This window comes from Phaethon aethereus, assembly GCF_964289735.1.
Source record: "Phaethon aethereus genome assembly, chromosome: 1".
NCBI lineage: Eukaryota > Metazoa > Chordata > Aves > Phaethontiformes > Phaethontidae > Phaethon > Phaethon aethereus.
In genome coordinates, this window is record NC_138575.1 from 37,535,906 (window position 1) to 37,607,994 (window position 72,089).

Genomic DNA, 72,089 nt, shown 5'->3' on the forward strand with positions numbered 1-72,089 from the left:
CTTGCCAATATAATTCCACGGGTCACATCATAACACAGAAGTCACGGTGAACTGGATATTTTGTAGCCTCCCCCACTTCAGAGCTCTATGACATTTCTCACTGCAGATATGGAAGGGGCTGAATGATGGTCAGGACTGGAAGATCTGAGAAGGAATCATCTGTGTATGCTAATAATGCAGTAGAAGAAAGCTCAAAGTCCATTTTATAGAATTTATAAAGTCCTTTGGAGTCTTTTCTCCATATACAGCAACAGTGTCTTTCCTGAGATGTATCTGGTGTCCACCAAGGTGGAAAAAAGTGGAAACTACAAGCTATGAAAAAAATTAACAACTTTGAACTTCTTATGGAAATTAAATTTATGTTGGTCCTCTTCTTTTTTTAATTTAGTCCTAGACATCAATCTTCCACTTATTCTTGCCTGAAATAATTTTTTTTCTTCATTTTGAACAGTTCTCAGAACAATCTTCATTATTCTTGTGGAGAAGATTTACAACCATACTCACTTTGCTCTGCAAAGGAATAATATCTGAATAACCTGATTTTAGCTGGTCTGAGAGTTGCTTACTCTTCCAGCGGTGACTGTGCATAATGCTCTGGTACGAATGACTTTCTCCAATTGATATTATTATCCATTTCCTTCCTTCCTTCCCTATCAGAAGGCAGAATAGCAGAGCTGAGACAGGGCAGTACTTCTGAGGTTTTCTATAAACAGTTCTAATGAGTAAGGAAATACCTCAAGAAAACAATGGGATTTTGGAGAATTGAAAGTAATACCTTTTGGTCAGTTGGGGGCCACTTTTTCACTCCCGCATATCAGTTCTGCAATAAGCAGTGATACACAGTTTGTGAAGCCTGTGCCAAATACCCAAGGAAAGAGGCAGGAGTTCTGCCTGCAGCTATTTACATAGTAGGTAATGCGAGGTTTCAGAACATTCCAGTCCCTCTGAGCTGAAACGTATCACTTCTGACTTGCCGAAATAATCCAAAGAAGCCCTTAGAGACTGCAAAGGATGGTGAGACAAGGAAGAAGCACTAGTTTTAGAGCACACCAGCATGACTCACACGATACTGGCATTTGAATATCATCTTCCTATATGGTAACTTGTGAGGTAGTAGAAGCTGAGAAAGATTTCTCAGAAAAACTAAAAAGGACTGCTAGATATTCAAAGGGCCCTTCCTGCACATCTGTGAAAGGGCAAAGAGACTGGCAGAAAATGGAGCTGCAAATGAGAGTGGAAACATCTTTGATTTTGGTGTCAGGGCTTTTCCACTTTATAGACAAGTGGCAAAAAACCAGACAGCCTTCAGAACTCATTCTTAATTTCCATCACAGAGGCAGAAAATTATTCTTCAGACATGAGGTCAATATCTCAAACATGCCAGCAAAGGACAAATTAGGGAGGGGAGAAGAAAAGAAAGAAAAGTAAAACATAAGTTGAATCTTTTGGGACAAAGGCAGAAAACCTCTTGGCTGGACTGATGCAGTGGAGGATTCCCACGTGGAAGAAAGTAATACTTGCAAAAGTCACTGATTAGTTAATTAATGACATGCAACTGAAACCCATTTGCATTTTTCTTTAAATATTGCAGAAATATTTTGTTTTGATTTCAGAGTAATTCTGTCAATTTTTAGGTTCTGCAGAAGCTAAAATGATGCTTTACAATGGATGCTAACTTCAGTCTTACCTTAGGAAAAACTGTTACCTCATAAAAATGTATAAATCACAGCATATATTACTAACACTCTGTGAGTATGAAGGGATTGCGAAACATTTCATTTCTCGTGATTTGTACAGTGTGTCTACTCACAAAAAAATTAGAGTAACCCTTCTGAATAGCTAGAGACACGACTCTATTCACAAAGAGATGCAACAAGGAATTGAAAAAAAATAAGGGAAAATTGCTAAACTTCTAGGCAAAAGCTGCTGTTTAAAAAAAAATCTGGTTTTAGAAATTATTTTCTTTCGAGTAATGCCTTAACAGGCTCCCTCTTTCCAAAAGAACTGTACCTGTGAACATTGCCTTTAACCCATTCCCTCTTTTGGTGTTCCTCACTTTCAGTTCTTAATATCTGTATTGATAGGACTCAAGGTCAGAACAGTACTAAACAAAATTTGAGACTGAAAATGTCTTAGAAGTTGAATGTTTGGATTATCTTCACCTGCCCAACAAATTTTATTGACCTTTCAGTCTATGACTTTGCTTATAACATTTCATACCTCAACACTTCTTCCTTTAATCCTTTTTACCATAACGTGTTTTGTGGGTATTTTTAAGTACGTTTGCCTTTGAGGAAAGGACTATTACTTGTCTAGATTTCCGTGACCTACAAATGAACATCATCAAGCTGTAGGCTTAAACTGATGTCAAATGTAGATTTGCAACAGGAATCTTTTCATAAGGAAGAACTTTGCAACAGGAATCTTTTCATAGGGTAGAACTAGGCATGGCAACTTTGCATTAAAGAAGTAAATTTGGTATATAGCAGCTATTTTTAAGAAAATCAGTGAACTGCATAGCCCTGAATACTGATGATTCCTTGTAACCTGTGTTGGCTGTAAATGCTGTTTTCATCAAAATGTCCAAGTATCCCAAAAGATTAATGTTTAGTTGCCCTACAAAAAATACAGAGAAAGTATGAAAAGAATTGTGATGTGAGATCAAAACAATAATTACTAATACAAAAAATTAGCTTGACCCAAGAAAATGTCATCCTATTTCCATTACCAGCTCATTTGCCCCCTGAGATCTGTATGCATTTTTAGGAAAAGGTGTACATACCACTTATTGCTATTTTAATGACAGATTAGATACAGCGGGTATCTGAGTTAGCAATAAGAAACGTGCTGAGACAGCTGCAGATTTCTCCTAGTGACAGATTAGCCGAAGGCATGGAAAGAGATACCATAGCAACAGAGGCCGTCACAATCACTCTTTTCCGTGGGTAATATTTTGCTACAGTCTGTGCACTTACTTATATTGTAATCACATCCTTTTTATGAACAACAAGATATTGCTAGTCATTGCGTATATGTGTATTATGCCTACAAATCTTTAACTGAAATTAAGGTAGAAGGTGAGGAGTCTACAGACAGAGGCTCTGAAGTGAGGCAGAGGGATAGAGCAGTTTTACACCGAGCTTATCTCTTAATTTATCCCTAACTGCCATACGTCTGACCTATCAGAAACATCGTAGAATAACCTATACGCTGTTTATATGATTAATTTCTGCTTTTTCTAATTACTCGTCATTACTACTGCTGTTTTTGAAAAGTCTGGAGGAGGAAGAGGAATGAAGACGTGAGGGAAGAGGCTACCACAACAGCAATACTTCTTTTTAACTTTAGCAGAAAAAACAGGAATACTTGTTCTATTTCTTTCCCCTCTGCTGCCGCTTAAAGAGCCTATGCACCTGTTGCTCGTGTGGAGAAGCCCAGATCAACAACTAAAAGTAGTTGTTTTGCTAACACTGATGTCAGGCTCAATTACAAGAAAAATGCCTTTTTTTTTTCTAATATTCAGGGACACATTTTAGCTCTCTTGTATCATGTTGTCTTACTCAAGCAGTGGTCATGACAGCAACTGGTAGCAGCAGAGTCACCACTAATGCTGCCTCCTGATACTGGGAATCTCAGTAGCCCACTGCAAAGCATGGCTATGTAAAGGTACCTAACGGAGGTCCTTTCATTCCTTGTGCTGAAAGGGTTTTATAAAAATGAAATTACTACCTCTCCTTTCAGATGCTGTAATTAATTTAGAAACAATCCAGCATCTGCAAATGAGAAAGAGGAGATAGGGTAAAAGCGTAAGCAGTATTTATAGATAGCAACAGAACTGCCTTGATTCAGAGTAGCAGAATGCACATACTGAACACCATTTGGCTTCATGTGCAGCCAGTTGGCATGTTTGGATGGTACACTTTCTCCTCTTCCAAGAATGTTATTCAATTTTTAGTTTCTTTTAAACTCTGGATGCCATAATGTAAAATTAGATTAAATGGAATATTACAAATATCTTACTTCAGGCTCCCTCCAATATTGTTTTGGAATGTAGATAAACACTCTCGGTATGGATTTCTCTCCATCCTGGCAATATTTCTGTTCATTTCACACTAGTCGTCTATCTCTGGTATTGATTTGGAAAGCAGATTTGGATTTGGAATGTAGATAAATTTACTCGATATGGATTTATTTTTGGCCCTGTAATATTTCTCTTTTATTTCTCTCTGTCCTTGTAATATTTATTTTATTTTTTTTCAGTACTCTATTTCTAATATTGGTTTGGCATATAGTTATATAGTAATATATTAGATATTGATTTCTTTCTGTTCTGCAGTGTGCTTTTCCCCTCATATTAAAAATAATAGCCAGTTTTCAGTGACAATTGCAGTTTCTTCTGCCTCTCATGAAAGTGTGGGTGTCTAGCTATTTCAGAAGTTGGATGCTCATTTCCAAAAGATGGCCCTTTATGACCTGTCTGAAAATACTATTTTCACTTGTTTATAGGAAAATGTTGTTCACTTTCACCTTCTAGAGATTTTCAGGGGTTAATAAACAATACCTGCTATGCATTACACCTGATATTTTTGGTTAATTTGTATTAGTAGTAGTAGTAGTAGTAGTACTATACCAACAGGTCAATTCTAAAAGGACGTGCACTGGTTGCCAATTTTTGCTGAATAATAGATAGCGGATGTGTTTCTCATCATAGTATGATCCACTGATTTAGCTCATAGCTGTGTATCTTCAGAACATGAGCATTTTTGAAACTTCTCTTATATTATATTGCATTTGACAGTGGTCAAAGTCCAAAGCTTCCCAATCTGACAAAGAATGAAGGGCCTTTTTTGACCACCTTCCTACTAAAGACCACATCAAAGAGAGTAAAGTCTCCAAGCCAGCATCTTACTATTCAACATTAAGTACCTAAATGTTAGGCACTAAGTTAGTCATCATATCTTTCCTTTAGAGTTATGAGGGAGACATAGGCACCTCCAGAAGATAATTCGTCTGACTTACTTACCTTAGGACAAAATGAATTGTCCTCTGGAACTGAACAATTCTCCCCAATACGAGGACGATAGCCTAGAGTTTAGGCTAGTCATCTCACTCTAGAGAGTCCTAACCCAAGTGAAGTCCAGTAAATTCCACTTCACATATTTAACCAGAACTTACTATTCAGCATTAAATTATGCTTTATTCCACAAGAAGTTCTACCAAATAAAACTAAAAGCTTAAAGAAAAGGTACTATTTCAGAGGAAAAATATCAATGCATATTTATCTACATCTTCATAAAATACCAGCCCAGGGACACTTCCCACTCCCAGGCGCAAGTCCACACTTCTTCAGTCATGTTGCAGCTCCAGGATCTCAAGATGAGACCAGTCCAGGTCCAGGGTAGATGCCTGGGGAACCAGGACCCCAGCAGGCACTGCAGCATGCACTTTCACACAGGTTACATGCAGCTTCTGGTGCTCTTGTTTAAAGTCAGCCTCTATTATAAAGATAACAGACAATGTACCGTTCTTAAAAACACAAGTAAAGCCTGGCATCTGGATCGGCCCTCGAAAAACCCCTGTCCAGAGACCTCTAGTGTGGAATACACCCCAGAACTGAGAGGAATATGAAATGCTTTCTCCTCCGCTTTTATCTGACTGCAAAATGTTGTTTTCCAGTCTTTGTAATGGGTTCCTTTGTTTCGTACAAACTCATAGCATTTTTTTTAATGTCATTGTCAATTTCATACATAACACTGCTATATTTTGGAGTTTTCAACTGATGGGAAAACTCCCCTATTTTAAATAGACTTTTTCCTTATTTTGTAAAAAGGAAATGAAACACAACCGAGAGAGCTTTTGAATGAAAGTAATTATATCAGAAAAAGGTGGTAAGAAGAAAAAATATTCCAAAAGTAAAAGAAAAATTCTTTGGACTTTCCCCTTTTTTTAACACTTTTATCATCGTTTAAAGAGGGCAATGTGACAAAATTTTTGTGTTTATTTATCAAACCATGGAGGCTAGCCATATAGAAGAAAATTCAATCGCCTCCTTTCACAACAGTTTCTCAGTCTGGAGGAGAATGCCACAATGTGCCTGGAAAATCTCAGCTGTGCACATAATCATTTCATAAGTCTCCTAATGTATTCCTGAACACCCTCTTTTGTTGTGGTATAATGCTCAGGAATGCAAACACACATTTCTTTATATGAAGTTAAAAAAATTACAGGTTTAGCTAAATTGTCATTGCCTTTTCTCCCCTTCCTCTCGTGCAGGCTACATAGACCCAAAATAGTTAATTCTAAACCAGCACAAGTTAACTCAGTACTCAGCTTATTCATACACTTGCCCCCCCTCATATTCATTCCTTTTCCATGGTTAATTCCTAATGTCAGCCCTCTCCCACTAATATGCAGACAAATTAGGAAAAACAGGTTAATCTTTCCATAATACCTGGTTTTGCATTCTGAAGGTAAATAATTTCCACGTGACTTTTCTTAACCTTTGAATTCCAAGTACCGTAACATTCATGCTATTTCTAATTCATTATTCATGTATTATCTTATTAGATCCCCATATCTGAACAAAATGCAAAGCCTCAAGTAGACCACATTTTTTAAAATCAATTCATTTTCTCCCATTATTGACTTGATCTTTTTGCTTAGTGACTGATACCACAAGTATCAAGAAGTTGGTATCATAATTTTTTACAATAGTGTGATTAAATATGCTAACAGAGGTGGACAAGCAAAATACCTCCTTTCTCCACTGGTTTTATCTCTAACATAATGCTTAACTATTAACAGCTTGAGATGTTCCATCTATGTGGAAACGTAGATGCTGCTTTTGAACTTGGTATCCTGTAGAAGAGAAGGTAGTACCTCAGTGGTTAACTGGGTTACTTCTTCTGCACATGAAGCAGGCAAACTTACAGAAAAAGTTTGGAGGTGAATATAGACTTTAGACCTCTCAGGAAAGCCTTCACAAGGCTTTTCTACAATACATTTAAATCACTCAAGCTATTCAGTTCTCTCTGTTTCTTTATGCCTTTACATTATACATGATAATCACATATGGGTTATTTCATTTGACAATCAGAAACTTATTATTCGTGACTTCTTAATACTGACTGTTTGTACAGTTATTTTTATTTTTCTCAGAAAAGGGGGTTTGAAACCACAGAGCACTTCAGAATTTTTCCTTTTATTTGTAGACTTTGAGGAGCAGAAAGAGGAGTTACAAAAATATTGTAGTCATTACCTATTAGGGAAAAATACTTGCTTTTCGATAATAAGCTACTCTCAACACAAAGAATCACTCACATTTCCACTAGCAATGTATATTTTTCTGGGCATCAGAATGACGTCTGTTAAAATCTCAGCCTCCTGCATCTGGAAAGACAGAGACCTTCGTTCACCTGCCACCTGGTTTCAATGACTCAGACCAACTTTCACTCAGAAATTTGAATTCAGGTTTGCTGTTGTCCCAAAACAGCCTTGCAGCTGTGTGGGAAATGAAGGAAGAAGGGGACAAACAGACAGTATCTGGACAAACTAGAAGGCAGAACAAATAGCAGGGTATTTAAGGGGATTATATTTTCTTTTTCGTGGCGGTAGGTCTGCAAGCAGGTCATGGTAGCCATTGTACTGAATCAGTGCATATGACGGCAAATAGAGAACAGGACTGGCTTTTTCATAGCATCATTTCTAAAGAGGTATGAAATGAGTCCTGAGGATTGCCACCACCCATGGAGGACAAGAAAAGTCCAAATCCTGCAAAGAGCCCAACCTATGAGTCTGCAATAAAAGCATAAGCCCTTGAGGACAAAGAGCCTTGGGCTTCTGTAGATTCCTAACAGCGGACAGAATTTCATAACCTTGACCAATGCAGAAAAACCTATCTTCTGACAAAATGTTAGGAAGAGATCTCCTCAAGGTGATTCTAATTGCTACCTCCCCCTTTTGTGACCTCCTTTTCTCCTACAGAAGTGTAATCTTGACCCACATTTTTACTCACTACTTGTTAAACACTCAGAATAAATATAAAATGGCATGCATTCTTTAACACTAATATTGCCATGTAGTAGTAGCCAGGACAAAATTCAACAGACACACACACACATAATTCTTTTTCTATTTCTATTACTATTATTAAATTCTACCTAGTTTCTTTTGCTAATATTATACACGCACACACATTTTACATGCATATAATCAGATTTGCATTGGCATGTACAAAATTAAGTGTGGGCAGCATTCAAACAAGTTTAACTTCAGAAGAAACACATTTGAAAGAGGATTCAGGATTGGAATTGTATATCAAACTTTTAGGAAGTATTCTTCTTTCAAAGAATGTCAGAATGTTTTAAAGACATACATGCAGAAACTGAGACATGTAGAGCTCTCTGTGGAACCGAAGGAATGTAATACAGTCAGTGCACACTGCATTTCACTACAACCAAGGTGCACCGGAAATTTAGTGCCTATGCAAGGAAAGTTTCAATCAAACGACAGGGACACACAAATATCTGCATAGAGTAAACACCACACTAGCAAATTATGGCCTGACACTACAAACAATTACTAAATACTTACAAGCAAAACTAGTCATCAGTATGTGTGGTGAGGTGTAGGGGTAAAGGTGTTTATGCCTATACACATGCATGTGTGTCTTCGGAGTGCATTATAGTCTGTTCTATGTTGATGAAGAACTGTGTTGATCCTATAGAGAAAAAATGCTGTGGTTTTAGGAAGTTTGAGTGTTTAACACTGATCTGAAGAACTTGTTATTCTCTTTCTCTTAGCCACTAAAAAGCAGAGATGACAGCACGTTTACTTTGTTTTCAGGCATTGTATATGATGAATGTTAGATATATTTCTGTTGATGCAATTTTAAATCAATAATATAAAAAGTGTCAAATGGAGAAAAGGAACTCACTGAAACTCAGTCAAAATTTTTTAGTAAATCCCAGTCATACAAGATGGAAAGAAGCAGAAGATCGTACTGTAATGACACATCAAATGCTTACCGTACTCAACAGTTTCGATGTAGAAACATAGTAATTCCACATTATTGATAAAAATGCACTTGTTTGCTATCCTGTGAATGAAGAGCTTAGCAGTGTGTATAGATTTGTGCAACTGGTTTCAGAGAGAAATACACACCAGATTATAATACATGGGATCATTACTGGTAGTTGAAAAAGGTGTCAACTCTACTATCTCCACTGCTTACCTGAGAAGGTCTGGCACACTGCTTATCATGTTCAAGCAATGCCAAAGCATGTTGAGAAAAGTGTGTAGGACCAAGAATTCCAATCGCAATATGATTCTCTTCCCACACTTCTTTAGTTTTCTCAACTCTTGTCTTCTATATGCACCCAATTTCATGTGCACTTTTTTTTTTTTAACCTGTTGGTAATATGTCAAGTTGGTATCATACCTACCCTAGTTGTTTTCACTTTATTCCCAGAGGAACAGCTCCATCCCTTACGATCTGGAAGAACTTTACATTCCTCCCCTTCAAGACATGGTTGCATGTGGCACCACCATTTCTGCTCCACTATTGAAGCTACAAAAGAGAAAAATGAACATATTTGCACGCTGTTGGAATGGACACTTTAATATGTCATTATGTTGCAACATTTCTTTTATTTTCCAGGAAAACTTTAGAAACATATTGACTGACAGCTGGTCTGTGATTTTCAGCCAGCTCAGAACCTTCATAAGAAATTAGGTCTCAATTTGCACAAGGTGCTACGTGCTTGAAAGCCAATCTCTTTACTGTGTTTCCTGCAGTTCAGGAACTAATTTCACAGCATTTTTTTCCAACCATCACTTTTTCTTGCTCAACCAGATTTCAAAGTTTTCACTAGAATCTATTATTTTGAGTTAGTATATTTTGCCTGATCTACTATATAATCTAGCATACCCTGATTTAATTTATTCCCCAGTGATGACATATTTAAAGCTTCTCTTGACAGCCAACAACATATCAACAGTAAAGAGATCATGTAAAGGGCGAATCCATCCTGCTCCTCTTTCAGAGAAAGAGATGTGTAAATCGGCTAGTATTTTCCCAAGTAAAACATATGAGCCTATGCCAGAACCGTTAAGTAAAACATTAATATTGCAATGTGAATAGGAAAAATAGTATTGATCTAAAATGACTTAAAAACAGCCTGTGTTCTGTTCTGTTTGTTTGCTTGTTTGCTCCTGTATGATAAAAATAAATATATAAATAAAATGTAAGACTGCAGCACATGAAATTGATATGCCCATGTAGGTTTTGCATAAACACTTTTAATTAAGTGAATTTCATACAACTCCGAGGGCACTCTGTTAGACAGATCAAATTTAGCTTCTCAAGAGCTCTCGTTCACTGGCATCTGATAATTTTGCTTAGCATTTCCATGGAGTAATAGCAAATAGTTCATTTGTCCCATCTTCCTCCCATCCAGCTTGGTCATGGCCTTCAAAATGCAGAAGCTTTTCTGCTCTTATTTTAAATAGTTAACTGTAATGGAGTGGTTCTCGTTAATGACATTAAGCCAGCAAAAGCCCCTCGGAACACGCCACAAAAGGAAGCAATAAAGTAGTCGCACCATCAACACAAGAAGGAGCTGCCCGGGTGGTACCTGCTACCTGCCCAGGGAAGCAGGAGCACTTCACCGTCTGCGATCTTTCTTCTATCTTGTTCTTATTGCAACATCTGTGGAGTGCCACCACTTCACAGGTCCCAGTTTTAACATGGTGAGCTGTGAAAATAAGATGAGCAATTTGATAACATTGCAAGGTAGCATCATACCATTTGTTTTTTGTTTTTTTTTTTAATTAGAAATGCATTATACTTGGCTCTGTAAGGCAATCTGCCACGCATGAAACTAGAATTACAATGGTACTAACACTAGAATGGAAAGTTGATTACTTTTCCAAATGTAGTGTAACTATCTCACGCAGAAAACACTGGCTAAAGAAGAACAATTGGAGAAGGCTGCAGATGAGACTGTTCCAGTGATGCAGGAAGCAGAAACGTTGTAAAACTAACCTAGCCACTATATTAATTTCTGAACTCCCATAAACAGCTGTGTATCTCTACCAAGACTTTTTTTTCTTTTCTCTAAGGGATAAACCTTGAAATGTCAGTGTATCAATGTTAAAATACCCATACATGCATATGTTTTCAGATTCTGTGTCTCCAGACCTTACGTCCAGGACAGATGCAGTTTTTTATATGATATCCCAAAACTTTCCTACAGATGGATCACTGGCAGGATACGGGGACAGCCCTCAAACGAAAACTAGAAGTAAAATCTACTAAGGAATCACATTTTAAATCTTTCTGCCTGGCACTGCAAAGAAGGTCTTTTGGAGACATGGAGAATCAAAGCTTTTTCAAAGATGGGGGGCAACAGGACAATCTTCATTACCCTATACCTAGTACCCACTCCCCCACCATGCTGTTCTAACACCAGAATCATGCTACAGAAGTCCTGTGAGAGGACCAATTTGGTAAGAGGGGAACTGCAAAACTACCCTTCCTGATTCAGCAGCCAATTACCAAATGACCTGGAGTTAGGAAAAAATCATTTTAACAGAAATTTCAGTGGTTACTGATACAAGACCAGGTATTTCTGGGGACAGGTTAATTCCATCAGAAGAAAGAGAGAAAGAAATCTGAATTTTTAGCTCATATTAACCTACAACTTTGTACAGGGAGGAAAAGAATTTTGCAAAGCAATACGTCTTTTAATGGTACCCCTGTATCCCTCTATTTCTTCTGCTGTCTAACTCTTTGCATGCTTTATGCAAAGCCTGGGTACTAAGCACTTCAGCTAGCTTTTATATCCCTAATTGCAAACAATAAACATGAGCTTCCACAAGGAAAAGGCCCTACTTCTTTCAGGAGGCTTTCAGGAGCCCAACATTGATCCCTGGATCCACTCAGCAGTTATTACACAGTATCAGCTCCCAAAAAGGCTGAGGAAGGAAAACAAACTTGATATTGGCTATGAACCCCAAGAATGTGCCTACAGGCAAAAGCCACAGGCAGCAATTAGACATCAACAAAACATAAACTACTAAACATTTCTTTCAGGCAATTATGCATATTTCAGTAGAACAAAGTCCACTGAACAGTCTGTGATTTTTGTCCTCACTCACTGCATCATACTATGTCAGGTTAGTTTATACTCTGTCACATCAATGCTGTACTACAGCTGATGATGCAAGCAATTAACCCATGATCCATCATATTGTGATATGCTGAAATATTACACATAAATCAGAAATCTAGGAGAAAAAAAAATCTTTCTGCATAAAAATGCTTTCCTTTCTTGTTTAACTATTTATTATTTTTAATTTAATAGAGGATGAGGAAAGCAATTCATACTATCTGCCTGAACTTTGCAGTCTCTGATATTTTCATTGCTTTGATGATGAGCAAATATTTTTACAGCTACCAGCACAGCCCGCTGTAAAAATTACTTTTAATTATTTTCCAAACTATTTCACTGGTATATATTATATGTCAATAAAACTATTTAAATAACTACATTCTTTTTTCTCAATAAAACTGTTATATGCTTTTTTATTTGTGATTATGGTAGAAAATTATCCTAAGATATATTTCAAATGAATAACATATACAGTAGAACAAACACATCCTGCTTTTGTAAGTCCACATTAATTTTTATTTTGAGAGGCAATTGCACACCTTATACCCACACATGCTTATTTGTATTCTGATGTGTATCACTGATCCTGAAATTTTGTCTCCTCACTCCTATTAAATAGCTTGACACAGCTTTACCAGGTCTACAGAAATGCCATAATATATCTGCTAAGAGAAAATAAAGTACTATGTGCATCAATAGCCATCTGGAATGTAAGCCAGTTCAAATAGTTGTTGTAAAATGCTGTGAGAGAAATGCTCATACTGAAACAAAACTTTTGAAAGACTTGGTTTGTAGTATTTAAGGAAAGAAAATCAGGCATTTTAAGACTTTTATGGGAAAAGAGTGTAATTAAATGAAACGGTCAATTAAATTCATGTACAATACTGAAAAGCATTTCAAAGGGTGAAATATGTGAAAAATGGGAAAGAACAAAAAATAATCACATACGATTGATAGTATTTTGAGAATCTTTAATAAAGCTGCTTTGTCATTTTCTAGGTATAAAACCAAAACAACCTAGAAAAGTATACAAAGATATTTCAAACATTAAAAATCTAGGCCAACCAACTATCCTCTAGTTTCTATTTGCCATCTAGAGTATGCAATGAATATTCCTTGAAATGTAGGGTTTTCAGCTCCTTGTGCTATCAAATAATTAAATTCCAGTGCGGTAAGTACAGTATCTGTCACACCCATGTGAAACGAAAGCCTCTATAAACTAGATAAAGGATTTGCCACAACCTAATACAAATTAACCTCATTAAGCCACTGAACCATTCCACGAAAGGAGGATAGTGCTTTAGGAGATTCGCATTTTGGGTTTGTTTCTTTTTCTCCTAGCACAGACTTCACAGTATGCTGCTTGCTTTGCAGAAAACGTTTGAGGAACTGAATGTCATTTCTGGAATCCTACAGAAATTCATTATTCAAAACCACTGCAAACACTCAGTCCTGCATTCTCTGCTAATGCAAGTAATCCTTCCCGAAATCAATGTGAAGAAGGACTGAAGAAAGCGACTTAGAGATATCTATGTGTATAAACTGTGAAGTTTTCCTGATGACTACGCATAAAATAATATACGTATGTGTTACGTTCCAGAAGATGTAAGACCGTATTATGAGAGTGCAACTTGGAAACCAGACATAACCATATCTTATGCATTAATGGTATATTATGCAATTAACCTGTCACTTTTATAGCATTTTCCTTGTGGTGAAATCATCAATAGCTATCTTATAAATCAGTATGATATTGGGACACCAAAAATTTAATTGTTCACAATTGTGCTGCTGGAAAAAAATAAAGCTAAGTAATTATTGCTCTTCATTTTACATAAAATTGAATGCGCTTAAAGAGTACGTTTAAACATACACAGCAAAGACCTTTAAATATATATAAATTCTACCTGTTCTTGTTCCTTCATGGCAAATTTAAATTTCTTTCCTTCAGGTGGATGAAATTTCTGTCATATTTGCACAGTGCATCTGTCAGTAAGTGATGGCCCTTGCTTTGTTACTTTTGTGGGAAGTTTGTTCCAAGCGAGAGGGCAAGTTACTGTTCAAGATTGTTATTTTGCAACTCACACATATAAATATAACATATTTAGTGCAGTGTTATAGACAAACCTAGCATTAAATCAAGGAAAGTCTTCTGAATTTCACTGTTCGTTATGATCGCCATTTCCTGACCTTGCCACTTACACATTCACATCCAAAACTGACACCTATCTGCTTGACTATTTGAATCTTTTCTTTCCTGAAAGTTGCACAGGTCACGCATTAACACGTACACTGGCCATTAACAAGGAGAAAGAAATCATGTTGCCATGGACTAGATGAAATAAAGTCACAGGCTGTTTCTGTCCTCAGGTTCCCCATCATTGCAGTAGCCACCGTACAAACAATGAAAAAAAAAAAATCCATCAAAAAGGGTCTATTATATGCTCTCTGCAAAGACGCTGACACAACTGGGTGATACAGCTAAACCCATCTAATGACTAACAGCTACCAGAAGAAAAAGAGGATCCCTTGTCCCTTTTCCCACACCTTCATCCCTTGCTTGTACGAACACTGTCATTTGATGGTTACGGCAGTAAACCAGGGATTTAGACCGGCAGAAAAATACTCCCTTTTTTGTAGGGTTACTTCTCTACCAGCTTAGCTCCTGAGGAGACTAGTGAGGAGCACTTTCAGCCATAGGGAGGCCAGGAGCAGTCAGCCATGGACAGTTGGAAAACCAGCTCCTCTATCAGCTTACAAGCACTGCAGCTCTGCGCTCTTACATGGAACAAATGTATCTTACCTTATTCCATTCTAAGTAATTCCTCTGAGGTCAGAGAGACTATCCAAAGTGTGCAAAGCTTTGTTTGCCTGTGTCTGTGTGTTTTTTAAAGCTCTTCACAAAAACAAAGCTTTAGTTGAAACAAGAAGCAACAGAGCAGCAACAAGGAGAGGAATGGAAAATATGTTTAGCCATGAGTTTCAATACAAATCACATCTAAAGCTGTACAAACTTTGGCCTTTCTGTCATCTTGGGTATAATCAGGAAGATGTCCCATACGAAATACTGTAGTGACCCAGTCTTTCCAAGGAGGCACATAAGTAGTCTTTATTCATGTAAACCATATGCACATCAGTAATGCATTAAGGTCTATAATGGAACTATTTTTTTTTTCAATAATCTGCAAGGGAAGACAAACAATATTTCAGCAGATTATCAACCTGAGTCATCTGTTTTCCTGAGTAATTAATCACTATTCTATAGCATAATATTCAAACAACTGCCTGAGTGGGGGTTATTGGTATTAGAAAAATAAACAAAATTAGTTATTATAATGTACCATTTTCCATATTAGGCTCTAAATCAGTGTCCTACTCCTAAGTGAACAGGAAAAAAGTGGGTTTTCTTATTAACATGGTCTATTTGCTTTGTTCATACTGATTGACATGGAAAACAAATGTAGGTTATCTTCCTGCTACACTTCAGCAATTTCAATATGTCATATCAGTCTCAATTTGTCAGATAGATTTGTAGATAGGAAGGATACAAATAAACTTGCAAAATCTCACACACACAAAACATACAAGTGCACACACACAGTGTTGTTACATTATTTTCAATACTTTAATAAGTGTTAGTAGCTGCCACATCTAAGCAATCAAAATCTCATGCAACCACAACTAAGACAGGATTTCCATCTAAGCTTTCACTATTTAAACATCAGACAAAGATAGATGAAAAGAAATACACTGTCCCATTCCTTCATTCAATTAATTTCAATTTTTTCCAATATTGTCTGTTATATCCACCTAACAGCCGGTAGGGAAAAACTTGAATTTAGTTTATTCATACTCTGGCATCAATGGTGGTGATATTGCTGTGGTTTGTGTGATCTAAGAACATAAGCAATGTTAAGCTTTTTGTTAAAGATAAGATCTTTGATTTGACCAGTCATTAGTGTAACTGGGAAAAAAGCAGACATGACTTTGGGAATACAAGCTTCAGATTGCTCATGCGAACACGAAACAAAGCATACCTTCACGTCAGCTCCACGGGCCAGAGGGAGAACTGTGAGCACAAACATCAGGAAAAGCAGAGGCGTCTCCCATACCAGTCATAATCTCGTGTCCTCTGGCATGCAGCAAGCCACTGACTCCCGAAGCAGCACTGGCACATAGGCATTGACAGGAACCTTACCGAACATGACCTTTAAAGATCAGATTCAAATCCCCTTGAAAACAACGGGGTTGGTTTGATCAGTAATTTTGGATCAGAATTTCAATGACAGAGATAAAATTTTGCATTTTCAATAAAAGTGACATCTGGATTTGCAGCCGAAAGGTTTATTCTGATTATTTCATATGTAACACCTATTACAGTGATTAAGCAAAGGATGACATATAGTCTAGATATGTGACTAAAAAGTATGATGACAAAAGATTAGTAAATCATGTTTTAAACCATCATTATAGTTGTCATGTGTTTGTCATTGAACAGTTCATTTACTAAAAGTACAGTATCCAAGCAGTGTTACTATTTTTGAAATCTAGTCAAATTTGGTTACGCATTGAACATAAAAGTAGGCATCCTCAGAGGGAGGAAAAGAAAATTGTTTTCACGTTTTTAAAATTTTATTTTTAACAATATTTTCTATTACTATGACAAACTTAAAGGATTTTTTAAATTGTAAAAATTCTTAAAATGAAGAAAAATATAAATTTTAATTGGAAAAAAAAGTTGGTATTTTTCTTCTTTTTTTTTTCCTTTTTGGCCAGTGAACTGAAAAATCAATTACAGACACAGCAGTAATTCCTGTGTCCTCAGTGGTGACAATGAAGCATGCTACAGTTGTGGTGCATCTTAGGAAAGGCAATCATGCTGCTTTATTTTCCAGTTGACACATGGGGTAGCACTACAGAATCAGCAGGAAAAAAAGATAATTTTGTGCTGTCTCATTCTACACTATCATTACATTTCGCATGGCTACTTAAAACTTATTTAGCTATCTATTCCATTGATGCCATGCACATTTAAAACATTCATGTAATTCAAAAGTAGTATACAACTAAAAACAAATACCAAATTTTACTTTTAAAGGGAGATTTTTCTGTAGCAAGAAATTGTTCTCTGACCCTCTTGATGAGCCCTTTTCCGAATACCTAGAACTGAGGATGTGCTAAATAACCCTCATCTTAGCATGGCCCTTGGCTAAACTCAAAGACCCTGGCGGTCCAGAGGAGCCTCAAGATGCTAATGAGCATCCACAAAGCACCCTGACCTGGTGCTCCCAGCACCATCCATGGGGAGCGATCAGCCACTGGGCCTCTTGGGAAACCCACCGAGATGAGTCAACACAAGAAACTGCCCCCCCCGAAAGCCTTGCAGACTAAATGGAGTTATTGCATACAGGGGTCTAGACCCTGTTACCAGATGAAGGGGGAACAGCATTTTGAGACTGTGTAAAATTTGCCATCAGACATTTTGTGGAAAAGTGTGAGACTCATCATGGGGTGCTTAGGGGAAGGACCAGGGGCAGGGAATGGGAGGGGGTCAGGGCGTACTGGGGAGGAACAACATGAGTCAGTACAGGGGACAAGATAAGAGGAGCCAGTGAAGTATAAACAGCAACTGATCAGCACACTTGCCTGGCTGAGCCTTGTGTTCAAACACTGCAAGCTATCTTACATTCTCATTAAATCCCATTTCAATCGTTTTTGTCAATGAACTATCTTCTCTGAGCCTGTATGTGTGAATCCTAAGGAAATTCAAGCCAGGCTAGTTATAGATTAAGAGATCTGATTCCATACAACTGGCATGGGATCACAAACCTCATGGGGTCCTCATGGGCTCATGAATCCAAGTGAAAGCAACTGGCAATATGGGGGCACTTTGGACCAGCTACCAGTCAGGTGGAGTGTCTAAGACCAGCTGCTGGAGTGATCCATTTTGTGTATTTGCGTGTAGATGTATCTCCCTCCACCAGCAGACTTCAATCCTAATCAGCCAGGGAAGAGGACTGGGCTGTCCGTTGTATGATTGCTGCGTGCATTAACATGGGTGCCAGGAAAAGCGTTTTGTTTTATCCCTATTGATCTGTGTGGCTGGCTCTGTATGTGCTGTACGTATATGAGTCTCTATGTCTAATATGTCCATCCATACGTGTCTAGGGAGCATAGCCGCTCAGCCGTGCCATTAGCAGAACCTGGGGATAAGGAACCACTGCAGCTTCACATCTACTCAGCTACTATATTCACCAACCTCTAACAGATGTGAGCATTAGAAACCTTTTGGAAAGCAAATATAAGCAAAGGAAGACAGAGGCAGCATTTGGCAAAATCACACTTCACACTCAACCTGTGCTTCTAAGTAATGTACACAGACTGTCAAGATAATTCTCTCTTATGAGGCAGTTTACCTGCTAGATCAGCACATCAATAGCTGTTGAGAGGCACATGCCAAAACACTTCAGTGAGTCAAGCAGAAGAGTTGCACTGTTTGATCAGAAAAGCCCATCCCATGCCAGAGGCCATGCAGACCTCTATTTTGCTTGATTTGGGTAGTGCTGTGATGTGGGCAACTCCTTCCGACGCAAATATCTCCTAAACCCCTACAAACATACCCTATTGACAGAGCTTTGAGGTCTTACTGCATTCACGTTTCCATGCCTTGCACCTCAGCGATAGCTATTAAAAGTCACTTGGTCACCTTGGGAACTGAAAAAGTCCAGATAGACAGAACACACACTACACTGTACTTACACCAGTGGGGAATCAGTTTAGCTTAAAAGTACAGCATTGCTTTTCATTTCTCTTTTACTCTGACGTCTCTTGCATCTTGGGACAGGTTCTCAGGTGAATTGTTAAAAAACAGAGCTGACTGATTGCTTGGACGGCTTATTTTTGCAGTGCCACCTGTAGGCAACACATACATAAAAGATCCTGCTAACTGCAGCCCCTCATGGACTTCTTGGATTCAATGTGCTGTTTTCTCTCCCGAGAGAACCATTTTAAAATAACAAGAGTAATTCTTGATAAGTGTTTATTCTGCAGATGTTAGCCCAGCTCCTCTCATGAGGCTGCCTCTACCATGCAATTAACCCGATTAGTCCACTTGGGTGAAGGCTGGTAAGCAGAGTTCACATGACAACACTGTGCTGACAGCATCTCTGGTAGCCTTTAAAAGCCAAGCTAATGAATGGTTTGCCACAGTCCCATTGCCAAGCATACTTTTCTGCACAGTGCCAAAGAAAAATCTCATCCATCAGCTTGTCTGCCAGCCACCAGTTATAGCCATCTGTGTGGGAAGACTTTTTCCCTTTTGGAAAAAAATCAAGGAAAACTACAATGTAAGCATTCCCCTGAGAAAAGCTCACTAATGACCCTGTGAGATCAAGCCTCAGATATTCCCACAGCAAAACCTGTGCACTGAAATGGATTGAAGGACTGAGTTATCTCCACTAAGAGAGAAAAAGACTTACTGGAATTACACAGCGATCTGGCACAGTCCCAGCTGGTCACACAATCTTTACAAACACAAAACCACAGATGGAGCACTTCATGTAGGATCTCTTGGACCCGGAGAGCTTGAAGACATCTGACTTTATCCTCCTGGCTTTACCGAGGCTAATTTTATTCAATCAGTCTTTTGTCAGGAGTGAGCCAGTCATACTCAAATAGGCTCATCTTCTCTCTCACCAAAGTCAGAGCCTTTGTACGGCAATGGCTACAAATGACACCTTCATGCCAAACTTTTAGCCAAGGGCACAGGAACTCAAAATACAACTAATTTTCAGGCAGCCTGAAGGATAATTTCCTCTTCTTTCTTCATATGACCCACTCTCAGCCTAGAGTGCTGCCCTCCCTGGGTCCCGCTTTCCATTTTGAAATCAGATGATAGCTAGATTCACGAAACCACTGAGGGTTCGGAGACAAGATCACAAGCCACGACCATTCAGGATCCTGTGGCTCTTTATATGTTCACCTGCTGGAAGAGGAGGAGAAGAGGCTTCCGCACGTTCGCCCAGTCCTCGCGAGACGCTCAGCTCCCCGGCACAGCCAGCCCGCCAGGCCTCTCGCCACCTCCCGCACCACAGTGCCCAGGGTGGAACCGCTCCACCGCAGCCGCCCCGTTTGCGAAGCAGCGGAGCGGAGGAGAGGATGCTGACGGCAGCAAAGGCTGCGTGTTTCCCCATGGGCCAGAAATGGAGCCGCTTTGCTTATTATTGCAGGCAAGACACTTCCCAGTGTCTTCTCTAGCGGCTGCGGGCCAACCCCACAAGACGAGCCTGTGTAGAGCTGGCAGAGGAACACCCAGGGCAAGGCGCAGTTTATAAATACTACAAGAAATCAAAAGTCCCAGTATCTCTGAGGTTGTTATCAAACATGTTAAGCAAACGATATATTAAAGTGTGCAGACATTTTGTAAATTAACAGGCTGAGGTTTGAGATTACTAATTATATGATTTTACAGAGAAAAAAGACCAAGCCAGCTCTCAGGCACTCAAAAGAACATTTGGCACAAAGACTTTTTATTCTCTCCTACTCTCTCTGTGGGCCTTCTGCCAAATATCTCGACTCAGCAAGAAGCAGCAGCACATGTCTCAGAGCAGCCTTCAGCATCTGACAGAATACAAAAAACCCCAGATTTTTTCTTCAGTGTCAGGGCTTCAGAAGCCTGTAGTTTACACAGTTTATTGGGAATACGTGTCCCCTGTTTCCTCAGATGACTCTCATTATTAATTTTCTTCTCTTTCCAGCTGACCCACATGGTCTCAGGGCACACTGTACCAGGTGACAAATTAACATGTTCTCAGGGATACATCAAGAAAAAAAAGTAAGTTTTTTTCTGTCCTCACATATTTGAATGACCCTCTGGCACACAACCCTCACCTGAAGTAATGTCTTAAGAAAAGTGCTGTGTACGGGAGTCTCTATGAAATAGGATTAGTGTAACAAGGTGGAGAGGTAAATTCAATAGCCCTTTTGAACAGCCTGCTTTCAGGCTTTTCATGCTTATTAGAAAATAGCTCAATCACCTCCGTGGACTTTAGATACCTCTGTGGAGACAGAAGCCTAGGGAAGGACAACCATGGTTTCCCCAAAGAAGGATGCAGCTGGGTCCCTGTGCTCTATTTCCATCTCAACACACGTCTTAGCCGCTTATATGTGATCTTGCTTCCCGAATTAAGGTATTTATTTATTTAGGTGCGGAAACTTACTTAGGTAATAGATCTCAGTAATAAGATATTTAAGCACCGGAATGTCACAATGGATGCCATTATCAAAGTATTTATGTTTTATTCCAGTTTTCTTTTTTAAAAATTATGTTTAGCATCCCTTATTCACTCCATGTTAAGATTCTTCAACGTTAGAAAAGCAACAGCCCCCCAAATTTGAGGCCACACCTTGAATACTGTGTTCAGTTTTGGGCCCCTCACTACAAGAAGGATGCTGAGGTGCTGGAGCGTGTCCAGAGAAGGGCAACGAAGCTGGTGAGGGGTCTGGAGCACAAGTCTTATGAGGAGCGGCTGAGGGAACTGGGGTTGTTTAGTCTGGAGAAGAGGAGGCTGAGGGGAGACCTTATCGCTCTCTACAACTACCTGAAAGGGGGTTGTGGCGATGAGGGTGTTGGTCTCTTCTCCCAAGTAACTAGCGATAGGACGAGAGGAAATGGCCTCAAGTTGCGCCAGGGGAGGTTTAGATTGGATATTAGGAAAAATTTCTTCACCGAGAGGGTGGTCAGGCATTGGAACAGGCTGCCAAGGGTGGTGGTGGAGTCGCCATGTCTGGAAGTGTTCAAAAAACGTGTGGATGTGGCGCTTCAGGACATGGTTTAGGGAACATGGTGGCGCTGGATTAATGGTTGGACTTGATGATCTTGAAGGTCCTTTCCAACCTAGTGATTCTGTGATTCTGTGATTCTGTGAAATTTATTTGGAAAGCCTTTAATAAATTCCACCAAAAATAGAGGAGTAAAGAGAAAGCAATGACTTTCAAAGTAAGCAGCACAAAGTTTTTTTTATAAGGATGAATATGAACATTGCTTGTTTAATATCTGTATTGAAGAACTATTAAGCTGATCAAACCTAGAACACATGGTATAACAGAAACATTTTGGGACTTTAGTGATGACCTCATCAAACCACTCAGTGAGGTCAAGGTAGACTTCCAAAAATTTCACCAACTTCAAGATTCCCATTGTGCAGAATTTTTCCAAACATAACATTCAGAATATTGAGTCACTTTATAATCCTTTTCTATACAGAAAGGCAGTTATGTACACCTGTGCACACATTCATCTCAAAAGGATATTTAAATAAAAATATACCATAAGATTCTGAAAATACTTTTTTATATTCGTGTGTGTACATTCATCACATAAATACGTGATGAAATTTAACATACCTTATCTACTATAGAAAGCATTTAATTTTTTTAATTCCACATTTTAAAACTTCTCCAAGGTTTTTGCTTGTTCGCTTGCTTGCTTACTTGCTCGCTTGCTTGGCTGGTTGGCTAAGTTGTTTTTTATAGAGTTTTAGTTCATGTGTCAAATTGGGGGGGGGGGGGCGGTGGTGTTTTGGCCTTGTTTTGGCTTTGGCCTTACCTATTTTCATGACTGGATAGAATGGTATCTCCATAGTAATTTAAAGTTTCTTTAATTCTGTAATGTTTTTTTAAAATACATCACATTCCGTTTTGCAGCTCTGTAACGCATTTTTACTTAGTCTGTCAAATAAAACAAATTACTAAATATACCTTGAAACATTCCTCCCACAAACTGCAGGCACATATATGCATACTCACCTTTCTGAAAACTATGTAACTGGTTTTTTCTTTTTCCTTTTCCACCCCTGCCCTCTAGGACTTCCCCACAGCGCTTCAGACTTCCCCACACATGTTAACAGAAACTCCATAGGATGTCCCTGCACACAGTTAACCATCTGAAAGAAAGATCTTAATTTTAAGTTTCAGCTTGCTTCTGCAGAGCCCCAGGCAAGCTCTCTGAAGTGCAGAATGAGGGGAGGAACTTAAATCAGGCCTTTAGAAAAAAACTGCTAACAAGGCACATGTCGAGTCCTGTGAAATCCCCTCTTTTAGAGTGATCTCCCCTGCTACAGCCTTCCCTCTCCATTATTGATCCATATAAATAGCAAGCCTCTAAACCATGGGCATGATGAATCAATAAGTATCTAGACAGAGTCTATGAATTGAAACTGGATGGCCTGGGAAGAGGCTGGTTATTCTTCAAGACAGAGGAAAAGAAAGCACATTTCAACAAGCAAAGTAAAAGAGGAGAAACTGCCAGGAGAGCCATTCAGAGCTGTGCAATCAGGAATATTTTTGCTCAAGGATTCCCAGTAGATAATACTTTCAGATATCTCTTCTTGCTGAAAAGATATCTTTTAAGACGCTCCTAGCAAAGTCCCTGGCACTTCTTTCTGAAGGAACTCTGGTTAATAGAAGCTGTTGATAGGAAACATATACACCACTCTCATTGCTATCCAAAGTAAGAAGCTGCAAAAATATCACAGTTCCCAGAACTCCAGGAGTGTGCTTTGTAAAACCTGTCAGGTAATGAAAGCATCTGAAGTAATTCACACCTTCAAGAGAAAACTATTAAAAACCAAGATGGCGGGGGGGTAGAATCATAATTATTCATGAACTGTTTCAGAGAATGAGGACATGGCTTCGTGCTTGGCATTTTACACTGTATCTCTATGGAAGCTCATACTTTTTACCCAGGGATGCAAAAGGCCATGCCAGGCCAGCTCAGGATCCCTTTTCGTTACTGCCTACCCATGAAATAAGCCGAGCACCTTGTGTATGTAGATGGGTGCTGAGACACAAGTACAGAGAGCAGCAGAGCTTCCTGGGCAGCTCTTGGGCATGAGCTTTCCGGGACCATAAAAAGCACACCTAGAGCAGGATGTAAGTAAATCGTTAGAAAACTGATTTTACATTACTCTAGACAGGTCAAGCCTCCTGCGTTGAACATGAGACTCACAGACCGGCCGAGCAGCCAAGCCTCCTACCATGGAGTGGGAGGAAGGTTATGGTGCTGTGCTGCTGCTGAAAGGGGTGGTGAAGGGGCCACTGGTCAAGGCAAGCTTTCTACCCTCCACCAGCTCCAGCTCCCACATCTCCTCCTCCTCCACCATGTTACCCAACACCCAGATCCATCCTTCCCCCACAAGAACTGGAGCAATGCTCCCACAGCTGCTGGGAATGAGACACCCTCCAAGGTGTCATGTTGGTGGAGAGACTGCTTGTGCCAAAGGGAGAGTCTAAAGAGGCGTTGACGGTTCTCACATCTTTTTCACCACTGTGAAAGGGTGAGGGGAGGAAAGGAGAGGGGTAGGCCCTCAGGGAGCAATTAAATAAAAAAAAAAAAAAAGGTCAAATTTTAATTCAAATGTTGCTAATAGGAACTTGCAAGGAAGCAATTTAATATATAGGCAAATGACCACCTGCAAATAAAATTATAACATCCATATACTGTCTGTATAAGTTTTTACAATTAGAATATGCTGGTTTTGTCTGTGGTAGAGTTAATTTTCTTCATAGTAGCTAGTATGGGGCTATGTTTTGCATTTGTGCTGAAAGCAGGTTGATAATATAGAGATTTTTTGTTACTGCTGAGCAGGGCTTACACAGAGTCAAGGTTTTTTCTGCTTCTCACACCACCCCACCAGCAAGTAGGTTGGGGGTGCACAAGAAGCTGGGAGGAGGCACAGCAGAGACAGCTGACCCCAGTTGACCAAAGGGATATTCCATAACATACAATGTCATGCTCAGCATGTAGAGCTGGAGGAAGAAGAAGGAAGGACGGGAGATTCGGAGTGATGGCATTTGTCTTCCCAAGCAACCGTTACACATGTTGGAGCCCTGCTTTCCTGAAGATGGCTTGCCAGTGGGAAGTTGTGAATTAATTCCTTATTTTGCTTTGCTTGCGTGCGCAGCGTTTTCTTTACCTATTAAACTGTCTTTGTCTCAACCCATGAGTTTTCTTGCGTTTATCCTTCTGATTCTCTCCCTCATCCCAGCCGGGGGGAGTGAGCAAGCGGCTGGGTGGTGCTTAGCTGCCGGCTGGGGTCAAACCACGATATACGTATTCTTTGATCCTTTTTCCTACTTTAACGTAGGATTTTCCTCCCAGAGGCCAACATTAGAACCTCAAAACATCAACCCTCAGATCATTCTGAAGAGTGGATTTTAGTTAAATAACTGAAAGATCAGCAGATTGAGAAGCAGTTGTTTTCTGTGGGCTAGTTTGCATATACTCTTTCAAAGTCCCAAGTGTGAAGCTGAATGCCATGTACAATACACAGTAGTGCAGTATATTTGTCTTCACTGCTTAACAACATGTCAAACATGACAACAGATGAGTGGCCATTTATAAATATCCATAGGGCTGTGCCTCTTTTCAAGGTTAGATGAAATTGCTATCGGGAAACAACCAACTACTGGCAATTCCTTAGGAGTATCTACACTGACTCATGACAAATATTTTAACTGCTTTAGTTCTAAAATGCACACCAGAAAAAACAGATGAGTGTTCAAATGACTGTCCAGGTCCATGGCACCGCTATTTTGTGAAGGGCACTAAGCATAATCTTCTTTAGTGTGTGGAAGACTGTCACAAAACAAGAATTGCCTTCTCTTTTGAGTCACCACCTTAAAAGCAGAACAGCAAGGGGATACACTAGGATTTGACAAAACGCTATTCGTGAGATTCCTTGTCTGATCGCATACACAAATCTAGTGGGAGTTTTATCTTCACAGGGCTCACAATTCAGGGAAATCTTGAGAATAATCCTAGAGCATATCCTCCAGGTGCAGCTGCAGTTAGCAGAGCATTGTAAAACAAAATAAAAAGCTGGGGAAATCAGAAACTGAAGATGCAGCAGAGCGAAGCAGCCTTTCCTGACTTCACTGGTGCAGTCTTGCTTTAACACCTAATTCTTTACATGAAAGTGCTGCATTGCCTGGGAGTTACCTTACAGCTGGGCACCTATACTTTCTAAGGAACAAGACCCACAATAAAAAAGCAAGTATGGATACCGTGTATTTCCTTTTGTTTCACACACAGCTACTCTGATATTTGCAGTTTGTGACTGCTCTTCACTTGGATTTTTACTTTAAAACCTATGCTGCACAATACAGATGCTATCTGATTATTTCCGATTCTCTGTCTCACCTCTTCAAGGGAGTGACATGTTCATCCACATTTCCTTTCCTGTACAGTCATTTCTAGATTCTAGCAACACACATATTACATTAATATGTTGTCCGCTGAATGAAGAGAAACCAAATTTGAGCAGCGCATGCATGGTTCAGAGCCCCAAAAACAATGTACAGCAGTGTCTGAATGTGCAAACTGGAGACAGTTGCTGGAGTTTTGTCCCTGCTTATTTTCAAGTATTATACATATGCATACATACATACATACATACATATAACAGTCAAGAACATATAAGAAAGTGTCTCCAAGTAAAAGGATCCAAAACTTTAACACAGCAATGTATCTTCATATTATTATTCACTTTCTGAATCTTTATGCCATCATTTATTATTATAACAATAAAGAAAGTGGGGTTTGCACTGTTCTCTACAAAAGCAAAGACACATTAGATGTCTACAGATTTGGTTTCTAATCCAAGCTGGACACCCCTGTATAATCAATGCACAGCTAGAGAAAGAAGCACCCCCAGGAGGCAATACCTGAATTTCAAGTGTCCCTGAAGTTCAAGGTTAGATCCCTCCTTAAGGGAAAGAGCTACATCAGCAGAGACATGACTTGGTCCCTGGTTAGTCATTTCTTTTGGGTGGTTGCCCTCATCAGAATCTGACATTACCACAATACCTGACACAGGCCTAACAGAAGATGAGTGCTCTACAACCATGTCTGCTCTAGGACTGATAATATATATGTAAAACTAAACCAAGCTAGAATATGTCCACTGATTTATCCTCCACTGTAAGGTTGACCTCTAAGATCTCAGACATTTGCCAGGACTCAGCAGAGGAGTGACTTCCAGGTCCAAATAAAACACTAAAATCAGAGGAAGAAGCAAAACGACATTTGAGGAACATACTCCCCTAGCTATTATTTCAGGACCTTTTAAAATGATACTAATTATGGTAGCAGCATATCTAGACTGATTTTCAAAGCTCTCTTTAAACAGTGAACTTTCTCCTTCAAAGAAAAAAAATTGAAACTTAGAGGGCCCAGCCAGACTTCCTGGATTTAAAATACATCACTGATTTAGTTCCTTGTTGTAGACAATTTACTTTATTAAAGGGACACAGAAATATTCTGAAGCACATTTTTCTTCAGGTTGTCTGTAAGAAAGAAACCTCATGTGTCCCATCTCTCTCCTCCTTAATTATTCTTTTTTGCTATGACTGAACCTAGGAGATTTTTCCATAAAATAAATAAAGTACAAAATAAATGCCAAACATAAAAACTTCATTAAAACTATTGAAATTGTTAGTCCCTAGCGATCATGGTTATAAAAAACCGAGTGATACTTTAACACTCCTCTCCTACAATGACTTTATTAGGATAAGCCATAATTCGGCATTTCCTCAGATTTTTAGTGTGGGTCATAATGCTGCTTAAGTGTAGACTGTTGTATTCCTAGCACCTAGCAGAAGAGCATATCACTCCTACAGATCTGTTTGGACAATAGAACAGATTTTTAGGAGAGCTCTTCTAGCAGCCAAGATCAGTCTGGTAAGTGGGACTTTTTACTTCTTTTTTTTTTCTTACATCACTGTTTAGTGTGATAGTTTGAAATATGAGTTCTTCACAGGATTTATTGTATATCCAGGTTAAAAAAATGTTCATTAAACTAAATTATATTTGAAAATAGAAGGAAAACTAGACTTGAGAAAGGTATTTGCCTCAGCAAATCCATTAGTTCTTTTAAAAGTACTTTCAGGACTTATTGTCAGTAGTACCCAATAGACTAGCATTGTTTATTTCAGAAAGATGAAAAAATAATGAAGATAAAATGTTGCCCATGATGAAATAAACCACATGAACTTCAAAAATAAGAGTATGATTTCCATATGCCAGACGACTTTAATTTAGGCTTGCTCTGACTTTCAGCAAAAAAACCCTCAAGTACTAAATGCCATGATAACATGAACATAAAATGTTGATGATCTATTAATGGAGGTCTTCATCCAAATAATGAAAAGATTTTTGTGTTTTGCTTTTTCCAAAAATAGCTGATTGATTCTGAATATTTTTGGGGTTCTTCTATAACTAAGGAGCAGCTGTTCTAGAATATGGCATTTTTACAGGCAATAATATGCCATGGCCCTTCTGGTATTTATTTTTTGAAAGAAAATGTAAAATGACACCAGTTTAAAAATTCTTTTTTTTTTTTTTCCTAACACATAGGTTTTACTTCAGATTTGTGAAGTACAATATACCTAACCCCTCTCTGGTAGCTAAGCTCTTTTCTTCAGTCATTTTCCTCTATAGAAGCTGTTTTTCAGAGTAAACCCAGGAAAATGTAATGACAGTAATGCTGTGACCAAAGGAGGGTGGGAAATATGTACTGTCCTTAAATCACCTAGCAGAAAGCATCTAAAGATGCAGGGCAAAAACTGAAAAGTCAAGAAAGGCATGAGATAAGACTGGTGAGCACTGTCCTTGCACTGGTGTAATGGGGATCCTCCTAATTCCCCACTCTTTAGCTGTTTACATCCCACCCCATCTTCTTCCCTAACATTAGGCAGAGGGACTGGCTGCACTTCATTCCTGCAGTCCCCGGAGCTGTTTCCAGAGATGGTGTGACAGCAAAGAGTAAAGAAGCCCTTGTGCTCATCTGAAGTCTACTATGAACAGGAGTGGCATGAGTAGGCTGAAGGGTTAATTATTTGCTCAGGTATTTCCAGGGCATAACCTCTGAAGGAATGCCGTTGTCTTCTGCAACCCAGCTTTCCAGTATACTATGTATTGTTATGACGAGGGACAAAATATGCAAAAATGTGAACTATTTACTTATCATAAATGAGATTTTCTGGATTTTCCCATGTTCTGAAGAAGAAAACATAGGCATGGAAATAGCTTTTTTATTCTCCTAAGGTGTTTTTGAACTAAAAGTAGAAGGAGAAGAGAGATTTACACAGCCCTCATATGCACAGTGTGCAGCAGTGTAACAAGATGGCACAATATTACTCTTCCTCCTTCCTTATTTAAGCTTATATCTTCTCACAGATACAGTTATATTTGCTCTTAATATCTCTGGCAGATGTTCTGGGGTGAATGATGCAATTAAGAATCCAAAATTGCCATTTATTCCAGATGCTTATTTTCTCAATATTCACTCACTGGAAATATATTTACTTTCCACTCTGCGGTGTCTAGCAGTTAGCACACCTTCTGAGTTCCATTTCACAAAATCTCCACAGTTAATCTGACACATGCCAATGCATTTTAGATGAAAGTTTAGCACCAGTAACCTTTTTTTTCTATCAGTAGTAAATTTACATAACATAACAAAACTGAGCAAAGTTTTAAATAAGTATTTTACTTTAAAAATCTTTTCATTTTGCTGTTCATAGGTACCATACTTTCTGCTGTCATTTTTTTAAAACTTAACTTTGTTTCTCCTTAGTCTTCCAGCTCACTGAAGGAATCTAATGGTGATTTCAGTCTTTTCTGTGATTCATTCTTTTCACTGAAATTGAATTACAGGCTTAACTTGCTTCATCCTTGCTTCCCTCTAATCAGACACGTACATAGTCTTGGGTTCAAATTCTGGATCCAGAACAGTTCTGACCTTTCCAGCAACTCAGCCAGTCTTCTACGAGCCCTAGCTCTCCTCTCACACGTGGTCCTGGAGCACAGACACAGCTGAAGCAATTCTAATAACTTGCACCTAAAAATACAATGGCACAATGCACCCAAGATTTGTGTTGGTCTTAACAGAACATTTTTCCTGGGCATATCCTTTCCGCAGTCCCACATTCACCCAGAATAACCCACACATTCAGCTTTATACTTCAGTCGTTCAAGGACACTTGATATTGAAGCCAGAAGTATTTTGCAAAAAGAATTCTAAGTCTACTGCATTTACTTGAGAACAATTTGAGTACAAGAGTTATACAAATCTATGGGGAAAAAAAGAACAAGACAGACTTGGCAGCTTCTGCCTCAGCCTCCTCATCACTACAGACAGAATTCTTGCTCTGCCTGTAAAAGACAGCTGCACAAAGCAGACTGCTCTCATGATTTTCCTGCTTCCCGTCATCTAAACCCCCAAGCCAGCCTCCATTCTCCAGTAAGTATGCCATGGCTTTGCTCCCATTTATGTGGATAAGTGTTTTTTTCTTGGTCACACTTAAATGCTACTTTCACACTTTAACGGGAAGGTCAAAATTTCAGTATTAGCCCACTGCAAATTTCAAGAATTCTTCCTGACTTTCCGTGTATTTTAGCTCAACAAGGAGAAACAGAGCAAACATCAAATCCAGGCTTTACAACTAAACCTTTTTTAACGTAACAGAATGACATTTGCAGAATGATATGCAGATATAAATGAATCTGTCACAGATGAAATTTCATTGGCTTCTGAACTGCAACATGAGACTCCATTTGAACAGTGGAAATAAAATAAGACCTTTACAGTTTTATTCGGACATTATGACCCTGATACAGGAGAAGAATTATTAGGCAGATAAAAGAACAATATCCAAACTGAGCCCTCCTGCTAAGAGACTTTCCAAAAGTTCCAGAAGATTTCCAATAGGTTGCAAACTCTTTGGTATATGAATTCAGGGAAGTATTCACACCTACACTGAAAGCTTCAGTTCCCACTTTGTGAAAGGAGTGAGCTCTGAAGGGTCTTCCAGAGCACCTAGGAGAGATGCCTAGAACTGGGTGTTGTGGAAAATTCCCTCAGTTTTCAGTTAAGTTTGAAAAGCAACTAGTATTTTGAGAAGCTCCCATAAATAAATGATAAGCATTTAAAAAACACTAAAATGGTCCACGTAAGCTACTTCGTCAGTGATGACCTTGCATTTTCCTCTTTCATCCAAGTCTCCCATATCTCTGTGTGCCTATGCATGCACACGTGCATGCATACAGACGCAGCCTTTGCTGCTTTGGAGCTGTTAGCAGCTTAGGCTCCAATCAATGACCTTATCTTCTGAAAAGATGAAACCCTTTTACAAATTTACATTGAGTCCTTTACAGTTGGACTCGATGATCTTAAAATCTTTTCCAACTTAAATGATCCTGTGATTCTATGATTCTAAATCTCTGTTACAGTGGAAGATTTGCCCCAGTGAGCCTTAAAATGGTAAATCCCCCTCAGCCCCCTAAAGAACAGAACACAAAGTTTTTGTACAGATAGAAACTTTATAAATGGCAACCCAAAACACATAAAGGATTTTTCTCTTGCCGTTCCCCAGAATAGCTGACTGTTTCTGAACATTTCCTTGGCACTTGTATGACTGAAGAACAACTGTTCTAAAATATGACATTGTACAAGCAACCACTTAACACTGCTATAGAGTAAATTCAGTGAAGAATGTCAAGAGAGAAGGGCATAGTCTTTAAACATCATCAGCAGAAAATTAATGCAGATGAAAGTTAGATTAACATACCCCCTGAATGCTATTGAAATAATCTCCACATGGGATGCGATTTTCCAGGCGCAAACCTCCCAACCTGAATATGTGAAATCCCCTGAGTTGGATAACAAGCATGTGTAGTAGCTACCAGCATCCATATGGGGAGGTATGGAATGTATATTGGAAAGCCTGAGCGGCAGTGTAGAAAACTCTAAGACCAGCACCAGGATATATGGCCTCCATATCTGAAACCAGATCTAGACTTTGAAGATAGAATTGGCCCTAATCCTGCCATTACAGTAATTTTACATACCTGGATACTGTTAAGGATCAGACTCTGATTATAATGTGATATTGACCCATTATATTTGACCTTTAAAAATGACGCGATCTTAATATGTTGAATTTTGAGAAAACATAATGTAAGAGAAACTGTAAACTATTCAGATTTTCTTTTCAATTATGTTCTTGTTTGATAGTCCTAGATAAAACTTTATGTGTTTCTCTGATGAAAGAGAAAGAAAAAAAAAAAAAGTTGTCATACCAGTGGAGAAAAATCTGCTCAGTTTCTCTGCCAAAGAAAGTTGGTTTTAGGGTCTCGGACATAAATTTTGTACTAGTCATGACCTTCCAATATACCTCATGATGATCCTACCATCTCAGCTCCAAAGCCAGCAGAAGACCTGGACATAGCTCTTCTGCAATGCATGTCAAATTCCAAGGCTGGAAACTTTAACCAGAAGGCACATTCAGAGCTTTCCTGCACATAAGGATTCACACTTTTGGAGTAACTCAGTAGACTCTTGTTATGAGCATTAAGTATTTATATAGACAGAGAGTGGCATTTCCTCAAAAGATTTTATCTCTGTAAACTCACTCTGATATTATCATTAAAATTTTGTAATCGTTTTCCCATTTACGACTCCTATACTACCTGTCTGTACTGGAAGGATCCTTTTTAAAGACAGCGTAGCCAAAATAGTCAATGAGTAGAAATGTTTCCAGACAGAGAAGGGTCTGGGGAGTGGGCACAGGCAGCTGTAGCAACCCCATCAGCTCATGTGGCGTAGCACCCCGCTTCATGGTGTACGGCAGGAGTCTCCAGTTCACTAAACAGTTCCTCTTTTCCTCCCTGATCACAGCTGTATCTAACAGTCTCCAGTTCACTAAACAGTTCCTCTTTTCCTCCCTGATCACAGCTGTATCTAACATCCATTGTAGGGAAAAGTTTATTTAAGACATTACTTATAACATAATATACATTTAGGCAAATGAAAAATTTAGAATATAACTGTAAGCCCAGAAAATAAAATTTTAAATCTGGAAATGCTAATAAAAATATACTACTATATGCTACATTAATTGAGCGCTTAACAAGTTAATGAAACAACAAGGAAAATTCTGATCAACTGTTCCAAGAGAGTGGTGCTATTAAACCAAGACTAATTGAATGAAGATGACTATCTAGGAGGCTAACAATTTCTTTCATATTATTTTTATAGTCAAAACTGTGGCACGCAAATGTAAGCACTCTGTTTTCCTAGGTATAAAGATAAAGGAATCTAGCAGAATACATTACTTTGTATACATAAGAAATCAACAGGACTAATTTGAAACCAAGAATATAAAACTGGAAAAGTAGATCTGATTCCAGTATTAGGGAAATGTCAGCATTTACTCATTATAGGAAAAAGTAACAGCAGGGTAAGCATACTACCAGTGTTTTTTTCAGTCCTAACATCTTACAATATTTTCCCAACAAAAAAGCAAGGAAAAGCTTAATCTTCCAAAACAGAAATTAGCTTAAAAAATAGGTGATTGGTGGGCCAGCTATCCAAGGGAAGATAACATTACTAATAAATGAAACCGCTGAAAATGTTAAAAAGTTTGGCATTTCTAATTGTAAAATCAACTATGTAACTTTTACAAGAATTTAATCTTTTGTGCAATCATCTCCTTTTTACCACAACACAAAATCTGAATGTATTTAAGGAAAAGATCCTGGGTACTCACTCACAGAAAGTTAATAAAAAATTGACATTGGGATTACAAGATCAGGCCCAAAATAAAGAACTACTAAGAACTTCCCTTTTACTTGATTAGAAGAACATCAAGAAACCATACTACATGCAAAATATCAACAGAAATAGTTTTGAAAGATCAGTAAAAAGGAAAATGCATGATAGTGCATCCAGCTCTGGAGCCCTCAGCACAGGAGAGACATGGACCTGTTGGAGAGAGTCCAGAGGAGGCCACAGAAATGATCAGAGGGGTGGAACACCTCTCCTATGAGGACAGGCTGAGAGAGTTGGGGTTGTTCAGCCTGGGTAAGAGAAGGCTCCCGAGAGACCTTCTTGCAGCCTGCCAGTACTTAAAGGAGGCTTATAAGAAAGATGGGGACAGACTTTTTAGGAGGACCTGTTGCAATAGGACAAGGGGGCATGGTTTTAAACTAAAAGAGGGAAGATTTAAACTAGATCTAAGGAAGAAATTTTTGACAATGAGGGTGGTGAAACACTGGCACAGGTTGCCCAGAGAGGTGGTGGAGGCCCCATCCCTGGAAACATTCTGGGTCAGGTTGGATGCAGCCCTGAGCAACCTGACCTAGTTGAGGATGTTCCTACTCATTGCAGGGTGTTTGGAACTAGATGACCTTTAAAAGTCCCTTCCAAACTTGCCCCAAGGACAGCCAAGTTTCATTTCCAAGGTGGTGGTGGGAATGGGGGCAAAAATGAAGGCAGCAATTTGCTGTGGTGGGGCTGGCAGCACAGAGAAGAAATAGGCATAACTCTGCTATTGCCATGATTTCTGCATCCATGTCCCAGTGAACCATCAGAACTATTAGCATCTTGGCAATCAGAAAAAAATATTTTCCTTTACACCCTGGCAGAAGGCCAAGGAATGTTATCTACTGAATTCTAACAGATACTGTATTAACATTTTAGATTGCAGTGACAGATACTGATATGAAAGTGTTTGACTGACTGTTCTATTTTGTCTTCAAGCAAATGGCAATTTTGGGATCAGGTTCTGATCCTGATATAACTGAAACTTTCAATTAATGCCCAAGCTAGATAAGAACATCTAATATCTTTCTTCCCTATGTCTGCTAAAATAACTATCATCTTCCTTTGTTTCTATATTTAAACACTAATTACACTCAGAATTAAGTTAGGGAAAGCTGCACACAAAGCATTCTCATTTAAGAGAATCTCTGGGACAAACTTCTACAATAGGTAAGATTATCCATGTTTGAGACATTTAGCAAATATGACAAAAGTGTTTGATGAAGCAGGACTGACAGATCAACAACAGATGAGTGGATGCTTCCATCTAATATTTTGACAGGCCCCACTGACATCTTCTAGCCTCACCTGGTAGCTCCTAAGGCATCCACACACATCTCTATGCGTGCTCAGAACTTCCCTCATATTCCCTATATTAGACCGTTTTCTCCTATCTAATTCCGATAAAGAATCTGGGAATATGCAGAACAACTCTTACATACTTTGACAGGCCCACACATCCAGAAGGTGCACATTGAGCACGTCAAATTTACCCACACGGTCAGATCCCTTACCAAATGTTATGGTACAGGCACTTCAAAAAACTGCTGGCTGAGAAAAAGATGGTACTGCTGCTGCTCACCCATTTATATCAGAGCCCATATCACGGAACAGGGAGTTCGGTGCCTTCTTCAGCTTAAAGAAGTTCAAACCACGTATCTTACGTCCCCAAGGAATGCTATTACCTCGAACAGGACTCCTTCAGGAAGGAAGAACAAGAGGGAGCATGTGGCTACCTAGTGGTTACTTCACTGGAAGGAGGGATGTCTTTTATCTGGTTTCTGTCCTCTACACTAAGGGTACTTATTGCTTTTAAAATTGAATACAAACACCCTCTATTTCTGCATTACGATTGCTGTCTTCTACACAGTGTAAAATCCTCAACAGAAAGGACAGAGGTACATTCTTACTAAAACACTGTAACTTCATGATGAAGGCACTTCTACAGAAAGACAAAGGTTTGAATACTTCAGAGGTCTCTCACGTAACAGGGCTATTCTCATCTAGACATGGAGACTTTAAATGCTAGGAATGTAGATCTAAAACACAAAATGAATAATGAATAAAATAAACTAGACAACATTATTTAGCTGCAATGTCTTGTAGGTATTTACCCAAGCTTCCGAACATTGTTGTCAGTGACCTGCAGCGTCTTAATACAGTGACATGACACCAGAGTAAGGGGCTGAGAGAGCCCTTCTGAATAACTCCAGCCTCCAGCGTGATTCCCGGCAGTAGAATCAGTTACATATATTCTGGCAATGTTCCAGTTGATACAACATTCAAGAACTTTTGATATGATTTTTCATACAAAATGCAGTGAGAGCAAAGTCAGTCAGAGGTCTGTGGTGGACCTTTTCCGGCAGAGTACCCTGAAACTTCAGCAGGACTAATAATTCAAAGTCATTATTATAAACTAGTGTCCTGGTTTCAGCTGGGATAGAGTTGATTTTCTTCACAGAGGCTAGTATGAGGCCACGTTTTGGATTTGGGATGAAAATAATGCTGATAACATACTGATGTTTTGAGTTGTTGCTAAGTAGTCAAGGACTGTCCAGCTTCTCATGCTGGCCTGCCAGCGGGCAGGCTGGGGTGCACGGGAAACTGGGAGCGGGCACAGCCAGGATAGCTGACCCAAAATGGCTGAAAGGATATTCCACATCATGCTCAGTATGCAAAGCTGGGGGAAGAAGAAAGAGGAGGACTTCTGGAGTTACGTCGTCTGTCTTCCCAAGTAACGGTTACGTGTGATGCAGCCCAGCTTCCCTGGAGATGGCTGAGCACCTGCCTGCCCGTAGGGAGTGGTGAATGGATTCCTTGTTTTGCTTTGCTTGCATGCATGGGGTTTTGCTTTACTTATTAAACTGTCTTTATCTCAACCCATAAGTTTTCTCACTTTTACCATTCTGATTCTCTCCTCCATCCGACCCAGCGGGGAGTGAGCAAGCGGCTGTGTGGTGCTTATTTGACGGCTGAGGTTCAACCATGACAACTAGACACAAACATATTTTAAAACAGAGAAAACTCAGTGGTGCTGAGCAAGACTGAACAGAAATAAAAGAACTTATAAAGAAATCTGCCCTTGGTGGGATGGATTCCTCTTTCAAAGTCTGCCCTCAGTCCGGAATGCCTCAGCACAGTCACATCTGGCTCCTTAAGTCCCTTTCTTTCCATCACCTCAAAAGGCTAGCTGTTTCCCTCTTGAACAGCTTTCCCAGCTGTGCCTCAGTCTTTGCTCCTGCTGCAGGCTTCCTGCACGCTAGCCTCTCCCCTTTTCTACCTGACCAGCCATGTGCTCTGGAGGCTTTCTCCCAACACTCTCAGGACAGTTTCGTTTGGTCTATAGCAAGCAGTCAGCACAAGAAAAACAATGTCTTCTGTTCTGCTGCTTCAGAGTTAAACATACAGGAAAACGGCAAATCAGGAAGACAAATAAGCAGAATGAATCATCAGCGCTCAGAAGCATCTCCACTTAGGCATCACTTTTAGTAAACTTCAAGGTACATGTCCATAATATACAATACTTCTGATAATAAAGTTTTGTCCTGGGAGTCCACGGACTGCAAGCCAGTACTGGACTTCATATACTGACATCTGAACATGGAGTCACAGATAGAGCAACAGAGTTACACACAGGCGACTAGATGAATATCAGTCAGTGGGTAACTGTAAGGAGAAAGTTTGGGTAGGAGAAAATCTATTGAAAGGATCAGAGGTTCAACAGTATCTTTAAGGCACAATTCACAACACTAAGAGTTTGGAAAGCATTGCACAAAATTCACCAGCAAACCTCAAGTCCCTCGCGCTGCCCTACTGATAAAAAAGAACCACAAATATGACATAAATCACCTATTAAGCCATCTAAACAGCTGTCCTAGCTCACCAGTGAATTCCACCCCTTGTGCATGAAACAGGCATGAGGGCATTGAGGCAATGCACACAGGCCATTACCATAGCTTTTAACAAAGTGCTATATTATCTCTCCTCAGAACAAATCAATTCCACAGCCCGGGGTCAGGCAGAGCCAGGAGCCTGTCACGTGCTGATGCAGTGCAGCGTTGGCATCACTGCACTTGCTAAGAGAGCCGCGCTGAATGCTAGAACCCAAGAGAACGAACTTGCACCACCCCATCTGTCTGTAAGGGCTACGAGTCCTTCCACTTGCTCTCCAGAGCCAGGCGTACTACTGCCCGTACTGGACTGTGGTATGACATTTGATTAAATCTGTTCATTACTATGAGATTTCTTCTCCTAAAGAAAGTTTATATTCTCAAAGATACCCACATGTGGGATGTGTGTTAGACTATATGGAGCCCTGTTCAGGGCTTGGCATCGTTTCATTTCTTTTCCTGATAGAAAACATGACAAATCTAGATATAAGAATTAAAAGCTCTTCCAGAGCAAACAGAAATGATGAGTTATCCAAAGAAAGTAAGATACCCAGGGACAATGATTAAAATTAAGCTGCATTTCTAACTCAGTTTCACAAAGACTTAAAATCTTCAGACAGTCCCTTAGGCTCTCCAGGACAGTCCTGCACATTTTATTTGTACTCATTGCACAAAACAAAAGGAAAGACACCTGGTGAACAGGGAAGAGGATGACCACTAATGAAAGTCCAGCCATGGACATAAACGCATCAGTAAAACCTGAAAGCCTGACACTGCTACCTCTGGGTTTCTTGCTTCACATAGCCATACCCATTCCCAAATTCCAGGCACGTGTGTGGCACAGGCTATATCCTACATCACAACGCTGGTGCTTCTGCCCTGGCAACGCAGCTGAGAAAGGCAGACTCATCCAGGAAGGGCGATTTAACTAGCAGGCTCAGTGGCTCCTTCATTCAGCTGGCCTTCAGAACAGCCACTCCTCCACAAGAAGAAACCAAGATGCATTTTCTCCTTATGAATTAGCGAGACATTCCCTCAGACTTTGAATTTAGTGCAAATTCACAGACAAGTAGGAGCAGCAATTCTGCATCACAAACAATAGTTTACTTTGTTTTAACTATATGACAGGCATCAGACAAATAAGCTCAGCTTCTGAGTGAAATTTTTTTAGATGAAAATAAATTGTCATGCCATTTCATCCAGTAAGTCCAGAAATATCCCATTACTTTATTTATCTTCCTGGAGTGTTTTCTGGTTCCGTAACAAATTCCTTCTGGCAAGCAAGCATTCATTATTAGCCCTATTTTTAAGTAGCTTTTTATTTTTTCCAGGGATTTAAAATTTAATATAAAGTTTATTGTTTGGTATTTTGAGGAATGTTAAACTATGCTCAGATTCAAAAGCATCCTTAATTTATTTAGATTACCATATTGTGTGATTAATGTAAAAACCCTTAGTAATCACAAAAAGCTCAAAGAAATCCAAATTTTGAAAGAGTTTTTAGTTTTAGTGTAGCAACTGTGTCTCATGGTAGCCTTTTGTCTACAAAGGAATGCTTGTGAGGGGCTATCACTATATATTTCTTTCTCAACTGCAGTCCAACGCTTGAAACCTTAAACATGGGTTGTGGTACAATGGTCACCAAATCACTTCATGTTCCCTATGACAGAAATAGCAAACAGGCAGTGATGCTGAACTGATGCCTGCCTGCCATATCTGTCAGTGAACACTGTATGTTTGCACAGGTTTATTTGTTTTCCAAGGGCTAGCAATGGGTAGGAGGATCAGGATCAATCTTATAATAAAATAGCCTTATGGATGTCTTTCAGCCACCCTCAAGGTATATCAGTTTTTAGACTCATAACCTTGACGACAACCTTTTGGAGATTGATAAACCACTCTTGTCTTCTCATACATAGCTACTACAGCACAACTGGATCTGGTACTGCGGGCTGATTCCCAGGTGCATGTGCACGGGTAAGGCACCCATCACCACAACATCAGAGTCCCCAGCAAAATGAGAAAGAAAAAGCAGAGTTCCTGTTTCTTTTCAGAAGACAGGATAAATGGAATATAAGTATGTGCACACCCAGGAACTACACAGGAGAACCCATAATCCTGTGTGTGGCAAAAAAGTGAGATTTGTGTTTTGTTTTAAAGACTGTGAGTGCTTCTCTCTTTTAGCTCTTGGACTTTCTGTCCAGACTGACGAAACTTTAACAATCAGCCAAGATAAAAGGCAGCAGAAGTGTCTTCAAACCAGTCTTCTCAGGAGAAAGAAGGATGGCCTTGGCACCCACACACTTGACACTGGAAAACTGTAATCTGAAATCCCAGTTTGTAACTGGTGGTTGCTCAACTGGACCTCAGAGCCTAGTTTCCCCTGCCCTACCTCAGCCTCTGTTTTTCTTGCTGATGACTTGGGATTTCTCATGTGTGCCATATCCCTGAAATACGTGCAACAAGCCTAGAGACGGCTTGTCAGAGTCAGCTGTTTATATCCCTGCTGAAGTCTCTCTGGAGAGCAAATGGTCATTAAACATTTTTTCACACATTGATGATCTTTCCTTCTTTTTCTTTTTCTTTTCTTTTACAATAGCCTTCTGAAAAAGAGATGGGTTTAAAAGTTGGCGCAGCTGATGCATACTATGACTAAGTCAATAGGAAAGTAAAGATTTTTTAAAATGTACATTATCGATTTTTGAAATTGTAGGGGCTCCTTCAAAGTCATTAGGGTTTACCATGTCAATATGTGAGTGAGGACTGTTATAAATGAAGATTAATGATGCTAGAGATAATTATCACTGAAGAAACTCTCACATTTCTCAGTATTTGGAAACTCCATGCAAACATGAACAGGGTCAAGTTCTCCTTGAACATACCTTACCTCCGTTTCTGCTATTAGAGTAGGGGGAAGATCTTCTGTTACACAGTGCAAAGTTAAACTCCCAGTTTCTTTGGAAATCAATGGTAGTTGAGCTGCGTAACTCTGATTTGTGCTTTTTAAAATAATCCCCCATATACAGTGAGTGCAGCTGATTTGCAGATCTACTAAATCCACAAGCCAAAATCCTTCCGAATACTTTTTCCTTCCAAAAGAATCTGAACATGTACAATAGCTGCTTTTCCAAATTAAACACTCAGGTCATGCCTATTATTATTGTTCCCTGCAAGACTTCTTTGTATATTTTGATAAAGGTGTGAAAAGTTACAACTTAAAGAAGAACCAAAGCTTTTTGTTAACTTGCAGGAATATAGAGGAGTCCCTGCAGCTACTAAACTGATTTTTTCAGAGGGGCTCATGTGTATATATTTTTATCTAAAAATATCAAATTCAATATTTTTCAAGTTATTTCTGCTCTAGGGCTGGGGCTTAAATGACAAGTACTGTCCAGATTATTAATGGCATAGCTCTGCTGGAGTTTCCCTTGCATGACTGTATCTGGAAAGCTAAAATTGGTGGGGGATCATTTGATTCTCAGTTCCAAAGCACTAATTGCCCAAATAGTCCTTAGGTTTATAATTTGTTTCCATGAAATACTTTGTGACAGGTTTTACTCATCAGTTTTTCAAAAAGATTAGCAAGCATGCCTTGGCAAAGTTTGAATTTGATTGAGGCAAACACAGCTTGACCAGTCCTTGTGGATGGAATCAAAACAGTCGGGAGATGGGCGTTTTGATTTTTAAGGATAGATAAAGACACAAGAATTCTGAATCCAAGCTAGGATATCTTGGCTCTTCTCCAATGGATAACTAAACTGGCAAGCCACAGCACAAATCCATGTTCTGGCTTCGAGGAGGAGCAAAAGCTGAGCAAAGGGTGTCACCATGGTTCCTGTCTGGCATGATGCCCATCTTTGGTGGCCTTCAGGACCACATCAGAATCTGTTCTGTTTGGAGCCAAATTGCAACTCGCAAAAGACTTTGAAGAAAGTGCCTCTGCATCCTGAAGCCCTTAATCAGCAAGGTAATTTGAAGAAAGATATCTTCACATAGCAGAAAAATATCCAGCAGCTAGATATATAAAATACCTGCTCATGAAATCCTGTCATCAGAGGGAACATTATAAAACGTACATGACATAGAGAGATGAACTGACCAGTGTTATTGGAATCCTTCCACAGTACTTAACTCCTTAGCTCTTGGTAATGTTCCTGTCCCACCCTTACTTCACCCAAGCTGTTAGAGTTTATACTGATCTTGAACAAGTGGATAAAAAGCTAATAGACACTATATGAAGATGAGAAGCAGCCTTCAAAATCATACTATACTGCAGATCACATTTCACATTCTACTAGACTATAAGAAGACATTAGTACATGAATCTGGAGAGCTTGTCCCTTGCATTAGGGATTTACACCAACATAAAAAAAAAAGAAAAAAGAGACCTTTCACAAGCTTAAATAAACCATCACACCTTCTGCTTTTGTGCAGAAATTTTAAGGGCTGGAACAACCAAGAAGAATCCAAGCTTACGTTGTCACATGCCACTAAATTTCCTGGTCCAGTGTTATGAATGAAGCATGGAGGACAGACAACACTGCAAAGCAAGTCTTTTTTTTTTGCTGATGAAAAACATGAAGTTAGCCTTAACAGACAACTGCACACAGTAGCAGCATACATGTTACCAAAAATTATGTCTTTCTAAGGTTCATTCCAGGAATTTATTTGTAGCTCACATATGTGCTATCCGATATATATATTTTTATGAGACAAGCAGTTTTCATTATTTTATTTTTTTTTAATTCACCATCTTCTTTTACCATCTTATTAACTGTACCATCATTAGAAAATTACCTAAAATCAGAGAATGCTGAAAATAGGACTGAAATACTTAAATTCTCAAGCAATGAATAAAAGTCCATCCATTGAAAACTCTCCGCCCTTGGTACTGATTAAAGGACCAATACCAGGAGACACAAATGTGCATAAGGAAAAAAAGTCGCATAGACTAGACACTTCTGAATTTGTTGACAGACGCCACAGACATGACAGTATAACAGAACAGAAGGAATTTCTTACCTTTATGATGATTTGCCCCAGATGCTAATTTCCCCCACAGCGTTACAACAAATATTATTATTAGCAGTTTTCCTTTTGTTGCTTTCTGTAAGTATCTCTTATTCATCCTGAAAATAAAACCACACAAAAATCAGTGTTTATCTTAAGAGTTCTTTAAAATATTTCTTTTGTCTTAATTTAAGAAGAATGCAATTATTATTTATAAGTGGTTGGCTGACAACCCTTAAGTCTTAAATTCTGCTTAGATCTGAATGATGTACATGATATAGAGCATCCATATAACCTCCCTCTCTGGTCCCCCAGCATTCCTCAACCCTAGTCAGTACCAGGAGAATTCAACACGTCCACTCATCACATTTCTCTCAAGGCAGAAGCAGCATCCATAACCACAGCAGACTCCAAAGCTGAGAAGAAGGATGAATCCATGCAGCTATGCTGCAGGTTTTGATGAACAAAGCGGTTCCACTAGTGTGTTTGGGGCTAGTCATTGTCAGTGTGGTCCTCTCTAACCGTGCAGTGGATTTTTTAGCTTTTGGGATTTCAATTCTTTTTGGATTCTGCCCACAAGTCATAAGGAGATAACAGATTTGAATACACCTCCAGCACACATACCAACCATCCCACAGAGAAATCCTGTTAGGAAGACATGAGTGGAAATACGGACTTGAGTAGGGCAGATTCACTAGTCTCTCTCCCGTCTAACTTTGAGTAATGAAAAGATTTGATTTACTGCACCAAGGGAAATTGCACACAGCTACCCTCATCTTGCTCAGCGATGTTTTCACTATGACAGCAAGCCACTGTAGTGGCTAAAGCAAAAGGTAATGTATGACTTATTTCTCAGTAACCTCCTCCAAAGACAAAATACCCCTCCACCTGCCAAAAAGACAAGTTCAGGAACGTAGGCTCTAGTCCTTAAAGATTACAGTTGTGCACAGAGTTGCAAGAGGTATAATAATGAAACCTTCTCTCACTTTTCATTCTCTGTAGAAGAGCCCTAGGGAGCTGGCTAAGAAACAGCTCCGCACGATAGTCATGTTTCTGCTGATAGGTCAATAGGACAGTGATGCCTATTCCAAATCACTTATACTAGAAAAGCTGCAAATTTGATCACTTGAACAAAATTATTGCTGTTTTGTAATGCCTGGAACTAGGGTGCCTTTCTGAGCAGCAAAAAACTTCATTGCTTCAGTAGGGTTACACATTTGTCTCCTATTACGTCCATAAGAAGCCCAAAGGAATTTAAGAGCATCCCTTTTGCTCTGCTTGTGTACGACACTATCTTGGGCAACCACAACCCTGTGAAAGGCAGACTGCTTTCACACAGAATTAACCACTAGCCTGTTCACAGTCCCAAATCTCTATCCACCCTTCAAAGCAATTCCTTTCCTCTGAGCAAATTGCTTTCTAACAGAACACCATACGCTGATAAGGCAACCCCCCCACACACCCCACAACTCCACTCATGATTTCCAGACATGTAACCAGACCACTTCCCCCAGAACTGCCAATCTTGCTCTCCAGGAGATTGATGTGATCTTGTTAGGCAACAGTAAATTTCCACACCAGGCTGTGTGTAACAAAACACTACGACTCAAATTAAGAACCCACTGAGGAATGTACCAAACCCTTTTAAACCTGAATTCAGAGCAAACAGAAATCTGCATCCTTTAACAGAAGTCACAGTGTGTTTTCCCAGAGGTTCATATATCTTATTTATCGGGGAAGAAGAGAGAGGAGTAAGCAAGTGCTGTATCTAGGATAGTGGATGTGCCCCTGAAAGCCTGACTGATTAATAATCACAGTGGAGGTCACAGTGTGCTGTGAACCACACCAAGCTCTGCCTTCTTGCTCTGATTCCAACGCTTTTGCAGTGTAAACTGCATATTCATCATCAGGTCCAGGTTTATGAAGCACTCAAAGATAAAGGGAAATATATTATTTGTCACTGTAAATAAGAACAAAAAAATGAAACTGGAATGCACATTCAGCATATGCTCTTTCACAGCTATCTCTGTGAACAGAACATGAATTAACTCTTTCACTCCTGGATTCTCATACTGCACCTGTTATGATGCTGGTGCCAAGTCATCTCTCATTAAAATCACATCTTTCTTCCTCACCTACCCAACACTGCTCAAAACCCAGTGGGACTTGCACCATTAAGCAAAGTTGAATCTAATACAGTTCCTTCCTGTGCTCTGCTGATGCCAGGTTCACTCACTGTGCTGTGAGCCTGGCAGCAAATGCACAGCAGAAAATGCAAATACATAAGGAAAAACAGTAGTGGCAGGGGGAAAGAGAGAAAACCAACCTATCTGCCTGTGAACAGCAGCCCCTCAGGGTGAGTGGCAGAGTGAAGATACAAACCTCTGCTCACAGCCCAGCGCACCAAAGACGAGTAAGCCAGCACTGAATATAGAAGAGACTGTTCTGCAAAGTAAAGGAAGGGTTTCAGCTTTGATGCAGAAAATCTGGGATCATTGCCGTTGCCAGGTTTTCCAATCATGAGAAAAACAATACAGCATCTCTGTACCACAAGCCTAGTATACTATTGTGCAATACTTATTTGTGGTGTTCACCTTTAGAAGGACAATAAACAAAAATTCGACTTTTTGCAGGCACAATTAACAGCAAAATCAGTGTAAATAGCAGTTCTAGCTTGGGACTAATAGTCCAGAGGCCATCAGCAGAAGTACAGAAAAAAATCTCAGCAGTTAAAACATTCATAACATACAGCAGCTCAAATAAAAAGTTGGAAGATGATGTTAAGTTTCAAACTAATTTTGCAGTATAACACTCGACCCGCAGTTGTGTGCGTTGGCCACTAACAACGGTCAGCCCAAGGGCAGAGGACTGGCTGCATAAGCACAAACGAAGCACGAAGCACTCTGCTCCCAGCAGTGCTGGTGCACACACAGGAGTCACGCTGTAGCAATAGAGCCCTGGAAATAAAAAAATGAAGGGTTTGTTTTCCAAGAAACTCAGGGTGTTGAAATGGATGCATCTCATCAGCAAAGCAGGCAAATGGCTAGACAACAAGGAGAGACCATGAGATACGCTCATTATCTGAGTGCATGCATTAACACCTGGGCTTAGAAACTGTGGTGCTGGGTATTCTTTGTGAACTTGCAAAGCAACCCATGATACAGCCCTGAGAAGACACTGGAACTAGACAGCATTTGACCTGAGCTCTGAAATGTAACTATTAGCCTCTTGCAACCCCAATCCATGTCAAGTAAGTGCATCCAGGAAATAAATTTCGGTCCATTACTGTACTGTTATTACACTAACGTACCAGGCTGTGTTAAATAGAACAGATGAGCTCTGAAATGAGGTCTACTTTTACTAGAGGTGATGCAGAGCTCCATAGACAAACTATAGCTATTAACCTGCATGGTTTTCTCTGTGAGACATTTTCCTCTTCTATTTAACTCTCTTTCTCTCTGTGAACCTCTCCCTCACTGTGATCCTTACAGCCTTCAATAATGCCACATAAGCCAAGGGTGATCAAAACTGCGGATAGCTGTGCTATAGAAGATGTCTACATTTGAGAATCAATTTTACACAAAAATACAAACTTTATGTCTAACAAAAATTTCCTTCAGTTTCTAACCCCAACATATTGGAAATAAACACAAGGAATTCTCAGCACTTTCACGCAAAAGAAGAAATGAAAAGCTGGCATGTTTGAGTTAATTTTTCAGTGTGCTGAGAGGCAAGGAAAAAGAAAGATAGCTCCTTCTGTAGTTCCAGGGGCACATTCAAAATAAAACAAAAAGATGTCACCCACATAATTCAAACAGGCAGTGGCTGAGTGTGAGATGACTCTGCCCTGACCGGCTTTTCACTAGCACCGTAACACAGTGAATAAATCCATAGGATTTGTTACTTTTGCTCCATCAGACTCCTTTCCCCTGAAGCGCGCTCCACGAGACCATCACCAGTCTGGTATCATGGACTCAAGGACAGACTGTTTTTGCCTTGCTTTCCTATTTTAAGTGAAGTGTAACCTCATGTAATCTTTATTGTTGAGGGGAAAGAATGTAAGGAAATAAGAGCTTTCATTCTTCCCTTAAAAGCTCATACACAAATAAAATTCTCATCTGTTTCCTAGGAGTAACAGCATTTTTCTCTGTTGCTCCTTTTCTTTCTTTTCTTTACAAACATCAGCTTCCATGAAGCTGTTCAAAATTCATTCGTTCCTGCTTTACATATGTAGAAACTTTCAGTGTCAGTAAGATCCATTTGTCTTCTGCAAACACATACAGCCTGTGAATGCAAGTGTTCATAAAGAGACGTGTAAGTCTATTTTTCTACTGAATCCTGGTGAAATGTTTAAGAAACAAAAACCTGATAGAAGATTCGTCCCACATTCTCCTACTTTTCTTTTTACAACAAATATTTTATTTGCTACTTCAGAAAAACCCTAAATGAGTAGTAGAAATCACTTCTGACTCCAAGTCTCTTGTACAGAAATAATGCAGCCATTTAAATTATGTTCCATACTGTGTTGAATTTCACATTGTTTATTAGCTGTGTTAGTTTCTACATCCCACGCAATGCAGGTATTTGCAGCTTTATTTAGCTTTTCCTGTGTAAGCTAACACGGATTTAAAAATGCCCCTCTGGTGGATAAGGTCACTTTGTAAAAGTAACACCGATGTGACCCCCGTGTGTTTGCATATATATAAATTCCCTCTATGACATTCCTGTCATGTTTGCTCAGTGAACAAGTAATTTGCCACTCTCATTACTTCAGGTACAAGGTAGCTTGTGAAAATCAATCTTCTTTCTGCTTCATACATCACAGCCTGTAACAGACACAAAGTGCACTCTGGTTCTGAAATGAAGCTGGGGGAAAAGCACAGACCTGTTCTCATAAGCTACTTTCTTTGATCTAGGTGGGCAAGGAAAGAAAGAGAATAGGCATTTAGCCTAGCAAAGCACGCCGGTCGTACATCGGAGTCACACAGGAAATCTCCGTATGCAAAGCAAAAGGAGTGGGGTTGTTGTTTGGGGGTTTGTTTTTCAAAAAGTTGTCGTTTACCAGTGTGGATCTTTTAACAGAGTAAGTGGCCCTGGAGAGCTTAGCCCCGCTGTTGAGAAATATTTGGAAATAGTTAAAGCATTGCTGGCAGATCAATACAGTAAGGTTGTCACTGTTACTTTCAGCTGAAGTGTACCGGTAGAAGCAGATTGAAGAATTTTAGGCTTAATGCCATTAGGAGGGCTTTTGAAAGGCTACTCTGCTAAGACTTAAGACACTGAGGCAAATGGATTCTACTTCACGAAAGTACTTATGCATATGATTCCCATGCTTGTCTTGTATTTAAATCAGTGTGACCTAAGCACACACTTAAATTTAAGCACATACTTTCCCAGAGGTGTATGTACACGAGTTCTTGAAAAATGGTTAGTGAGTGAGCTTTTATAAGAAAAGACAGTTTCAAGAAAAGAAAATACCTCAAATATCTGGAAAATAAGAAGTTATGGAATATATGAAAATATTCAAGAAACAAAAATATATTTTTCTTTACATACTGTAGTTAGTTTCCCAGTAGCGGGAAGCTGGAGACAGATGCGCACACAGGTAATTACATTTGCCTACAGTATCTCATAGCACTTGGATGCAAAATTTACATATATATTATTGCTTCCAAAATCTGATAAGCGTGGATGCTTAAATTGCAAGAGCTATGAGTGCTTTAGCCACCTAGCTGCCACCTCACAGCTAGAACCCCTAAGAGATTATGGGGAAAACTTTCTTCTTCCAAAAGGGTATGTATGGTTGTGATGATATCAACCTTGAAAACTCAGATTATAGTGATGAATGGCCTTCCCTCTATAACTGCTATCAGTGTTAATCTCCCCTGCTTCCAGATTAACACCAGTTCTTTGTAGACACGATTGATAGTAATTTTCACCTTCATTAATTTTCAGATGCAACACCTAACTGAAAGCAATAAAGCAAAGAAAGAGTAAACAAGATATGCACTGTCTTCCTAGCCAGCTTCCACACAAACAATATAGATGTATTTAACTGGGCATGTATTAAATTTCTTTCTTGGTCATTTCATCAGGACCAGCAAAAGAGTGTTCACCTGATGAACATTGATGCTGGCACATTACTAAATACACAGAAAGAAAATGTCATGAATTTATGTGGGGTTAGATTCTATGAACTTCTATGTATTTATGAAAATATAAAACTAATAGTAATAATCTAGCATTAGACCTGCACATCCCATTCATTGTGTTTTTAAGTGCTAACATAAAATCTTACACAATATTTAAATATCCAGGATATTCTCATACCTTTAGTCTGCCCAATGATGTCCTACACTCTTGTGAAATAAGCTCTCACAGTTAAGTGTTCAGTATTAGAAGGTACTTAGGCTCCAATTCACATCATTTTCTCTGATATTATTATGCCACTTTAAACTCTTTCTCTCCCAGTTTCTGTGCTTAAGGGAGCTTTAAGTTGTAGGGGGTACTATCTATTCACTTAATCATCACGGCAGCAGTATTTGCTTATATCTTACACGTGATCCTCTTGCAGATGGTTATTTAAATTTTCTTTATTCATATCTCACTAACCAATCAAAAGTTTAACTGAAAAAAAAAGGATAATAGTTCAATGGGCTTTGAACAAAATGTCTCACTGAGACCTGAATCACTAGGTATACTGTGATTTCATAAAGGCCATTGCAGTGGCAGAGATAAGCCTCCAAATCTATCAAGGCAGAGAAAGCATCAAATATTAGTGGAGAATGGCAACTGAAGTGCCCATATTTAAAAGCAAGGATGAAAATGATCTGGGCAAGCATAAGCCTATTAGTCTGACCTCTTCAGTCTGCAAGAGCTTAGAACAGGCTTTGAAGAAAAAAAATAAATTAAAGACAGAGAAGTAAATAGAACGCAGGATAAAATGTAGCCATGTTACCAAGGGTAGATTGTGCCAGACTAACTTGACAGCTTTTTTGATAAGATAACTGATTTTCCAGACAAAGAAATGAAGTAGATATAATTTGTCGGGATTTAGATAAAGCATCTACTACAGTGTCACTCTGGAATTTACACATTAAGCCAGAGACTCTGTGGATTACTACAAGAATTGAAAGGTGGATCCAGGTGTGATAACAGCAAGTGGTACTGAAAGGGAGTATCAGGGATTAATAGCATTTCTGCTACAAATTGGGAATTCATCATTTGAAACAACACGTGAAAAAAAACACCTACTTTATTTTAGTTGATCATTCAGAGTACATCAGTATCCATGTGACATGAGATGGCTGTAAAAAAGACAAATCCTATAAACTATTAAATTATGTATTTCTAATAACAGATGAGTATACATTTTCTTAAACTATCACCCAAAATAATCTATACAATTCTGGCCAAACATCTTCACGAAAGAAAAACTGAACCCACAAAACATATGGGGACAGTCTTCTACGATGGTCACAGGAACAAAGACCCTACCAGACCAGGAGTTTGAAAAAGCTTTGCTTGTGGAGCAAAGCAAAAGAGCAAAGCAAAGACTAAAGAGAAACAGGAGATTGAGGAAAAGAAATAAACACAGTGAGGGCAAGAAACATATCCATAAGAAATGGATTAGCTGATATCTTGCCAGCCCAGCAGGCAGGATCAGGACCCTCAGCTTCGTGATTCAGGAAATCTCTTTCAGTCTTGTCTCTACACCAATATCGTGATCCCTTTTTGTACCTTAGTACAGGAAGCCAAGTGCCATTTTTTTCATGAAGAAAGCTATATGCAAGGTCTTTCCAAGAGCATTAGTGTAGTGTTTTTTTCCAAGTCATTTCACTCTCCTCAACAAAACAAAAGTCACAGCATTGCTTTCTGTGATATCCTATGTGAAAAAAAAACCCATGAGGATCCTCACCAATGACCTGAACCCACGTTGGCTTCCATACAAAAATTGGCCATGCTGATGAACATCTGATTAAGATGAATATTCCTCCTTATTTTTCAACAACTTCAAGGCATAATTGCCATCTCTGTGTCATAGATTCTATGATTCTGTAAGATTTAAGATGACCCAGTCACAGTACTGTATTGGTGGACCATTCAGTCCTAAAATTGTTTTCTGACTAACTTCAGTGAATTAAAGTCATATTGTTGAACATAGGTGACCATTCCATGATTAACACTTCCTCACCTTCTTTAGAACTCACTCCCTTTTCTATCACTCTTGCTTTAAATTGAAAATCTTACTATTGTCATCATGGTTTTAACATTGACATCATGGAAACATAAAACAGGCAAGCACCACAACTGTCAAGATATGAAGGAATCCTGTTTTCCTCAAGATACCAAATGTAGAAAACAAAAACTATGTACTTTGAAAAATTAACTAAACATTTTAAGATAAAAACAGAAAAAACAATAGCATTAGAAGTATCTTAAGAGTGTGAATACATGAATTAAAAAAAAATTCTGTTATTATTAACCCCTTTAAATTGACTACCATCTGAAACATAATGTCTTTCAAGCAATACTGGAGGACTAATTCTGAGATTCTTACATGGATGTAAGACTATGGGTGAAGTGCTATGGTTCTATTACACGAACTTGCCAGACCTGAGATTTAGTATGTTCACAGGAACCATTCAGATTCTAGTGCATGACTTCCCTACTGAAGGTTAAATTTTGTTTTTCCAAAGAATTCTTCTGGCAAATAGCACTGTGACAGACCTCTGCAGATGAACAGGGAAGCAAGACTCAGACTAAGTTCTCCCCTGCTATTTTCATGGCAATTATATCTGTCAATAGGCATAGTAGCATTTCTGACAAATAATAGGTACGTCTGAGCCCAATCTATGTTTTATACCTGACTCCTACACATTTTGGGCCACACTTGAAGGCAAGGGTTCAAGACTAAATAAAAAATGACAGGTTGTTCAAATCACAGAAAAATATGAAGCTTCCTTTTGCAATGACCAAAATAGCTCTAAGAGGTGACATAACACACTAGGAAGAGAGAAGACTTGTTGACTGGGAGTAAACCTAGTTGAAACACAGTTGGAACATATTCCTCCACTTTTTTAACGTCAAGTCCTAGCACACACTCATTCATCACAGCCACCACAGGCACCACTTCCAGGGAAAAAAAGAGTGAGACCAAAGTTAGACCAGGCTCTGCTAAAATATGAATCTGGTACATAATGTAAATCTCTATTCCTGAGCAAGTGCATAGGAAAAGACTTCTTTCACTCTGAGAGGTGCTAAATAAAGGAAGCCAGGCTGCACAAACAACGTTGAGCTACCAGCTGGGAAGCAGAACTCGAAGTCCAGCAGCTAATCCAGATACAGACCCTTGCGCTCAGCAGACGTATGCCCATGTAGGCACACAAGGAAAATACTAATTTTAAACTTACTAGTAGAAAAGTACAGTGGCTTTTCTATCTATGCACAGGGTTTTATCAAGTATTAGTGTCTTTTTGGCCCTGGCATGCTATCTAATCTGTCACACAGACTATAATAACTAATCCTGTCTTGAGAAACATGCTATATGCCACACAATTTTGAAGTCTCCTCTCAGTCTCTATTTCCTCATCAGTGTTCTGAAACAGTAAGAAATTATTAATAACCAGATCATGTTGAAAAAAAGTTCAGAGTATTCCTGCGATGGATTGCTAGGAAGGTTTCCAGTCAGGTCAGGATTTGCTTAATGATGGCTGAAGTATCTAAACGGCACCCATGCTTCCTTGAAAAAACAAATAAATTTCCCAGCCCCTTTTCAAACACCCTCTTTTGAAGGGTACCAGCAGTTATATAAGAGCCATTTTGACCATACAATACCGAGTTTCATCTGAGTGAGTGTACCTCCAGAAACAATGCATGCACTGGCATGTACTATGCCAGCCTTGCAATGGCATTTTAAAATGGCCAGGAGCTCATTAAATAGCCAGTCATAACCTGCACTTCCTAAAAGTCTATACCCAGCTTCCTGCTGCACGATATACAGCTTGGGATTTGCATTTGAATGACAAAACAAATCAATAAATAGCATTCTGTTCCTCTAGTGCCCTGGATCAGAAACTCTTACAAAGTGCATTTATGTTACCATTTCAGTTTGGAGCAGGACTTCACTTTTCAAACAAACGTTTGAGTTGTCTCCACTTACTGTTATCTGGATCACGACATGGAATGATTCTGGAGGACACGAAATTAAGCCCTTTCAGATGGCAATAAAGCAGAAGATGAGCCTGAGAGTGCACCTAATGCATTCCAACAGTTTATGGGTGTTCAGTTCAGGGGACAAGAGTTAGTCAAAACCAACCTCCTTGTCCACTAAATTAATACAATATGGACATTGTGCCCTCAGCAACAACAGTTTGGGTCTACAAAATCACTTCTGTAAGGATAAACTATTCGCTAATGTAGACACAGCCCTATAATCTCATGAGGAAGGGGGTAATTATAATTATTTTATATTTGGATAAGATGCCCTTTTGGTTGTATTAATCTGAAAAGCATTTTCAGATCCTCAGCAAACCTCAACAGCATCTTGAAAGGGACTTGTCACTCAGGAGGCCCTCAAACAAGTTCTGATCTGCATTTTAAGGCCATTATTCCTACCATGACATCACAGCAAAGGGAAGGACAGCTTGTGTGCCAAAACCAGGGAACAGCTACCTGCAGTACATCCCCCTAATTTAGAGCATAGAGTACAGAATAAATTACTTCAAATTACTCAGTGAATTGTTCCTTTCTGTGAAAATGCAGAAAATTAAAGACAAGAGCTTTGCTGTCTTTCACACTGAGTGCTGTCTTTCACACTGAATACTACCCAATCTACATGCAACTCTACTGTCGAAGGAAAGTACAACTCATTGTAAAACTGTCAGACTGGATACTTTACTGGCTTCATACCTGCCATTCTCAGCCATTGGTTTATTGACAGTTTTTCCCGGAGTCTGGTAGCCAAGATACCAATAACCACACTTTTAAAATGTGTAGGTTGACTCTTTTAGGTCAACAACAGAAAACAATGGGCCAAAAGAGAAAGCCTAAGAAATTACTGAGCATCAGTGAGACAGGCCCTGGCCAGCAAGGACCTGCCCTGCCCACCCCGCCACATCCCTTGGCCCAGAGAGAAGGCACTGGCTTTGTGTTGCCCTGGCAGACAGGACTTGAGTTAAGGACTGAGCCCAAGTACATTTCAGATTACTTTATCCAAAAAAAATAAAGGTCATACTCATAATTAGATTAAAACTCTTTTATTCCAGCCTAGCAATGTAAAGTGTCCTTAAATTAGAAGTTTATTAGAGTAAATTAAATCTGACTCAAGAGGTTTTAGTTCCCTAATACAGGTTTGGCTGAGAAAATCCACAGATGTTACCATATTTACGACAGGATTATCTGTTTCTAACAAACTCTGCATTTGCATTTTTATGCATGCTCAGTGGAACAAAAAAAATATTTATTTTCATTTGTATTTAATTATTAAAGAAGGTTATGTCATTATACATTCATAACAATTGCATTAACAGCACCAGTATTAGACACAAGGATGTTCAGGTTTCCATGCATCTTGTTTCAAAAGAAGGGGTTACAGACAGTGTTTGTAGTATCTATGATTAAAAAGCGCTTTGTTTTTTCTTTTCATTCTTCATTTTATAATAGTTAATTGGAACCTGTGTAGGAACAAAGCCAAGTAATGCCTATTCTGCTCTTAGTAACAATCTAACTTTGGCAGTACAGTCCACTACAATCCTTTTAGTGCTGTCTTAGAAAGGCTTTCCACGTGCCTCCTATACTAAGAGACCATTATTCTCTAAATGTGCAAGACTTGAAAAGGTTCTTTAGGTAAGAATGAGAATTAGGTAGCACAACATAGGAAGAGCCATAAATGAAAGACAGCAGAAAATGACCCAAACTTCTAAAGGTAAATGGTGAGATAGAAAAGTTTAGAATGTTGTTTCTGTGAACTCATGATTTAATTTTGATAAGGGAGCATTATATATCACTAGAGCACAGGTATAATACTGTACATACATTACTTACTAAGAAAAAACTGATCTAATAATATTTCCATGTCATTTCAGTCACAGTTATAGATATTGCACTGCCATCACCATCAAAGGAAATTATTATGTGTTTGCCAGACTTGTATGTATGATACTGAGATCAGCAGTTCATTTATGTCATTTTTTAATTTTGGAAAATCAACACAGTTTTCATAACTCGAAGAGAAACAAAGCGCAGTCTAATCCAACATGTATTTCCTTCTGCATCAGTTAATTCTATTTCATTTTAACAGCTATCTGCCTTGGATTTTCCATAATCCTTGCCAGTAAAAGGTGAAAACTCTTCTTAGGACACTGATGCAAGAAAAGATGTTTGCTGGTTTTATATTCCTCCTTCCATAATTTGCACTTGTGCTTCCTAACAATGGGCCTCCATTTCAGTAGCCTATTGCACAGCGCGACAAGCACAGCTCCCCCAGTGTTTTCTTGAGTCCTTTGATATTTGGTGTTTCTCTGAAAGCTCCCGGAGTCCCATAATTAGATAAGAACTGCAATTTTAATTATCCTTTGTAGTTGCAGAGAAAATGTGATTTCTAAGGGCAACAGAACAAAAGGATCCATTTTCATGTATTAAAGCCTTGAGAACTTGAGAAAGATGAACGTAAATTTCTGGACAATCAGATTTGGCAAGTACTGCCAAATTTTTGGTTCAGAAATAATCAGTGGAGGTTATGTATTTATTTTATGCTTCTTTTTTCAAATTATCTACAGAAGTTGTACGGAAATTTATTCTGAATAACTACATTAACTATGATAAATTCACTTACATCATTGTCATTCATGTCTAATTAATATAAATGCCCAACTGGGAATATAAAGAATTTGCATAAACAAGTCACGAATTTTGGAATGGGGAATTTTCCTCTCATTTCCCTATGTAATTTTTTTAATTTCACAGAGAAAAATGAAACTGAAATTTTAAGGTCAAGAGGGGTTAGCCCACAAGTGAATTAAAAAATGCTGCCTAAACAATGAAAATTACCTACATATCTTTAACAAAAAGCCATTAAAATAAATGGAAATAAAAGTGTATTAAATAAGACTGCTTCTTTTGTTTTCTTCTGGTTTTTAATAGGTAATAGTAGGTGCTTCTTCCTGTTTTGCTGGTATCACAGCAATGCATATTTTATTCTCACTGTCAAACCCAAATGCTGCTAAGACTCAGTCTCCTGTGAATGGCAGGAATGAGGATGAATTCTTATGGACATATTTCTGGAAAAAAAGAAGAGCTGTAAATTTGTAAAGTTATTGTCTTTAGGTATTTTCAGTGGTAGCTGGGTTGCTCTTGTGTATCCGGTCTAATATATTGTATTTGATGGTGGCAATTCAAGCTTCTTCAGTAGAACAAGGAGGACCAAAATCTAATTGAAAGAAAATAAGTGTCTAAAGGATGCTTCTTTGCACACTAAATGAGACCAGCATCATTTTCCAATCCTATGTTTTCATTGTACTTCACCTAAGATAAAAGAGAGCTGATGAACCTAATTGTATGCCAAGACCTGAAAGTTTAGCAGTCATCTCACTAACTGCAAGCTGTGCAAAGCATTTACATGAACAAACGATGGAATGGAATGGGAAAGCAACTCACCCAAAATATTTTGCTCTCATAAATATAAACCATCGGATATTTGCAGTATACTGTCAGCCAGATTAATCTCACGAAATATAAATCCTTTGTTCAGCTATCATGAAAATCTTTTACATGAGGCAAAAGATAAATGGGACGTTTCTCATGATTGCTGTAATTCAGAAATACTCATCTACAGGCAGTAAGAGAAGGAGCCTCCACACCAAAAAAAGTTCTTCTCTGAGCCTCAGTGTAACTTTTTTTCTATTTTGACCTGTTCCTGTAAACATGATCGTTGCCAAATACTATTTAAAAATTGAAATGCTGTATTTTATTATTGTTGTCTTCTAGCTTGAGTGATGCAAATAGGTACATATGGCTTTAATGATCTGAAAAGTAGAGGGTGAAAATTGGTACGAGGCCACACTTAAACTTGAGATCAGAGAACCACAGTGCTTTAGCAAAGTTCCAATCCAGAAGATAATTTTAGTTCAAACTGACTTAAAAAACACCCTAACTCTTCTTTTCAGCTTGTGAAATGCATTAAAAGAGGGATGGAATTTATTTCTTTATAGCAGGAGGAAAGTTCTATAGCTTACTTGCTGAGAAAATACAGTTTAATTGATTAAAAATTATGCAGAAATTTGCACTGAGGTCACCTAGACAGCTGTGAGAAGGAAAGATCAAACTAAATACACAAAATGAAGGACAGCACAACATAACTTCTAATTTAATAATACTGCGTAGGCAGTAGCGTATGGTACTTTCAGATTCTTTAGCTAATGCTGCACCTAGAAACCTTTATTATTCATTGCAACACCAAAAATATACACTTAACCTCCTACGTGAACGTCCCACTGACCAGACTGCAGTCACTCTTTCTCTGAATAACTGTGTTTGATATAAAACAGAGAAGGCATCTAGGATGATCTTTGGAGCAAGGCATTCACACCTTCACTGCATGATCAAATTTCTCAAGATAAAAAGAGAGAGCTAAACACAAGTGACCTATGTCTTAAAGGAATATTGTACAGAAGCAGCTGTTTCTTCTCATTTTTAAGGACCCAGACTAGGCCTTTGTTTTGCTATATTATACTGTCTGTAAAAGAAATAAGATCTTTTCCTTTGGTCAAATATTTTGTTCAATGCAAACACAAAATGAATCAAAACCCCAAAAAAGTATTTCAGCAACAGCAAGACAGAAAAACACTTTCATTTAGGTTTTATCAAATGAAAATTTAATGAAGATCAAGCCTCTTGAGGTCTTGAGCTTCCACAGAACCTCACCTTTTCTGCCCATTCCCCTATATATATCTAGATAGCAGCCTGATCTAGTTGAAGATGTCCCTGCCCGTTGCAGGGGAGTTGGACTAGATGGCCTTTAAAGGTCCCTTCCAACCCAAACTATAGATTCCATGATTCTATGATCTATGTGGCCCTGGCTGTATAGTGGTCACTGCCTCCACCAGCATGTTATCCTTTGGGCTCTGGCAACTGGAGATAGAATATTCCCACAAGGCATAATGATTGTTCAGTCTCACAGAAACAGTGTAATGCAGATAAGGAGAAAAAGTGCAAATCAGAAGGTAGAATGGAAGCACAGGGAACAGTCTCAATGGGGCAATATAACTGGTGAGGCAAGTATACAGATTGCCAACAACCTGAAATATTTTCAGTATTTCCCTATTTCATTTTAATCCTATTGCACCTAACCCTTGATTCTGAAAATTATCTAAATACAAAACATTAAGCTCTTATAAATGCAAAAGTAGTATTTTTCAGTGCAGGTGAAATGAATCTTTAAAGCCATTTATGAAAACCACTTTATTTGAAATCTACACAGACCAAGTATAATAAAATATTGTCATAGAAGCTGTGCCTTAGTATCAGCTTGAGTCATATGTGAATGTCCTGACATACTGCAGAATATGGATTCTCCATATTGGAAGAGGTAAGTTTTAGAAATAAAACATGGTTTTACTTCATGTGCAGCTTTTGGTCACAATCTGTTCTTGAATTATAGCAGTTTTGTAAGTTGAAGGTGTTCCAATTTGAGGGGATGATTAAATATTCATGAGAACAGACAGAAAAGACCTATATTCCACTGAAAGCCAAATGATCTGAGGCAGCCATCACACTAACAAGTCATTCCCTGATTCAATGACTATTTAATTTATTTGTAGTTTATTAGCACCATGAGCACATCCTTATCTCAGAAGACCCTCTGCTCTGGGGGTTACGACACTGACCTCAGGTAAAAGTTTCAGTTCAACTCTGCCTTGTGCAAGACAGAAGTGAAAACTATATGGTGCAGTCATTAAGATAATGCAAAAGTGAATTCAAATCTCTTCAAGTAGAAGAGGAAAGTGGTCCTGCATAATTGGAGAAAAACCTTAATCTGCATGGTGTAACTAGGGAGCTTTATGATGAGTCTGTCTTGCAGGATTCTTTAGCTGTCCTACTTTTATCCATCCTACTTCCTTTTGTCAGCACTTCAGGCAACCAACCTACTCTCTACAGATAATCACAGCTATGACCATTGTACCTGAGCATGTGTGAAGGAAGAAGGTGGGGTGTTGGGATGACCCTGCACAGCTCGACCTTAAGGAGAAGGAGCTGTGGCACTGAGAAGCTGGTAAACAGCTGGATATCTGCACGGCTCGGCCTTGAGGAGAAGGAGCTGTGGAAAACAACTAAGAAGAAGCGAGGAAAACCAGAAACACCTGCAAGCAGCGAATCCTGACTGTGTGAGAGGCGCGTGGATAGCGCGTGATATTTTGTATATAGCCAATTGCAATAATGTGTGTAACAAGCTGTAACCAATCATGAGTGTGTGAGCAGTGAGTAAACAAAGATTATGATATATATTGGAGTCAGACAAGACAATAAATGGCTTCGGAATATAACTCTCAGAGTTGTGAAGTCCATCCTTCTCCCGCAGTGGGGCATACCCAGTCCACGAAAGCAGCACTAGATAGTGCTGAAAGAAGCCACGTCAATCTCTCGGAACAAGACCCAAAGACTAAGTTCCAGCTGCTAATTTTTGACCAACCTACCCCAAACAGTGGATGATACTATATACATGTTAATCTAGTCCCTGTAAAATACCATATGCATTTTCCCCTATTTTTGCAGAATTCTAGAGTAGAATTGTGTAGAATTATGAATTAGTTGGCTACAGCTAAAGTAAATTTTGGAGATACAATTTAGAAGTCATTTCACAGCATATTTCAATACTAAGAAAAGGTATTACAGCTACACAGTAAAAAAAAAAGTGTGAAAAATATCCCTTAACTACATGTTCAATAATGCATGCCAAGAAATCAAAGTATCAGAATGATTAGAAATTATTCAAATTGACATTCCTAGAAGTACTATTTTTCTATCAATAGATGAATCAGTAGAAAGCGACTGCATACCTCACAATTCATCAGAAAAAGAATCACCTAGCTACATTTCATCAAAAAAAGACACCACACCAAAATGCCATTATAATCCAAGAATCAAGGAAATAATTCATCTCTCTTTGAGCCTATGATGTAGCTGGTGTGTTGTGCTATGCTGACTTAAAATCTACTCAATGCCTCTTCAAACCCTGATTCTTGAAAAATATTCAGTGTGATTACAAAAAGTATTTAAGTATATCATGGTCATTATACTAAAAAAGTGATAGAAACCATATTTCTTATCCCTATAGCATTTTTTTCAGTAATATGAGAGAAAAGATTTCTTTCTTTCTTTTTTTTTTTTTAAATACAGCCTTTCCAGAAGCTATCAAAGTTGAGCCGAGTGTTTAGACTTACTAAAAAGAAAACTGAGACATACATATATACCTACCATTTAAGTGTACCCACTACTTCGCTACAATGCAGAATGGCTCAGAATTCATGAACATCACAACCAGGGAAAAGTAGAACGTTGATCCTGCTTCCACCATGATAACTACCAGGGTGTACAGGGCATGGAGCAAATGAGACTTTTCTTCATGGACTTAGAGTCCTCATTAACCAGATATTCTGTTCGTATCAGTTGACAACTTGTAGTGTAAAACTCTGATGACCATGCCATGCAGAATTCTGGTATGACTCATGTTAAAGTCCTAACTGCACACGTAGCATGGCAGGCAAAATTTAATTTTGAGACAAAATACTGGATTTTCACAATTTGAAGAAGAGAACATTCAATTCCATGATCCTTTATTTCTCCAGGATAATACATAGGCACTGTCAATATGCTTTAAAGAAATCTGAACTTTTCAACTTTTCTGCAAATACTCTGACTTGATTTTACTCTTAAATTTTATTCTGTACATCCATTGAGCAAGGAGAGGGTATTTACGACAAATCTTTGAATGTGCCATAATGGTTGATGCTTATGTTTATAATTTCTCTGAAAGTCCATCTAGATTTTTTGTAGATAGTAGTTTGGAGGAAAGTAGTCTGGATTTGGGAAATGGAATCACTGCCTTTTATTGTGTCATTGAGTGCCAGAGTAGTATTAATATAAATTGAAAACATACCCAGTGACTACAAGCCTGTCACCTTTTTATGAAAATTGCAGAATTTTTCAACACTTCATGACATGAGAGAAAAATTACTGTCAAGAAGGCTGCACAGAACCCACATGGCAGACACACACTGAAGGTTCAAAATAAGCACCCAGATATTACTTGCAAGCTTATTCCCCTGAAAGCATCTCTTTTATTAAAGATTATTAAAGATCTAGTTGACCTTCATGGCTGTGACCTCCTATGCACCATATATTAAGCAACATGGAAGCAGTCACTTGTGAAATATCTAAATTTTCAGTGTGTCTTCACTAAAGTAGGCTGATGCCATGTTTGTAAATATGTAATTAGATGTATTTATAAGACATTTGGCTCAGTTAAACTGAAGAGCTAACCATGGAGTAACCCCAAAAACACTAAAGAAATAATTTCTAAGTAAAGAAATGAGATCTGTTGCTGATTGTGGGCAACAAAATAATTTCTGAACCCAATGAGAAAATGCAGATTATCTCTAAAACATGAGAAATATTGTCAGGGGACTTTTTCAGTTCAGTAGCTGACACACTTGACTATGATGTGCAACAGCATTTTGACTGCAAAGATTGCCACTCTCTCCCAGCCAAGTCAAGGTCAGGGATTTGATCTCAGTGTCACATCAGAATTTAAGTCAGAGGGAAGGCAGGCCTGTAACTGCAGACACATCTGGCACTCCAGAAACTGTAGAAGCATATTTCAAGGGTTGAGCATTCAGAAGAAAAGCTGCATTTAACAAATTCTTCCACCTCCTTTCCCAAGGGGCATAAGACTATGAGTGTCACACCACCAAAAAGGTTCGGTAGCTTAGAACTTGCAAGAACACATCCAGACAAGCTGGCTTAAGGACATGTCACCAAGCTGAGCTGTACAAGTAACCTTTGCCCCATTAAACATAGCAATTAAAATTATCCAGGCAAGAAAATTTTGGAAAGGGCATTTGGAAACAGTCTGCCAGCACAATTCTGGAAAGGCAGCTGCGGCCTCAACCATTCCCTAGTCTGCTCTTAGTAGAAAGCCAACATAGCTTTAGCCATGTAAACTGGGATTCACTTGTTCTAGCTAAAACATTTTAAAAATTAACTATCTAAATGTCTATATTTCTCTTACAGTTGATGGAGGGGAAAAGACAGACTCAGGAGCTGGTTCACAGTAGTTTAACACAGGTATCTAAGGGCTGATGAATCATCCCTGCAATTGCAAGTTTCCCTACATTCATTATAAAAAGAGTTAGATAAACTAGCGTAGACAGACAGATCTGTCTTTAGGAGTCTAAGGCTGGACGAGATGAAGCCTACTCATGGATCCCTTTACTTACCCAGCAAGTGTATATTAAGCAGCTGCGATCTCCTCCTTTCACACAAGTTATGACAACTACCTCGTCCTGGTAGGAGCAGCAGCAACGAACTGCACACCTATGCCAGCTACTGAGATGCGTTAGGTTGAGAGCATTGTCTTCACTGTATTCTTCCTCCGCCATGCACGGAGTTCTCCACTGAAATTGTTCTTGATGGAATACCCCAAGGCACTGACTCTGGAAATAGAACACCCCACTGAGATTTAGAGGTGGGTCTATTCCTCAACACCGTTTTCCAGAATATCTGAAGTCCTGACATATCCTTAAACGGTATTCTATGTTTGCTAGCTTTCCTTTATTACTGTAAGGAGCAGAAATGACATTTCACCCCGTGAAAGCTGTGATTTCATTATTCCAATTGCTGGAGCACTGTCTACTCTGTCTCTGTGCAGAACTCAATCTGTAAGATCAGAGAACTGCTGAAATTTCTGCTGGTTTTGCTCTCCTTTTTTAGAGACAGAAAAACACAGTTTAAGTAAAAGAGCATATAATATACAGCTTTACATATTTTACAGCTTTTTAGGGACTTGACATAAGAAAATTGCTTTTCTGATCAGAATTTAACTCCTGTTGCTTTAAAATTCCACACTAAAAATCTATTCCAATGAGGGTGTTTTACGAGTTTTGGTTTTACCTGGTAACCAGATGGCAGCTCTTTGTCTGAGGTTTTGGTTTTATTTAGCTGGATTTTTGTTTTTGTTATCCTTCCTTTAGCATATTTGATTGCCAAGTTCTCAAGAAACCAACCCACTTCTTTTCCCAAGCAGATGGTGGAAGTTGTTTTTAAAACTGTAGTGAGACTTCTTTTCCAAAACACTTGCATAGCTTTACAAAGTCTAATCGCTGTTCAGTATACACATAGAAGATCAGCTGATGAGCATGTGTGCAGTTAGGGGGCAAATATGCAAAGTGTTGAGCACTCTAGCCGAGAACTCTGCACTGGGACTACTTTTTCTATCTCAAACTCAGCACATGTTCCAGTGTCTGCGGAACTGGGACTACACCTTCAGTTCCTGGGAGATATGAAGTCTTTAAATACTGGTGTCCATTTTGGTCTTTGCTAGTTACCTTTTCCATGTACATATCTTCTCTTATTAGTTTTAAATATGAGTAATTTACAGCAATACAAGTCAGAGAGGTATACAATAAAAACCCATTTTTAAATGAATTCTATTTTAACTGCCAAGCTAAATCTATGGGTGCTGTAAAATGAAGAGTGACCTAAAACAACAGTGTAAACAACAAAGAATTTACATAAACTCATTTTTTGTAGCTTGGCAAATAAAAAACTTGAAAAAGCACAGTAGGTGACATAAAACAGAACTATAGGTCCAAATAATTCCCAGCACTCTTAAAAAAAACCTCTCAAAAAAAAGTTGAAATCTGGATCTGAACCCAAACAACGTGCCTTGCCAATCATTAATAACTGTAAAGTGATATTTTAGAATAACATGTGTCCAAATAAAAAGAATTTTTAAAAGCAGTAGAATCACGTCTTGCCAACCCATATGCAGCACAGGAAAACAGCTAGGGTCATGAGTTGGAGCAGCCTGTCTGCCCTGACCTGATCTCAGAGCTCCTGCCACCCCACCGAGGCATGGGCTGCCCTCAGCCAAGGCGACATCAGCCACTACAGCACACGAGGTGCGCTGTGCTGGAAAAGCGTTGCTAGAAGCAAAGTGTCCTGGCAACAGCCTCCTAAACCTCCCCTTACGTCAAAGGACCTGGCCTATATATTTTATAAGAGAAAGTATTAAATACAATTGTTTCACATAAATACAACCCTATTCACACAGAAGCGTTATATAATTGTCCATCATTGCTAACACATCACTCATTTTCAGTGATTTTGCAGTATTTTTGAGACTGTCAATCCACACTTTTGCACCGTGCTTAGCACAGTACTAACTCTAACTGATGCCCAGAGAAATAAACAGGAGCTATAACAGTGTCCAAGTAACATGAAAACCTACCAACAACAGAACCATCAAATTAACGGGTCACTGATATTAATTGGAATCCTTGAATATTGCAAAATGTTATTCATTTGTACAGTGAAAGTACATAGTTACACAAAGAATGGGAGAGAATAAATATAATGGATTAATGAATAATATGAGAGAATTAATAGTATGCATTATGCTATGGGAAGATAATGATGTGCCATTAAATAGATGGGCTATTATGCTTCCTAAATCTCAATAATGTAGTTAAGAAAGAGCAAATAGGGCAAAAGGAAGGAGTGAAAGAAATGTAACATTGTTATTTAAAATGTGTGCCTAAAGGACCTTGTGTGTATACTCCTTCACAACTTAATCTGATTAACAAAAAATACTGATTTTCTGCTCGGTGCTACTTGTGGAAAAAACTTTTCATCTTATATAAGATTTTGTATAAAATGTTTTTCAGCCTCAAGATAGCTAACTTAGTTATTAGAGATCCTGCATAATTTTATGACACAAAGTAGGGTTTATCACACATTTCACATCTAGACTCTATTGTAAAAAAATTGTATCTAGTCATTGCTGGTTTTGACTGAATGGAACTAAAAATGGTGGGGAAAAAATGCACATTCTTTTCCAAATGCAAGAAGAAAGGACGTTCTCATTAAAGTGATTTGCTGATATGATTTAAAACAATTTATTTAATCTTCACCTTTTTTATGTAAATATCCTTCAACTAAGAATTAAAAAACTGTAATTTAAAACAGATTTTGTAAAGTATAATGAGATGGTCTGTCAGATGGGAAGACAAATTAAAAGTGCAATTCACACTGTTATAGCAGCACTGCTACCACGGAGCTACTAATCTTTTGCACAATGCTCACAGTAGAATGTACTCCAATCTCTGTAGGGCACGTGATTATAGACTTGCAGGGAGACTGGGATTTCAATTATTCATCAATGCGGATTTCCTTTTGCAGAAAAATTAGTGTGCCACGTAAATAGAAAAACTGTTAGTTCTTGGCCTTTTGCAAATTAACTGCCTAGTAATAGCATCAGTTATTACCGGTTAGTTTCCCTATCAGTTACAATAGCAATATTCTGTCAAACAGAAAGCTGTATACGAAAATAATGCTAAAGACAGAACATCCGCACAGCCAATTAAATGTTCAGAATGCATTAGGCCCTGTAAATGTAAACAGCTGCACATAAGAGTGTCAGGGGATCTGACGAATGACAGATTATGGCCACAACCTATATGTCAAGAGAACAATACCATTTTAGCTACAGCACATCTTTACATATGAACATCCAGAGGGAACAGGATATCAAAATAATTTGCCTGAAAAAGACTTGCAATCTTCAACACCGTCAGGTACGGATTTCTAGTGAAGTGATATGCGCTTTCATCTGCCTGTTAACCACAGAACACTACAAGCCCATTATTTACAAAGTCGAACTCCATTGTCACCTAAATGGCATTACTAAACTTTCGCACAAGTGGTACCTGCCCCAGTTGGGCAGTGGATGATGGCAGCATTTGTGACATGCCAGCTCTGTCAGCCCTTCAGAGCAGCAATACCAGAGGTTGGTTTCTTGTACATTTTGGGGAACTGCCACAGAATTTCCAACCTATGGGATGGATTTTAATAACCCATTCCTAGCAGCTTCAGTGAAAGTATTCATTGGGCACAAAGTTAAGCAGATGCCTAAAATTTGGCCATTACTAGAAAACAGGCAGAGCAAATCAGTGAAATGACTGTATTGGTTCCTTATGAAGTGCTCAGAATGGTTCTTTGGACTTGTGCTGGCTCAAAAATTGTAACCTACAAAAAATATAAAAAAATAAAGGCTTCATTAAAAATTAGCAAATATCCTTGATTTTAATATGTAATTGAAGTCACTGCTTCTGCTTTAGGAATGAAACATTCAAAAGTAAGAACTAGTATCAAAGAGGAAATTATCAACCTCAGCGAAATCTAGGTGAAATGCCAACATGAAAATTAGAGGGGAAAAAGAATCAAAGACACTACCTAAATAATTAAGCGCAAAGAAATACATGCAGGTTGATACCGGGCCAAAATACACCATCATCAGTTCAAAATGTGAAATCTTTACATCTGCAGCCTGAATGGGAACCAAAAACGTAACTTCTGTCTAGACTTGTGTCCCCTCTAGTTACACGGCTGGAGCGTGTCCAAAGAAGGGCAATGAAGCTCTTGAAGGGTCTAGAGAACAAGTCTTATGAGGAGCAGCTGAGGGAACTGGGCTTGTTTAATCTCAAGAAAAGGAGGCTGAGGGGAGACCTTATTGCTCTCTACAACTACCTGACAGGAGTTTGTAGCAAAGTGACTGTCAGTCTCTTCTCTCAAGTTACAAGCGACAGGACGAGAGGCAACAATCTCAAGTTGCACCAGAGGAGGTTTAGATTGGATATTAGGAAAAATTTCTTCACCAAAAGGGTTGTCAAGCATTGGAACAGGCTGCCCAGGGAAGTGGTGGAGTCACCAACCCTGGAGGTATTTAAAACACGTATAGATGTGGTGCTTAGGGACATGCTCTAGTGGTAGACTTGGCAGTGCTATGTCAACTGTTGGACTTGATGATCTTAAAGGTCTTTCCAACCTAAATGATTCTATGATTCTATGCCATAACACAACATGGAAATTAGTCTGTTACATCAGACTTCAGTTCCAACCTCAGTTCACAGTTTTGAGAATTCACAGGGCAAACTGCATTCTCATTTTCATTATTGTTCTTTCAATAGCATCATAACACTGCAATGGAACTATAATGGATGTGGACCAATCCTATGTCTGACCAATAAATCTGAACATTTCAGTTGGTCTTGATCATTCTCTCCTGGAAGGCCAAAAACACTACATCCAAAAAGCTTAGGGAATACAATCCATTCACTCTAGAAACGTTGTTAGATCTAGTCAGTCTCCTCTCCTGCCCTCTGAAGGACGCACAGAGAATACACAGACCAGCCAGGACTCCTCCAGTTCTGATGGCTATCAATGGAGGGTCTGGCAAGGAATGCTTTCTTTTTATTTCCCACAATAATGATCACAGTACAAATGCTTACAGCTCAAGAAGATCTGTCTACAAGAGCTGAAAATATCATTTGGGACACAAACCAGACACTTCTATAGAGAGGACTCAGTCACTTATATATTGCTTTTCCTAAATGTTGATTTTTTTAATTTTGAAAAAACATTCACCAAGTCATTACTAAATACTAAAGAAAGATGTATTTTACTCTGTAAGAATTGGGTTGATCTTATGCACTACACTAGTAAACATCACTGATTCGACCTTGACAAAACCCATGAGGAGTGGGTTGCCACCACCAGCAAGTTCTACAGACTGAGACACTCTTTCCAAGAATACAGACTTGAACCTAATCCAAGAAGAAAAATGCCCTTCAATGTTCTTCCCAGTTTTTAGGCCAGATAACATGATTTAAAAATACAGCAGGTTTCCTTATTTAGAAGGGGTTCATTTGTTACTATAAGCAAATCTGTTTTTTTTCCAAAAACAGTATTCAATTAATTCACCTTTCTTCTTACTCAGAAACAGAAGCAATGCAAAACAGCACCCACATGGAAATCACAGAATCACAGAATCATTAAGGTTGCAAAAGACCTTTATCATCAAGTCGCTTGGATCATCCCAACACCATGCCCACTAAACCATGTCCTGAAGTGCCACGTCCACATATTTTCTGAACACTTCCAGTAATGGTGACTCCATCAGCTCCCTGGGCAGCCTGTTCCAATGCTTGACCACTCTCTCAGTGAAGAAATTTTTCCTAATATGCAGTCTAAACCTCCCCTGGTGCAACTTGAGGCCATTTCCTCTCGTCCTATCACTAGTTAGTTGGGAGAAGAGACCAACACCCACCTCACCACAACCCCCTTTCAGGTACTTGTAGAGAGTGATAAGGTCTCCCCTCAGCCTCCTCTTCTCCAGACTGAACAATCCCAGTTCCCTCAGATGCACATAAGACTTGTGCTCCAGACCCCTCACCAGCTTCGTTGCCCTTCTCTGGACACGCTCCAGCACCCCAGCATCCTTCTTGTAGTGAAGGGCCCAAAACTGAACACAGGATTCAAGGTGCGGCCTCAACAGTGCCGAGTACAGGGGCACAATCACTTTCCTACTCCTGCTGGCCACACTATTTCTGATACAGGCCAGGACGCTGTTGGACTTCTTGGCCACCTGAGCACACTGCTGGCTCATATTCAGCCAGCTGTCAACCAGCACCCCCCAGGTCCTTTTCCGCCGGGCAGCTTTCCAGCCACTCCTCCCCAAGCCTGTAGCATTGCATGGGGTTGTTGTGACCCAAGTGCAGGACCCGGAACTTGGCCTTATTAAACTTCATACAGTTGACCTCAGCCCATTGATCCAGCCTGTCCAGATCCCTTTGCAGAGCCCTCCTACCCTCCAGCAGATCAACACTCCCACCCAGCTTGGTGTCATCTGCAAACTTACTGAGGGAGCACTTGATCCCCTCATCCAGGTCATCAGTAAAGATATTAAACAAGACCGACCCCAGAACTGAGCCCTGGGGAACACCGCTTGTGACTGGCTGCCAAGTGGATTTAACTCTGTCCACCACAACTCTCTGGGCTCGGCCATCAAGCCAGTTCTTTACCTGTCTAAGCCACAAGCCACCAGTTTCTCCAGGAGAAGGCTGTGGGAGACGCTGTCAAAGGCTTTACTAAAGTCTAGGTAGAAAACATCCGCAGTCTCTCCCTCGTCCACTAGGTCGGTCACCTGGTCATAGAAGGAAATCAGGTTGGTCAAGCAGGACCTGCCCTTCATGAACATGTGCTGGCTGGGCCTGATCCCTTGGTTGTCCTGCACATGCCCTGTGAGCACCCTCAAGATGAACCACTCCATAATCTCCCCCAGTACCAAGGTCAGGCTGACAGGCCTGTAATTCCCAGGATCCTCCTTCCGGCCTTTTTTGTAGATGGGCATCACACTGGCAAGCCTCCAGTCTTCTGGGGCCTCCCCTGTTAGCCAGGGCTGCTGATAAATGATGGAGACTGGCTTGGTAAGCTCCTCCACCAGCTCCCTCAGTACTCTTGGGTGGATCCCATCGGGCCCCATAGACATGTGGGTATCCAGGTGGCTTAGCAGGTTGTTAACTGCTTGCTCCTGGATTATGGGGGATTTATTGTGCTCTCCCTCCCTGTCTTCCAGTTCAGGGAGCTGAATAACCTGAGGATAACTGGTCTGGCTGTTAAAGACTGAAGGAAAGAAGGCATTAAGTATGTTAGCCTTTTCCTTATCCTTAGTGACAATGTTCCTCCCCACATCCAATAAAGGATGGAGACTCTCCTTGGCTCTTTTTGTTGTTAATATATTTGTAAAAACACTTTTTGTTGTTCCCTTACGACAATGGCCAGATTGAGTTTAGTTGTGGTTCTTAGATATTTTATCACAATTTCTAGCACTGACAAATGCAGATGCATTTTTTATTTCACTTAGGTATCAGGTGTGAAGTTAAGCATCTTCTTTCACCAGTATGTATGAATTGGAAATTTTGATTCTGAAATTATTCTTCGGGAAAACCAATTAAGATGCATGGAAATCTCTTTCACATAATCTACCTTATAAAACTCTTATTCAAATTAATCTAACTACCTGCACGTGGATACAGCAGGCATATTTGACCTAAAATGGACAAAACCCTACATAGTGGTGGTGACCTGAAGAATTCCTCCTGCATGTTCTCCTCCTTCCAGCCTCTTATCCCTTCTTTGCTTGGAATGTGTGATTTAGATATCCTTCCAGGAGAGCTCCAGAATGCCAAAGCTTTGGAGACATATAGGGATAAAAGAATGAAATATTTCCATTTAAATACAGTTGGTTCTAAACATAATCTTTCACTTTTAAATGTCATGTATTTTCAAATATTTAACTCAGTTATGATTCCTATATTTTAAAAGCAACATACTGAAAACCTCGCTCTGCCGAAGCAGCACTCAAAAGAAGATAATTACCATGCCTATAGTCTCACTTGTCTCTGAGGAACTTGCAATCCCAGTGCTTGGGATAGACCTGTACATTGTATGTAATGGAGCAGCCAGCCTAAATATAGCTCCATGCCACTGCTGCTGGACTGCTTCTGTTATTCCAGTTAGTTCATTTAGCAGGAGATTAAGTACCTCTGTATTGCACAAAGGAGACTGAAGGCCAAGTCCCTTGGTAACTTTAAAGACAGTCCAAGCACAGGGGAAATTCCTTGCAGATAAAATACAGCTGTCAGACTACAAACTTACCAGTTTTTCTATTCCCTTCCTTTCCTCACAGGGAGGAGAGGGCTGAGCATGGATAATCACATTGTCCTTTCAGCATAATTACCCAGCTTTGTCACGTAAGTATTAATATTACTCTATAAGTAAGCAATACATACATGATATCTCCACAACATGCAAGAAAGCATTGCCTTATATACACTCTGTTAGCTGGAGTAAAATTGTAAAATGCAGGCTGAATCAGAACTTATACTATGCTGTCAGGTGTCTTTGGTTAAAATGATTTTATCTGCTCTTCAGTACAATGAGCCATTAAAAAATATTTTGCACGATGCTAAAAGGATTCATTATTGCAGGGATTCCTATGTGATGAACAATGTGTCTAAATACCTGAATTACTACAGAAAACAAGATACTGGACTCAAGACTGCTCTTTGGAAACATCATTAGATATGTGTCAGTACTGTAGAACTGCCTGTAGTGGTTTAACCCCGTCCAGCAGCTCAGCCCCACACAGCCGCTCGCTCGCTCCCCCCCCTGGTGGGATGGGGGAGAGAATCGGAAGGGTAAAAGTAAAAAAACTCATGGCTTGAAATACAGACAGTTTAACAGGTAAAGCAAAAGCCGCGCACACAAGCAAAGCAAGACAAGGAATTCATTCAGTACTCCCCATGGGCAGGCAGGGGTTCAGCCATCTCCAGGGAAGCTGGGCTCCATCACGCGTAACAGTTACTTGGGAAGACAAATGCTGTAACCTGAACATCCCCCCTTGCTCCCTCTTTCCCCCAGCATTTATTGCTGAGCACAATGCCATATGGTATGGGATATCCCTTTGGCCAGCCTGGGTCATCTGTCCCAGCTGTGTCCCCTTCCAGCTTCTTGTGCACCCCCATCCTACTCGCTGGCGGGGCAGCATGAGAAGCCCAAAGCCTTGACACTGTGTAAGCACTGTTCAACAGTAACTACAACATCCCTGTGTTATCAACACTGTTTCCATCACAAACCAAAAACACAGCAACTTATAAGCTACTGTGAAGAAAATTAACACTATTCCAGCCAAAAAAAGTACACTTCCAAAGAAGAGTGGCACTGTATTAGATGTTCTTTGCATAAGTGCTAATGACTGCATGGGGAAGGGTGCACAAAGCTGTTTAGAATGAGGTCCTCCAAGTTCATTTGTGAATTTTCAGACAAGTCAACTTTAGAACTGCTCAGTCTGGCCGTTGTCTTGTATTGAAAAATCACCAACAGAGGACAGAGTTCACACAGAATGTTTCCCTCATACAGCAGCCAGCAGCGTAGGTACTCACTGGGTCTGATGTTGTAGCAAGACTATTAAAAATAATAACTGTAAACAACCTATTTTCCATAATTTAGTTTCATCACTTTCAGAAACCATCTCCATGTTTGCTTTTCAAAATATCCTATAGCAGTGAGTTTTAGAATTTACTTATCAGCTGTAGGAAGAAGTACTTCCATTTCTTTGTCTTAAATTACTAAATTAAGTTGGTGCTCCTTCGTTGTAGTGTAACAAAAAAGAGTGATCATCTATGATTTTGTACATATTTTCACATTTCATCACAGCTGGCTGTTTTCCAAAGGAAAGA

At 39.2% G+C, this 72,089-nt stretch overlaps 1 protein-coding gene across 1 annotated transcript; it reads right to left on the reverse strand.

Moving 5' to 3' along the window:
* Positions 1-9,262: 9,262 nt before the first annotated feature.
* Positions 9,263-42,913, reverse strand: TAFA2 (TAFA chemokine like family member 2). Its single transcript, XM_082009675.1, has 3 exons — positions 42,748-42,913; positions 10,602-10,754; positions 9,263-9,568 (listed from the first exon to the last, which is right to left on the reverse strand). The coding sequence occupies exons 1-3, from the start codon at positions 42,851-42,853 to the stop codon at positions 9,423-9,425; spliced, it is 405 nt and encodes a 134-aa protein (XP_081865801.1). The 5' UTR covers positions 42,854-42,913; the 3' UTR covers positions 9,263-9,422.
* Positions 42,914-72,089: the final 29,176 nt, after the last annotated feature.

Excerpts from the sequence above, each read along its gene's own strand:
- TAFA2 (XM_082009675.1), bottom strand. The coding sequence starts at position 42,853 with ATGAATAAGAGATACTTACAGAAAGCAACAAAAGGAAAACTGCTAATA. Across the intron at positions 10,755-42,747 it reads TGGGGCAAATCATCATAAAG|CTCACCATGTTAAAACTGGG; the intron begins GTAAGAAATTCC and ends TTATTTTCACAG. Across the intron at positions 9,569-10,601 it reads AGCTCCTTCTTGTGTTGATG|CTTCAATAGTGGAGCAGAAA; the intron begins GTGCGACTACTT and ends TCTCTTTTGTAG.